Source organism: Monodelphis domestica, chromosome 1 (genome assembly GCF_027887165.1).
Source record: "Monodelphis domestica isolate mMonDom1 chromosome 1, mMonDom1.pri, whole genome shotgun sequence".
NCBI classification, from domain to species: domain Eukaryota; kingdom Metazoa; phylum Chordata; class Mammalia; order Didelphimorphia; family Didelphidae; genus Monodelphis; species Monodelphis domestica.
This window is the reverse complement of record NC_077227.1, coordinates 741,536,098-741,608,186: the sequence shown is the minus strand read 5'-3', so window position 1 is coordinate 741,608,186 and position 72,089 is coordinate 741,536,098.

The following is a 72,089-nucleotide window of genomic DNA, read 5'->3' as shown; positions in this document are numbered from 1 at the left end:
CCCACTTAAGCAATGTTTCAGAGATCTCAATACCTTTCTGTTCAATCAGAGACATTAACCGTCTAAGGTGACTAGTATATGATGAGGCTTATGGACCCGTGGTTCTAAATAATTTCTTAAAATGAGAAATTGAAATAAAAGACGTTTCTCACCTTCAGAGGCCACCTGCAAGGTCACGCCTTTGTGATTCCGTACCTCAGTGATCGCTCCTCAAGTTGCACGTGCTTGAATGCCTGTGACAAAGGAATTTCGCTCCCAAATCCGGGGTGCCAAGTCCAGTATTCCTCAATATTTTATGCACACAAGTGAAATTAGCTACCAGTGCAAAATCTTGTGAATGTTATCATGTCACTCATGCACTTAAAACATGTGTCCAAACTAAACATTGTGGACTAAGGGAGGCATTACAACATGCCCCTGTGGTATAAAAATTTTAAAGCTAACATGTGATGGGAGATAATCACTCTCCTGATTCTTAGGATTAATCTCAAAATGATAAAGTATGCAAAGTTATTACAGTTCTTTTAAATAATTGGGCATATCTAACTATTCCAAAACAATTGTGGAGTAACAGTGCTTGTAACAGCAATACATGGGCTGAATGGGATAATCCATGGCCTAAATGCAAGCAATTTCAAAAGGGCTCAAAAGAATTGATAAACCCCAAACTCCAAACACAAGAAGGAGATATTTTCAGCCACTTTCTAATTTAACAAGACCCAATAAGGCTTTCTTTTGGGGTCGAGATCTTCTGTTTATTTTCTCAGATACCTGAAGTCCATGGAAGAAAACTGAAATGATCCAGCTGAAAGACAGTCTGCCCAGAAAGTCAATGCAGATGTGCCTGGCACCATCCACAACATGGCACCAATACCAGACAACAGGAAAAGCAGCCAATGAGCTGGGAAAAACCATCACTGCCCTATAGGCAGGTCTAATGCAATATCCACACAAATGCACTTGTATGAAAGACAATACCTAGAGAAAAATAACATTGTTACTCACTAGCATTCTATTATGCCAGTATATGGGTATTTGTTGTAAGATCTAAGTTTATCATGTACCTGAAAACTTACCCTTTGAAGTATTTGTACAATATGTAACATGCAATTATTTTAGTGGAATTGTTCCATGTTACCCAAATTTGATCAAATGAATATCATACTATTGAAATATTGAAACAGTACAGTGAATACTGTCCAATTGTAACACATTGTTGCTATCATCCAAAATGTATGTATAATATTTATCTTATAGGGTTCATTTTAAATTTGTAAGAACGAATTAGGTCTCCATTAGAATCAATCTTATTCAATAAGTTTTTGGAAAAGCATTGAAGCTTTTAAAAAGAAAAACGGGGTGGAAATGGTATTACTAACCATCTATCTCTCCTTCACCCCAGAAGGAATATAAGCTAATATTATTAAATCACAATTCCCATGTAATGATAAATATTGCATTGTATGTTGTACATGGATTGGGCTGAATATTGCCAGATTAAGACTGTCAGGGACCCAACAGGATGATAATTTTGGGTCGAGGTTTTGTTTGTATGTTTACAGAGAATGAAAACACCTGGTCACCCACCAAGCACGTCATGCCATGAGGCACGGGACCAGGAAGAGAAGCAGACGAGTACCATCTATGATGCCAGCTGATTGCATACCAAGCAAGCGGCAAGAAACCATTATTGGTGACTATAAAAACCAAACACTGACATTATACTACTTTTAATGACATTTACTATTCTACTGAAGGACAATTGTCATGCTGACATCCATTGGTCTTTTATAACTAAACCAATATCAAGCATGTCAACTTGTATGGACTAAACCCCACTCGTATATATTTATGACGTCAGGTGGATCCCACACTCCAAAGACTTTATCATGGGATCAAAATCGAAACAGCTATAATTGTTATATGTCAAAAGGAAATCTATTTTGTACGCATTGTAAAACTCCTTGTATTGTAAAAAATTGATCTATCAACAAGGGTATAGACATTGGTATGAATCTCCAAAAGGACAGGAGATAGACATTTTTCATAAATGTGTTATAAATAACACAAACCTAGCAACCCTGACTACAAAAATTATGTTCAATGCAAGAGATGTTGAACAGGAATGTTCAATGCACAGATGGTCCTGATACCACTCTTAAAAAAGGGATGAGATATCAGGCAAAATGCACTTTAGAAATTTTTAATTAGGAACCAATGTTATTGAAAATTGATCATCTACATCCATGTGTAGGTTATATTCCTGACAAAATCTATGTAGACATTATGTGCCAACTGCCATTGCTGTAGTTAAATGATAACATCATTGTTGATCACTACTCCTGAAACCCCATCTTAATGGAAACTCTTTTGCTCTCTAACACCAGTCCCAGAATTCAGACGGCCGCTGGATTCGGGGTATATTAACTTCCACTTCAGATACCGGAAGACGTTCTGGTACATGGAAGTAAAGCCTAGGTTGGACAATCTCTGTGGACGCGCAGTTGTTGAACCTCCTAGATGGAATAGGTTATTACACACATACATGGAGCAAGGGCAAAGTATACACTAAGTTTCTTCTTTTTTGGAGTACGTATTGAAAATAGGAAAAATTTTGGCACTAATAAGCTTGTATAAAAAGCACATTGAATATTATTCATTTACAACTAGGAAAAATAAGTTACATCAAACTCTGTATGATCAAGTAACTGTAGAAATTGCTTCTACATAGAAAGCAACTCAAGCTTCTATCAGTCCAAACATTGGTTTGGTGGAATGAATTTTGCAAACATCGGTTATGTTATATTCTTGGTTATTATATTGATTAATTCATTTATAGCAGAGATTTAAATAAGGCTCATATAAGAAATATGCAGCCAGAAGGTACAAAGTCATTTCATTAGCTTCATTCTTGTTATGTCTTCAACAAATCAAAATGTTATATTTATGGCAAAATTGATATTTGTATTAATGTTTGCACTACTGTTTGAAAAATGTAAAAGATGCTAATATCTTTGGTATGCTATTTAAAAAAAAAAGGGGGATAAGACCAAAAGTATTATAAGAACATTTTTACACCATTTTTATATCATTTTAATCCTATTGAGCAATTTTGATTTGATGCTCTCACTTTATTTTCTCTGAATATTTTGATTATACTATGTTGTTTTCATTTTTCTCTTATATTTTGAAAAATATTTCAAGTACTTTTAACACTCTAATCCTGAGCTATGAAGGTGCAAATGTTTCTCTTAATATGTACCCAACAGAATCAGATTACAAGAATGTGACAGCAATTGTTAAAGTTGCAGGTGACTATCCTGGGAAACCATCACTGATGCATAAAAAGGGAATGCAGAGGACACCTCAATGGGCCGGATAGCCAAAGCCACACACACAGGCATATATTCCATAAGAGATGGATATATGTGGGCTACTGAAGTTGGAGGTCCTGGGACACGGTGCTTGACATCCTCATTCACAGGTGGCTCGGGTATCAAAATCCAACCATATTGCCATGTGGCAGGCATCTAGGCGGGTGTATCCCTAAAATGCATAATCAGTACAAGGGAGAAAAAGGAAATTCCCCTTCATGTCCAGATACAGTCATCTTTTATCTTGCCACAAAAGCACTGGCAACTTCTTGTAATCCTAACTGTGTGTGGGTGATAATCTAATGCACCTATCCTATGTCCTAAGGGACTACTACCTCAATAATTCAGGTTAATCAGAGTGAAAACTTTTTTAATACTTTTGTCATGATTTTCAATCGTTTATGAAAATTTTTATCTTTGATTTTGATTGTTTAGTATTAAGAACACATTTTATCTTTGCAATAATCTTTATGAGCAAAGAGGAAGATTTTATTATTGTTGATAATCACACTTACTTTTTTCAGCCAAGTCTTTGGCAATATATTTTGAATATCTATTTTCAATCACTTGAAGCATCAATTGGTGATGCTACATGATTTTTATATTTTTGATTTTGGTCACATTTCTATATCAACCACCTTTCATTTAAAAAAAAAAAGGGGGATATGTAGCATCCCAAGCATATTCACATCTATGAAATATAGATGACTGTATGATTACTGTGTCTCCAAGCATAAGGTTATACCAATGAGGCTTGTGAATGTAACCTTGAACTGGCCATGTGGCCCTTGGCTAAGACAAACTCATTAGCATGCTCGGAGTCAATTCCCCGGGAAAGCGCAGTTTGCAATCTACACGCCCAAAGGTGTTCCCTCTACCTTGCCACCCAATCTTAATTGTCTATACTTTGTGATGTGGTTACTACATCCTTGGGAGTACCGCCCAAGCAGGACATGAATAAATTCAGAGGCAATCCCATGAACTTCCTCTTGGCCTTTCTCCCTTCCATGGAGCTCCACTGGGCTCCTCAATGACTATGTCTCTCTCTTCTTGACCTTCTCCTTCCCCGAGGCTGTAACCATCTCGGCCTGCATTCTCTATCTTAATCTCCTCAACCACCTTGTATTCCATTATCCTCATTTTCCGCCTTAAGGAAAATCATAGGGATTGCCTGCCCTATCCAATCACTGATTTGTCCGTGTCTTTCATTTCCACCCTGGTTCTCGGTCCCTACCTCTCCTCGGGTCCCATCACAAAGGTGAGCCCCTTCCCTTGTGGGACCCTGCTGGTCAGGGAAGTCCATTAAGGAAAACCCCACACTCTGAGTTTTAAACTTCCTGGACGGCTGGAGCAAATATGGAGGATCTCCAAAGCTCTGGCCAGGCTGCCAGGTCTATGCTCCTTCTAGGCTGCCATCTTGACTTCGCCTCTAGGTTTCTGTTTTTTCAGAAGACCCTGCTCTCTAAGGTGCATGGCCTCCCTGGGCTCTGAGGGCTCCTGATGGGATTAGGTCCACCTGGTTTGGGCTGAATGAGCTTTGATGCAAAAAGCCTCCTCCTCCACAATCTGTGTTGAATGCCTGGAGACTGGCCCAGGTTGTTTTCAAGGTAAGCCCTTCACTGGCCCTGAGGTTTTTGTTCTTTCAGAAGCTCTGAGGGCTCCTGATGGGATTAGGTTCAGGTGGTGTGGGCCGAATGATCCCCGAGCCAAAAAAAGGAAGAAAAAAAAACACAACCTCCTCCTCCACAGTCTGTGTTGAATGCCTGGAGACTGGCACGGCTTACTTTCAAGGTAGGCTCTTCGGAGCAACCCCTTTGCCAGCCCTGAGTTTTCTGTCCTTTCAGTAGCTCTGAGGGCTCCTGATGGGATTGGGTTCAGCTGGTGCCCTAAAGCTGGGACCTCCCTTGAGACTCAGATGGAAGGACCCAGCCAGGGGGCTACAGGCTTCCCCCTTCTCTCTATGTTTCCCTGCCTTCTGTGTTGGGCACCCCGGAGACTGGCTCAGGTTGGTTTCAATGTGAGTCCTCAGAGCCCTGAGGTTCCTGCTGCTGCCGTGGGCTCAGCACTCTGGGTTGGGGGTGGGTGGGTCCTGGGACCTTTCTTCTGCCTACCCCTTAGATCTGAGTGATCTAGGGTTCTGGCTTTTGGGGTGCGGTACCTTTATATCCAGGTCCAGGAGGAGGGTTCCCCAGGTCTATCCTGTTGTTCAGCTTGAATTTTGGTGTCCTAGGAGCACTCTGTTTGCGATCGGTAAGGAAGGGTTTCCGAGGTCTGAACTTTCGCTGCTTCTACGCCGCCATCTTGACTGGAAGTCCTCTGTGTGTGTGTTTAAAGAAAGAAATAAGGAAGGAGATAGCATTACAGCCAAAGGCACCAAGGTGGAAGATAATGTGTAAGTGTGTGACAGGAGAGATCTGAACCTAAAGGAAGCCTTTAGGCAGATCAAATGGTGAACAGATTTGATAATTTCTGGATGAAATTCTGTGAGTCATTAAGAGAATGGCAATGTGATATAGGAAAAAGAAAAGTTGTTTTAGTCAGGAAGCATGGATTGCAATTCTGCCTTCGTCACAGCTTAGCTCTGTGACTCTGGACCAATCTCTTCACCTCTTTCAATTTAGTTAGATAATATATAAAACGGGGATCATTTTTCTCATACCACTTACCTCTCAGGGCCGTTGGCCTGAATAAACAAGATAATATGTGAGAACTTTGTAATTCCTTTCAGTTCCACATGAATTTATTGAGTGCTTAACATGAACAAATCCTCTGTTAATGCAAGGAGTATAAAGAAAAAAAAGCTTTAAGCAATCCTTGCCCTGAAGCAACTTCCATCATTCTGCTAGAACTCCTTTGCCAAAGAACACACACACACACACACACACACACACACACACACACACCTATGCACACACACACAGACAAGTGCACACATAATATATATTTATTTATTTGTTATGTATTTATATATATAAAACGAATATTTATTTGCTTGTTTTTAGATATAAAACAAATAAATAAATACTGCAGCAACAACTTGTTGGGGGCAAAGGAATAAGTAAATAAAAATTCCCTAGAAGACATTCATAGGCAGTAGTGCCATAATGAAGAGTATGCTAGACTTGGAGTCAGGAAGACATGGGTTCAAATTCTACCTCTGGCATTTACTGAGCCAAGTCATTTTAATTCTTGAAGGATCAGTTTTCTCATTTATGAAAAGGGGATTGCACTCATTGGATTCTAAGTTCTTATTTATATCTATGTGTGTAAGTGCTGAATAATACTGGTTCACAAGAAACTCTCCTTCTATGGGGAAATAGTCAGCAGCCTAGTTCAATAGGAACATGTGAAGTATCATAATGGAACATGACTGAAAAGGTGCATGAACACCATATTGTCAAGGATTTCAGATGACAGGAGGAGGATTTTGAAATTTTTCTTAGATAATTAAGAGCCACTGAAGATTTTTTTTTCATAGAAGAATGACACAAATAGATCTGTGTTTTCAGAACATCACTTTAACAGCTGAGGGGAAGATGGATTAGAGAAGAGAAAGGGTGAGAGCAAGGAGATCAATCAGGCTATTTTAATGGTCCAGGTAGTAGGCAATAAAACCAGAAAGTGGCTATATGAGTGAAGCATAAGGGACTAGATGGGAGAGAGAGTTTGGAGGAAGAATTGACATCTAATTGAATATAAGGAGTGACAAGAGAGAGGGAAGAGATGAAGATGACTGCAGGATAATGAACTGGAGGGACTGAAAAAATAATGGTGCTCACAACATCTATTGAGAGGTTTGGAAGGAAAATGAATTTTGGGAAAACAAATTTAGGACGAGTTGAGTGATGACTGTGGGAATTTCAAGGGGTGATGGTAGAATCATGTGTGCATATATTGTCTCTCTCTATATAAACATACATAAGTACATATATGTGTATATATATATATATATACACACACATATACATATATACAGCAAGCTAGCTAGCTAGCTAGATCCAGGAGGGATCTTACAGGCCAAGTAATTTAACCAATTTCTTTTTTTTACCTCATAAGATCATTGATCTAGAGTTGGAAAGGCTCCAGAAGCTATCTGATCCATTTAGCTCTTTCTGAAGATGAGGAGAATGCTGGGAGTGGAGCCCAGATGGTCGACTAAAGATCAGGAAACAGATTCAGAGGTGAATCTTTTCCAGTGACCTAAAGGTAGTAAAGGACATATCTCACATTCAAATCCATGCCCTTAAATCAAGTTCCAATGGCCATTTCACTGTACCCCATCCAAATGGCAATTAAATTTGTTGGACAACCTGAGAAGAGAATTGAGGATGGGATATCTACATGGAGCAGTCATCTTCATAGAAGTGGTAATTGAACCAGAAATTGATGAGATCACCAAAAGAGAGGGTATATATATATATATATATATATATATATATATATATATATAAAAGAGCAGGACAGAAAAATACTCTCAGTCAGTTATTATTATTTATTTTGAAACATTGTTATTGCTAGTGTGCAGAAGAGACTGGAATAAAGGAAATGGAGTTCAATAAGTCACTCAATCAACCTGCTCTTGTAAAATGCTTACTATGTGAGACAGATTTTGTTGGAGGTGCTGGGGTTACAAAAAAGAAAATAAAACACTCCCTGAGATACAATGTGGTGGTGAATAGAATGCATGACTTAGACTCGGTAAAACCTAGGCTCAGATTGTGACTCTGGAAAAATCACCTACTCTCTTAATCCCGTTTTCCTCATCTGTAAAATGGGAGTAATAATACCACCTATATTACAGTAAGGTCATGTGGACTCAGTGAGATGATATATGTAAGTAAACACATACATAATTATATGTACATACATATATATCCACACATATATCCATACATATATAATATACACATGTATAGTATTATCTCATTTGCTTATATACTATTTTATAATATTTATTATTTATAAATTATATGCATACAATTTATAAATAAGTATATATTATTTATAATTAATTCTCATTATATTATAGTGTGGACCAAATGAGATTCATGCACACATATATGTATTACCTATTATTACTATTTAGGGAGCTTCTATTCTGCCAGAGGAGACAAAAGATTGCACAAGATCTAACAAAATCAATACAGGGAAATTCTGGGGGAGGAAGGAAGTAGTATCTGAGAGCAGGAAAAGATTCATGTCAGTTATGTTTGACATAGAGAAGAAGTATGGAGGGAAAAGATTCCCAGGAAGAGACAGTGCCCAAAAGGAGATTGGGGTAAAACATGACCAATTGGTAAAACTAAGGTCAAGTGGACTGAATGTAGCCATTAAGCATTACTGGTAACCTTAGATAGGGCAATTTTAGTCAGGTTGTTGTGTCAGAATCCCTGCTGTAAAGGGTCAAAACTTGAAAGAAAACACTGAGGACTGATGACCTTTTCTGGGAGTCTGGCCATGCATGAGAGAAGCTATGAACTGTAAAGGATAAAAGAAAATGAAGTGATTATAAATCATACAGATATTAACTACTCTGTAATTGCCTTTTACAAGAACTGGTGTAGTAGGTACATGCTAATACAAAATAGCTTTATTTATGTAGAGAGTAGTGGGGCCCCTCTTTCATTTGTTTGGAAAATCTCCACATCTGAGAAGGAACAAAGAAAGCAAGGTTTGGGAAGCAGGACACCTGGATTTGTATCTAAGCTTTGTCACTAACAAGTCTTGTGACATTAGGTAGGCCATTCCCCATCTCAGAGCCTCTGCATCCATGGATCCTATGAGTTACCTTGTAATTTTAAAATCTTTTGATCTTATAGTCTCTGATTATTTATTTCATTTTTCTAATCATACATCTTCAAGCCAAGAATTTAAACTGGGGTCAGGTTTCCTCCTATTTCTTTGAGAAGACTCAGGTAAGAGTTGGGGTGAACATCTCTTCTCCTCCCATTCTCCTCATTACTTCTTTTTCTTCTCCTCTCCTCATCTCTCCTCTCCTCTCCTCTCCTCTCCTCTCCTCTCCTCATCTCTCCTCTCCTCTCCTCTCCTCTCCTCTCCTCTCCTCTCCTCTCCTCTCCTCTCCTCTCCTCTCCTCTCCTCTCCTCTCCTCTCCTCTCCTCTCCTCTCCTCTCCTCTCCTCTCCTCTCCATCTCTCCTCTCCTCTCCTCTCCTCTCCTCTCCTCTCCTCTCCTCTCCTCTCCTCTCCTCTCCTCTCCTCTCCTCTCCTCTCCCCTCCTCTCCTCTCCTCTCCCCTCCTCTCCTCTCCTCTCCCCTCCTCTCCCCTCCTCTCCCCTCCTCTCCCCTCCTCTCCCCTCCTCTCCTCTCCTCTCCTCTCTCCTCTCCTCTCCTCTCCTCTCCTCTCCTCTCCTCTCCTCTCCTCTCCTCTCCTCTCCTCTCCTCTCCTCTCCTCTCCTCTCCTCTCCTCTCCTCTCCTCTCCTCTCCTCTCCTCTCCTCTCCTCTCCTCTCCTCTCCCTTCCTCTCCCCTCCTCTCTTTTCCTTTTCTGTATTCTTTCCCATTAAGGAATATAAAAGCTAACCTGACTTGGACCAACATGAACATTTACATGCAGAACACAATTCCTAGAATGATTCAAAGCCTACAAGTCCTGGCAAGTGCTGAGAACAGTGTATCTATCATGGAAAGAACATCTCCTGTGTTTGGAGATTCATTTTGGAGATTCTGTATTAGCAGATTCATTTGCTCACAGATTTAGAGCTGTCATTAAAGAGATCAGTAAGTCTAAACTCCTTACCTTGGATTCCATTGTCCTGTGGCCTCAAAATATTTGATTTTCCCAACTTCTTGTTTCTCATAACCATAATATTTTGAATTGCCTCCTTTTGTGCCTATATGGTCCTACCTCATTTCTCTTCTCTGTCTCTGTCTCTGACCTCTGTTTCTCTCTCTCTCTCTCTCTCTCTCTCTCTCTCTCTCTCTCTCTCTCTCTCTCTCTCTCTCTCTCTCTCTCTCTCTCTCTCTTTCTCCCTTTCCCTCTCTCCCTCCTTTCTTCCCTTGTCTCTCTCCATCTCTCCATTCTTTCTCTCTTATTATCTTAGGCTCTGCTTTAAACTTCAGTCTTAGAATTCCATCGACATTTTGCTCCAAGCTACATTTTGTTTCTGACACAAAAAATGGTTGTCATACTTGGGGTTTGCCCTTGGAGAAGTATTGGTGAGAATGATAGGAAGTGTGGTATCTGATAACAAAAATAAGGGCTTCAAAGAGGGATATTTAGTCAATGAATCAGTGGAACTAATGAAATCAAAGGAAAACTAGATTATAGGAGTAGAGCAAGAAGAGACCTGAGAGTCATCTTGTCCAACCCTGTCATTTTACAATGAAGGAAACTGAGTTCCAAAGAGAAGAAGTGGTTTGGAATCATATAGTCATAAATTTCATTCTAGGAGAGGTCACAGAGGCTCTAGAGTCCAACCTCATCATTTTACAGATGAGGAACCTAAGGACCATAGGGGTTATTACTTGTTCAAGGTCACACAAGTGACCAACATCATGGGCAATGTTCTAATACAGAAGTTTCTGTCTCTTAAGTCCAGAACTTTGACATATCCAAATAGCAGTAGGTCTAGACCCAGAATTTTATGTCTCTAAGGCTGTCCCCTTCTCACTGTCATAAGATCACATTTAAATATCTGCCTATTGGTTAAAAATTTACATAAAATCACCTAGGTCTGAACTGAAGGGGGTGTTATGGGGTATCTAGTCCATTTCCCCCATTATCCCTCCCTCCCTTCCTTCCTTCCTTCCTTCCTCCCTCCTTCCCTCCTTCCCTCCCTCCCTCTCTCTCTCTCTTTCTTCCTTCTTTCCTTCCTTCCTTCCCTCCTTCCCTCCTTCCTTCCTTCCTTCCTTCCTTCCTTCCTTCCTTCCTTCCTTCCTTCCTTCCTTCCTTCCTTCCTTCCTTCCTTCCTTCCTTCCTTCCTTCCTTCCTTCCTTCCTTCCTTCCTTCCTTTCCTTCCTTCCTTTCCTTCCTTCCTTGTATCCCCATAGTCCACATTTCCATTATTTATTAGAGAACTAAGTGACTCCTCTTGTGATGATCAGTCCTGTTACTCTCTTCCATTTGCTTCTAGGAACTTGGCATTGTTCTGGCACCATCAGCCCTCCCATTCTAAGCAGTAGAAATAAAATAGATATTAACAGGGTGCTTTAAAATTTGTAAAGATATTTTTTTCCTTTGAGACCCTTCAGTTGCCCTCAATAGGTAACTAAAAAGAGACAGAACTAGAGACATCTTTAGTATCCAAGGACTTTTACATGATGCATAGCTACTGATATATCCTAACCACACACTCTTTATCTCGTTGAAGTGGTGTGTATTGTGTATTCAGGGAGGACTAACACCTCTGCTGTGGGGTTTGCTAAGCTCTTTTCTGGGCTGTTTATCCATCTTTGGTGTCCATTTCTCACCCCATAGTCCCGGGTGGTTCTAAGAAGCTGTAGTATGCACAGTGGCCATACCCTGGTAAAACTGAGCAGATGGACTACACCAAGTTAAGGTAACTGATAGGCCTCAAAACTATCAATGAGTTAGGTGGGTGTGTAGACCTGCTCTGGTGGAATGGGTGGTTGAGAACCATTTCTTCCAATGGCCATGAAGGTGGCAGAATTAGGCACTATGCTTAGAGTTTGGTCAGACATTGAAGATGCCAAAGTTATCGCCTGCATCCTGAGTCATTGCCAATCATCTTGACTTTTGTCCTGCCACTGGACTTCAATAGCTCTGGAGGAGAGAGGGAGGTTGACAACTGTATAATTTTCTCATACTTATATTCAATTCATGTGCAATTCAAGAGATCACCTTTTAATGCTATTTATCATCTTTTATTAATCATCTTCAAATATGAAGGATGAACAATCTTTTGTGGATACACAAAAGCAAATAAAAAGCACATATAGATGGACATTAACATATTCTATAGTCAGCATACATTTCTACAACACAACCATGTATCTACAATACTTGGCAAGACTAAATTAATTCTGGAAGGAATAAATGTGCTTTAATTGATAATTGCTAGTAGCTAGGTGGCACAAGTATCACTATAAGGTGACTGATACTCAAAGAGATTTAAGGTCACACACTTTGTAAGAGTTAGAAGTGAGACTGGAACCCAAGTCTTACAGATTTGTAGCTCAACGCTCTATCCACTCTACTCAATCCTGTTTTCTTTTAGAGCTCATATTCCTCCCTAACATGAGGAACTTATTATGTCCCATTCATTCTTTCCTTGGCAACCCCAGATGGATAAAATGTGTAGTTTCTCCAGTCTACTAGTTCATGTTCCTGAAAAAACAATTCTCCTTCCCCTGGACAATGACAGAGTTAGGTCCCCTAATGGAAACACTTGGCTTAATTCGGTTTAAATAAGACTGATAAAGTCCTTTGTTTTGCTTGAATTATGACTACAGTAATGTGGACACTGGCACCCTGTCAACAACAATTGTAATGTCTCTTCAATTACATTTGTCTGCCAATGGCTTCACGTTTCAGTTGATGGGTGCAATAGAGATGTACTGGAGGGAAAATGATGCATCTAGGTCCTTGCTGAACTTCTAATGGCATTGGGTCTTCTGTGTGCTAATAAAACCCTTGATGATAGTGAGGTCACAGAGGTGAAATTGATGACTCCATATCAGCTGATTTTAAGCCAACCTAAGACCCCAAAGAGGTTAACAAGCAAATGCAATGCTGGAGCCAAAGAATAACTTAATGAAAACATTGCATTTCATTCAACATTTTTTTTTAATTGAAAAATTTTATTTAATTAATTAATTTAGAATATTTTCCCATGATTATATGATTCATGTTCTTCCCTTCCCCTCCTCCACCCCATAGCCAGTGAGCAATTCCACTGGGTTTTACATGTGTCATTGATCAAGACCTATTTCCATATTATTAATATTTGCATTAGGATGATCATTTTTAGAGTCTACATCCCCAGTCATATCCCCATCGAATCATGTGATCAAGCAGTTGTTTTCTTCTCTGTTTCTACTCCCACAGTTTTTCCTCTGAATACGGATAGTGTTCTTTCTTATGAGTCCCTCAGAATTGTCCTGGATCTTTGCACTGCTGCTAGTAGAGAAGTCCATTACATTTGATTGTACCACAGTGTATCAGTCTCTGTGTACAAAATTCTTCTGGTTCTGCTTCTTTCACTCTGCGTCAATTCCTGGAGGTCATTCTAGTTCACATGGAATTCTTCCAGCTCAGTATTCCTTTCAGCACAATAGTGTTCCATCACCAGCATATACCACAATTTGTTCAGTCATTCCCCAATCAAAGGGCATCCCCTCATTTTCCAACTTTTTTGCCACCACAAAGAGTTCAGCTATGAATATTTTTGTGAAAGTATTTTTCTCTTTGGGGTATAAACTAGCAGTGGTATGGCTGGATCAAAAGGCAGACAGTCCTTTAAAGCCCTTTGGGCACAGTTCCAAATTGTCATCCAGAATTCATTAAACATTTTTTAAAATCTAACTATGGACCAGAATTTGTACTAGCCTCTGGGAGAAAATACTTTTTTTGTGGCAGGTTGCCACCTCACCATTCTCTATTTTCTGACTATTGTGCTGACTACAAATGTGCCCAGGTTATCCAACTTTCCTATATAAAAATAAAGCAGCAGATTTTTTACTTAATCCTACAGTTTCCTTAAGTTAGCATCTATCTCTATTTCCTTTTTTGGTATTGTCTTCTTTTTCACCAGAAGTTGGGGCTTCCATTAAATCTTAAAAAAATATTTAGAATATTTTCCCATGGTCAAATGTTTCATGATCTTCCCCCTCCCCTTCCTTCCAGGGGCTGACAAGCAATTCCACTGGGTTATATAAGCATCATTGTTCAATATCAATTTCCATGTCATTCACATTTGCAATAAAATGAACTTTTAACATCAAAACCCCAATCACACCCACATCAAGCTATGTGATCGATCATATGTTTTTCTTCTGCATTTCTGGTTCCACAGTTCTTTCTCTGGATGTGGATACAATCTTTCTCATAAGTTCCTCTGAATTGTCCTGGGTCATTGTATTGCTATTAATAGAAAAGCCCACACATTTGATTGTGCCATGATGTATCAGTCTCTGTGTACAATGTTCTCCTGGTTCTGCTCCTTTCTCTCTGCATCAGTTCCTGGAGGTCTTTCCAGTTCACCTAGAATTCCTCCAGTTTATTATTCCTTTGAGCACAATAGTATTACATCATCAGCATATACCCACAATTTGTTCAACCATTCCCCAATTGAAGGGCATCCCCTCATTTTCCATTTTTTGCCATCACAAAGAGCATGGCTATAAATATTTTTGTACAAGACTTTCCCCTTATTATATCTTTGGGGTACAAACTCAGCAGTGGGATGGCTGGGTCAAGGGGTAGGCATTATTTTAAAGCCCTTTGCCCATAGTTCCAAATTGCCCTCCAGAATGGCTGGACCAAATCACAACTCCACCAGCAGTGTATTAGTGTCCCACTTCTGCTACACCCCCTTTAACATTTTTCACTTTGCTGCCAAATTGGTCAGTCTGCTAGGTATAAGGTGGTACCTCAGAATTGTTTTAATTTGCATTTCTCTAATCAGGAGGGATTTAGTCCACTTTTTGTGTGCTTATTGATAGTTTTGATTTCATCATGTGAAAACTACCTATTTATGTCCCTTAACCATTTGTCAGTTGTGGAATGGTTTGATTTTTTTGTAAATTTGACTCAATCCCTTATATGTTTGGAAAATTAAACCTTTGTTAGAGAATTTTGTTATAAAAATGTTCTAGTTTGTTGCTTTCCTTTTAATTTTGGTTGCATTAGTTTTGTTTGTAAAAAACCTTTTTAACTTGATATAATTAAAGTTTTGTTTTTTTTTTTTTTTTTTGCATTTTGCCATGTTCTCTATCTCTTGCTTGGTCTTAAATTCCTTCCTTTCCCACATATCTTACAGGTATACTATTATATGTTCACCTAATTTATTTATGATTCCACTTTTATTTTTTATTTCCACTTCCATATTTAAGACATCTACCCATTTTGAATTTATCTTGGTATAGGGTATAAGATATTAATCTAAATCTAAATTTTCCCATACTGTTTTTCAATTTTCCCAGCAGTTTTTGCCAAGTAGTGAATCCTTGTTCCAAAAACTGGGGACTTTGTGTTTATTGAAAACTAGCTTGCTGAGTTCATTTATCCCACGTCTATTTTATTGATCCTTCTTTTTGTCTCTTAGCCAGTATCATATTGATTTGATGACCACTGCTTTACAGTACAATTTAGGATCTGGTACTGCTAGGCCACCATCCTTCACATTTTTTTTTCATCAGTTCCCTTGATATTCTTGATCTTTTGTTCTTCAAAGTCATTTAACCTTGCCTCAATTTCCTCATCTGTAATATGAGCTGGAGAAAAAAATGTCAAACCTCTTTTTTTTTTTTTTGCTAAGAAAACCCCCAAAAGGTCATAAAGAATAAGACATGACTGAAAAATGACTGAACAACAATAATACATTACTACTAAGAGGCTAAGAGTGGAAGATAAAACAGGAAAGGTCTCTATTAAGATGTGATACTAAGCTGATTCATGGAATTCTAGAGGTGGAGATGAGGAGAAAGTACATTCAAGCTTATGTAATTCTCAATTAAGGTAGAGATACACATGAAAGTGGTGTTGATTTGTTGCCTGATAAACTCAAACATTTCCCTTTATGGAGGAATCCAGGGAAATACAAGCCATTTCAGGAACTATTTTTTTTAAACCCTTACCTTCCGTCTTGGAGACAATACTGTGTATTGGCTCCAAGGCAGAAGAGTGGTAAGGGCTAGGCAATGGGGGTCAGGTGACTTGCCCAGGGTCACACAGCTGGGAAGTGGCTGAAGCCAGATTTGAACCTAGGACCTCCCGTCTCTAGGACTGGTTCTCAATCCACTGTGCTACCCAGCTGCCCCCCATTTCAGGAACTATTTATATCTTTAAAAAAGACACATGAAGGGCATGTAGGTAGCTTAGTGGATGGAACCCCAGGTTCAGGGATTGAAGGTCCTAGGTTCAAATTTAGCTTTAGATATCTGTTTGACCCTGGGCAAATTATTTAACTCCAGTTGTGTAGCCCTTACCTCTCTTCTGCCGTTATCAATTCTAAGACAAAAGGTAAGGGTGATTAAAAAAAGACACAGGAACACCAGAGAGGAATGGGGAATTGTCCTAACTGTAGATTGACTTAGGTATGAAGCTTTCATATTTTCTGATGCATTAAATAAAGCTTGTTTAATATTCAATATTTTGTTAATCTGAAGGGTTCATTGGGAATTAACAGCCCCTTACTTTTCATAAGGGAGACTTAGACATGAGTTGGATATTGATGTTTCCAGGTTAAATCCTGGATGGAAGCAAATACAACCAATTTTTGAAGTTTTCAAGCAAAACCTTAAGTAGGGCAATAAGTTACTGGGTACTTAATTGAGATGTCTTCCAAGAATTAGCTTGATCTGAGTGAGATGAGAGCCCTAGTTCTAGACTGGAGTTTATATTCTCGGAGCTTGGCACAACAGGTAGACCACTGGACTTGCAGTCAGAGGAATTGGCTTTGAAACCTACCTCAACTAATCTACTAGCTGGGTTATCATGGCTCACTCATTTTGACTGTCAGAGCTAGCATTTCTGAAGGGGAGGGATGAGGAAAACATTTGTACTACGTACTTCACAGAAGTTCAAAGCAAATCTTAAAAAACCTCCAGAAATGAGTTCTCATTGTTATTGCCAAGATTTCTTCCATTTCTAAGCTGAAAGGCAATTACACATTTTGTGAGTCAGGATGGAATCGGTCCTCCATGGATCCTCCATCCATCCAGGGACTGTGAAATAGGTATATTGAAATAATGGGTAAAACCTATAATTGTAACCAAATAACAGTTAAGGAAAGGGAAGGAAATTGGGACAATTTAACTAAACCCCAAATCAATTTTTTATCTTACACTATCTAACACTTTTCTACCTATAAAGCTATCTCCTTACATCCTTCGGTTATATATAAATTGGGAAGGAAATGAAGATAGCAGGAACAGGGTTCAGAAGAAAGTCTCACTGACAGTTTTCCTCAGGAGTCTTGAGCAGCTCTGTCAAAAATCACACTTCAGCAGCAGCAGGAATAGGCAGAATCTCAAGGAAAGCCACAGGAGAGGGAATATCTGACTGTTGTAAAAAATAGACTCGAATACAGGACTACAATCCCCATGAGCCTTTGCTCCACTTCCCCAGAATGCCTTGTAATCTCACCTGGGCGGAGATCGAGAAAGTATTTAAGCTGATTCAAAGGCTTTTGAAGGCTCTCTTGGCTTTTTTGGACTTCCATTTTGGAGCACACATGGTTTTTTTTTTTTTCATAATGTAGGTGAGGTTGTGTCTAGGCCACTCTATGGCCTGGACACATGTTTCTTATCCTGTATTTTCTTTAATCCTTAATCTTCAATAAACCTCTAAAAATATAATACTCCTTAATTTCGACCTGCCCCAGATGCCTCAGTCTCCCCATCTCCCCTAAATTTTAATCTTTACTCTGTCTAGGTCCACCCTAGAAGAACCAGACAGAAAACTCTCTTGGCTGCTTAACAGTCTCATCCAGAAAAACAAAAACAAAAACCTGTCTGTCCCTTCTTCAGAGCTCTAGAATCTTGCCCTTCCTTCTGCCCTGTAGCATCTCCTGCTCCTGCTAATTACAGATGGGAATTGTGTCACTCTGGGATGATGGAATGTATAATTATTCCCACCTAATAAAGTCAGGCCCTTTATGATCATAAGATCATATATTTAGAGGTGGAAGGGGACCAAGTCTAACAAGTTTAACCATTTTATTTGGCTGATGAAGAAATTGAAGCATGGTGAAGTCATGTGACTTCTAAAGGATCCCACAACAGCTTTTGGAGGTGAGGTGAAAAGTTTAAATCCATGGTTTCCTGAATCCATGTCTCTCCAGTGCTAATGGAGAGTTCTGGGCAATCATCTGGGTTTTTCATTGTTGCTAAGCAATAACAACTTAGATTATCTGCTTTCATTTTGTGTTTTACACTCAAACCTATGAATGGATTTGTGATCTCATGGAAATGAATTTTTGCTTATGCGATGCACACCATATCCCACTCACATCTGTCTACCCTGTGGAACCCTCATCTATATGAGAACCTTCTTCCAAATTTCATCCCAAAGCGTCACCCAAGGAAGCAGAAATTTCCTTCATCTTCCCTGACTTATTAAAGATACTATTGCATCCCATGACTCACTAGAACCATGTGACTAGCCTATGTTGCTTTTTGATCATCTATTTCTTTGATGGTATATTTTGTGCCAGTTATGTGCAGCTAGATATCCCAGTGAATGTAGTGCTGTGCCTGGAGACATGAAGACTCAACTTCCTGAGTTCAAATATGACCTTAGAAACTTACCAATCATGTGAATGTGGGCAAGTCACTTATCTCTGTTTGCCTCAGTTTCCTTATCTATAAAATGATCTGTAGAAATAAATAGCAAATCACTCCAGAATCTTTGCTAAGAAAACCCTAAATGGGGTCACAAAGAGTGAAACATGACTGAAAATGATGGAACAATTTTATACCAGTTCTTCCCAGTTCCTCCTATGTTAAGTATTACAGCCTGCTCATACCCTCCATGCTCTTCTTTATTGCTCTGGGTGGTTCTTATCCTTTGATTCTTGGACTTTATTAGTGTGGTTAATTGGTCTTTAATAGGATTTAGCAGTTCTTAGAATTTCCTTCCTCAGAATAGTGATTCAAATGGAAAGGAAAGAATTGGAGGTTCAGGGAAACATGAATGACTTCCTGGGGAAGAGTGTAGAAGGAACGAAACTTAAAGGGCATTTCTAAATCCTCTTATCTTCCTAAAGGAGGAATAAAGAACATGTCTCCATCTCAAAAGCATCGTTCCTCTCAGAGGAGAGAGTTGAAATGAAATATCCTTCCAATTTAACTATCTAATATTGAAATTTCCCTACAGAAATGTTATAGGATTTCAAATTCAGAGAGTGAAAGCAAACATCCAAATGTACGAGGGTTTTTTTTGCCTGAATGTGAAGTAGGTGCATTTCTTCTTTCTTATGCATGACACTTTGAATTGAATTGAATTTTACAAACATATTAAATATTTACTATGTGCAAAGAACAAGCTCTTCTGAGTCTTGTCCAAGGATATAAACCACGGTCCTCCTAATCCCCTTAATGAGAATCATCCAGATCATCCATCATTAAATTCTAGAACTATATCTTTTTTCTCAGACCTTAAAATATAAAATAGATATCAGGGAGGCAAGTTAGATTTAGGAATTGAAAAGAAATAAGTAATTTAAAAAGGTTAATTTAGTACTTTCTCCAGAGCAGAATTGTGTAGAGAATGGGGTCCTCCAGATGTCCCTGTCTGTGAATGATGTTGTGCTGAATTGATCCTGCCCTGGGATATTATGGAGCTTCTTGGAAGAGATGTGTCACTATTCAAAAAAGTTTGACCTAACCATTTGCAATTCAAGGAAATAAACCAAGTGAGTGAACAACACTTGCCATAAATATTGTGGCATTAATGGATTGGATCACCTGCAGAACTCATCCATTTGTGTATGTGTGTGCATGTGTGCACATATACACACAAATGGCTAATGGAAATTTGATGCTCAAGGCGAAAAGGAATATAGGAGAACATTTAGGTAGCTGCTTGTTTATGATAGACATTGAAAATGAAAAAAGGAACTGGGCTCAACATTAAATTGGATTTAATAAATCCAACAGGCTGGATTTGCTTTGGGAGACTGCAAAGCTCCTTTGGTGACCCCACATGTCCTGCCAGGAACAAAGGGATATCTTTTTTAATGTCAAGAGTCTGTTGATATGATTTCTTGGATGAGAGACACTGATACACACTCTAGTCTTTGAAGAACTTTCAAGCAGAGTATAGCATCAATGGCCATGGAGTGGTATATGTTGAATGCGAGTAGATTATAATATCTGACTAATAATAATTAGCATTTACATAATACCTTAAGATTTGAAAAATGCATTACAAATATTATCTCTTTTAACTCTTATTATTCTACAAGATAGGTATTATTATTAGTGTCCTCATTTTATAGATGAGTAAAGTAAGGCAATGAGAGGTTAAATGAATTGTCCAGTGTAAACATTTGAGGCCAGATTTAAACTCAGGTCTTGTTGCCTCTGGGTCTTAAAACTATGTACTCTACCACCTAGCTGCTATAAAAGTAAAATTTTTGTCTTTTTCTATCTGTAGTTTTTTTTTATGAAAGGGGAAGAAAAACTATTTGGTTGGGCATCACTTTTTAAATGAGCTTGAGAAGAAACCTTATCCATCAACTAAAAGTCTTCAGATGAGAAGAACATTGATTGTTCTTTAAAAGAAATTGTTTTTCATTTTATTTAATCAATTTAGAATATTTTCCCTTGGTTACAGGATTCATGTTCTTTCCCTCTCCTCCTCCCACCCCCTTCCATAGGCAATAAGCAATTCCACTGGGTATTACATGTGTCGTTGATCAAGACCTATTTCCATATTATTGATATTTGCACTAGGATGATCATTTAGAGTCTACATCCGCAATCATAGTTGTTTTCTTCTCTGTTCTACTCCCACAGTTTTCCCTCTGAATGTGGATAGTGTTCTTTCTCATAAATCCTTCTAAATTGTTCTGGATCATTGCATTGCTGATAGTAGAGAAGTCCATTACATTCAACTGTACCACACTGTATCCGTCTCTGTACAATGTTCTCCTGGTTCTGCTCCTCTCACTCTGCATCAATTCCTGGAGGTCTTTCCAGTTCACATGGAATCCCTCCAGTTCATTATTCCTTTGAGCACAATAGTATTTGATCACCATCATATACCACAATTTGTTTAGTCACTTATATAGAACAATTTGTTGTGTTCTGAGAGTACCCAAGAGATAACAGTCCCTTCTTTCAAAGGCAAAAGCCCTGACTGAAAATAGGTGTGACTGGTAAGCATTTTTGTCAATAAACATATTTACATATGGACATTTTCAATGTTTTTCAAGGTTATAACTGAGAAATTATTCATCAAGTAACTGGGACTTGTGAAACAAAGTGGATATGGTTAAGATTATTCATTCATTCTTGCCGTCAAGAAATTTGCATTCTATCCAGTGAAACAACATACACACATATCAATATATACAAAATAAATGTAGAGTTATGGTGGGGGGTTATTATCTGCTGGTTGGAGAGATAAAGAAAGACAGGTAGGTAACAGATGAACCGAACTTTGAAAGAAAGTAAAGATTCTAAGAAATAGAGCTCAATAGGGAACATACACCAGGAATTAAGCCTAGAAGTCTAACCTTGTGAAAGTCTTGGAGTTGGGAGCAGAATTATTCTATTGGAACAGCCAGTTTGATTTGACTATAGAGTATATGAAGGCATTTGAGGTGAAATAGTCTCAAAAAGGAAGGTTGGAAAGAACTTTAAAGTCTTTACACTTTACCTTTAAAAAAAAAAGGCAGTATCTTTTGTCTTTAATCTGATGCCAGGAGACCTTTGATATTCTCCATAATGATCAAGGAGCTCTGCCTGGCTCACTGATCACACTCATCAGTTCTTTCTTGATTTTAGAATATATCACATCTATGACTCATAAACACAGACAGGTCAAGGCCAACTAGATGTACTCTTACTACCTTATTTTCCATCTTACTTACCCTTACTTTCCATCTTAAAATCAATACTGTGTATTGGTTCCAAGTCATAAGAGTGGAAAGGGCTAGGCATGGGGGGTTAAGTGACTTGCCCAGGGTCGCACAGCTACTGTCTAAGGTCTGATCTGAACCCAGGACTTCCCTCCTCTAGGCCTGGCTCTCAATCTACTGAGTCACCTAGATCTCTATAGGATGTGGTCTCACTTTTTTATTTATCCTCTCTAACTTGCCTTCATTGCCATTTTCTGTATGAATCTTTTAAAATATCAATTGATTTAGGAAGTGTTTTCTAATGGATATTGTTATCTATTATCCAAGTAGACTATAACACAAAAGGTCATAGAGTTGTGTATGCTGAGTGTGAATAGAGCATATCACTAACAATAAAAACTTGCATTTATATAGTGACTTAAAGTTTTCAAAGTGCTTTACAAATTTCTTTTTTTAATCCTCATAGGCAAGTGCTATTATTAACACTCCAATTTTATAGATGAAGAAACTGAGGCAGTTACAGGTTAAGTGACTTGTCCAGGGTCACTTAGCAAGTATGTGGTAGAATACTATAGATGAAGTCAGACCTGGGTATGAATCTTGCCTGCAATATATATGAGCTATGTGGCTTTGGCAGATCATGTTGTTTCCATTAGTTTGAATTTCCTCATGGGTAAAATGGGAGTAATAGTAATGTTTATCTCAAAAGGTTGTTATGAGGACCAAATGCGATATTAAACTAAAGTGCAGTCCTGTGGTGTCTCAGTGGGCTGGTGTTTTCTCTATCCCCCTCAGAGGCTTTATGTCCAAAGATCAGAGTTTCTTCTCTTCCTCTTTTCTCGTGAATTTGCGATGAAATATTAATTTGATACCACTACTTCGGGATCATTTAGTAGGACCTGTAATTGAATGAAAACCCTCTTTATAACATGAATGAATAAAGCACTGATTAAATGATTACTATAAGCAAAGACCTGGGGATACAAACAGAACAAAAGTCTAAGATAGTTGCTGTTCTCAGGGAGCTCTCATTCTATTAGAAGAGACAACACATTTGGGAGCTTTCAGCAATAAATAAGATAGAAAAATCCCATGATCCTTTGGGAAATAGCAACAAAATAAATATTACTCCTTCTTTAATGTCATTTCCATTGATAAAATCATATAGGTTTTTGATATCAAGCTATTTAGCAGTGCCAAAGATTTTCATGATATCTTTTTCCTGTGACTTCTGCAGCAGCAGCTCTACTGCCAGGTTCTGATCCTCTCACAGGAGTTGCTTCCTATGATGATGGCTGTTTGGTTAAAAGATTCTAGTAAAGGGGAAGCCACAAACTCCCAAGACAAATAGTTCTCCTTTATGGACCTCTGATAAAGATTTACTATAAATGGAGGGATAGAGTGCCAGGCCTGGAGTAAGTAAAACTCATATTTCTATGTTCAAATCTGACCTCAAACACTATCTGTCCGACTCCAGGCAAGTTGTTTAATTCTGTTTGCCTCAGTTGCCTCATCTGTTAAATGAGCTGGAGAAGAAAAGGCATAGTGTCCCATACCTGAAGCCCCAAAGATATCCCAAAATGGTTCTGGATTTCTAGGGCTCTGGGATGTAGCTGAAGACAAGGGGATTTGTTGCTCCTGTTCTTCCCCTGCTATTATATAAGGAAAGCTCAATAATGAGAAGGAAAGGAGTTAGGCATCTTGACTCAAACCAATCTACATATTGAGAGAAGGAACGTGGTAAAAAATATGTGCTTCAGAGAGACCTGTTAAGGCTGGATGGAACAGGTCTGGTTCCCTGGTGCTAGTTTTCATGGTGGATGTATGTGTGTGTGTGTGTGTGTGTGAGGATGGGTCACAGGTATCTGGTTACTCCAGGGTACCACTGGTTGTTCACCAAGTGGATCAGACTTGAAGAGCCAAACACTGCCAAAGCATTCCAGGCACAGGGGACAGCCTATGGTGAAAAGGCATGGGATGTTATATACAGTGAGCATTAAGATAATAAACTGGCTGCAATGAAGCACAAATGGGATCCAAATCATATTCTTATGCTAATTCTAGCTTCAATCCTCACTTTAGCCTCATTACTACTAATTAATAGAATTTAAGTACTTTAGACTGGCAAATAGCAAGTAATTAATAAATGCCTATTCACTGAATGATTGCTTATCTTGCCCAATCTTATATTTTATAGATCACAAAACTGAGGTCTTTGTTTTCTTTGTGGTCTGAGAGTCTTGGTTTGAATTTTCGCTCTCTTTATGAGAAGTTCCTTATCTTCTCTGGCCCTTGTTCAGCAGTAAGATGAGAAAGTTGAACCACATGATTATTAAGATCTTTCCCAATTCTAGTATTCTGTGGTCCTGAGAACTATTGACAAGGGTGAGAATGCAAGGGTTGATCAGTCCTCTGGCTTGTGAATGGACATAACAACTTACATTAAGTGGGGTACTGCCTCCCACACAGGGCCTTGGCTAATTTCCACAGCTTGCCTTTCTCTATTCTCTCGAACATTGCACAGATTTTGTTAGCATTTGTACGCATAAATGTTATTTTTTTTGTCTCGATATAACCAGTGTCTTGCATGTGCTCAGCAATTAAAGGATGGCTATTAAATGATTAATTGCTTGATATAGAACATACAGAATAAGGATGATAGATAATATTTATATAGCACTGTAAAGTTTACAAAACATTTTATAAGAAGATTTAAATTGATTCTGTATAATTTTCTTATTGATCCTATCTACAAGTAATTGATTTTGTATAGTAACTTCTTTTGTTCTGAAACTGCTGAAGTTATGGTTCTTTGTCTATGAACTTAGTTCAGGAATTCAGCTGGTCTGCAAAGTGTTAAGTTAATAAATCGAGCTTTCTTCCTAATCACCAATTTATTTTTGCCTCAAGGAATTTTTGCTGACCTTGGAGAAGTCATGTGAACATAAGGCAATTTGGACCTAGTATCTTTACATCACCTTCAAGGATGATTGGTTTACTATCCTAATGTCTAGACCACCATCTTGTACTTGGATTCCGACAATGAGCACTTCTTGGTCTCATGAGAGAAGAAACAGTATCATTGCTAATTTTTATTATCGAATTTAAACCAATCATATCTGCTGCACCTTATTTTGTATCCAGTCCCATGATGTCATCTACCCTGTTCTGTTCTTTGTTCTATACTCCCCAAAATCTGTAAAAAAAGGAGATGTGGGTGTCCTAGGGATCTTTGCATGAATGGAGGCAAGTCACTGACTCTTTTATTGACAGTTAGCATGCCTCTGTTAAAAAAAAGTTATCTTGCCAGGAGATCTGCCTCAGTTTAACATTTTTCAAATCACTTGAAACACTTCATGTAAAACAAGGTTACTTGATGACCCTCTAGGCATAAGGTGTTGGAGACACAAGGTCTGAAATGGGAGGGGCAACTGATTCTGTACCCAAGGATTTCTTAGCGGTACAAAAATATTACTCGTGACATTGCAAACGCAATGACTATGATATCAAAGGGCTCAGGCTTAAATCCTGGCTTTTCTACTTATTATATCTGTGACCTTGGCCAAGCTCCTGCCATTTCTAGGGCTCTACTTTCTCATTGGTAAGATTAAAGGCTTAGACCAATGCTTTCCAAGGTGCCTTCCAATTAAAGATCTATGTGCATGACCTACGGTGAGTTGGTGAGAAAGAATGGAGAAAACGTTCAGTGCTAGATGAATATGGGAGAAATACAGAGTGAGGGGGAGATTATACCTCTCAACCATAGCAGAGTCTATGTCCTGGTGTGTTAAAAAATACATGACAATTTTGGAAAGATGAACAGGACACCCCCAAAGTCTTAGTGCAGTTTTAAGCTACTGAAATATCAATTATTTTAAGACATTAAGACTTATTTCAACATCAAGAATTTTGATACTCTCTTTACATACAAGGTGCAACATGGCAGAGTGATCATAGAGTTGAGCCCCTCCTCCCCTCAGACTGGGAGATCTAGGTTCAAGTCTGTCTTGCCTCTGACACTTACTGGATGCATGACCCAGGCAGCTCAGTAAAACTAGATTGCAGAGAAAATGATGTTTTACATTGAGTGAGAAAACTCCTCACCAGGGATTTTCTTTGCTTATGAAATCCTGTCTGGTCCAAAATAGACCTGAGTGAAACATACAGAGCTGAAACTCATAATTGTGGGGTTTTCCTTAATGGACTTCCCTGACCAGCAGGGTCCCACAAGGGAAAGGGGCTCACCTTTGTGATGGGACCAAGGAGAGATAGGAACCGAGAACCAGGGTGAAAAATGAAAGACACGGACAAATCAGTGATTGGATAGGGCAGGCAACCCTATGATTTTCCTTAAGGCGGAAAATGAGGATAATGGAATACAAGGTGGTTGAGAAGATTAAGATAGAGAATGCAGGCCGAGATGGTTGCAGCCTCGGGAAAGGAGAAGGTCAAGAAGAGAGAGACATAGTCATTGAGGAGCCCAGTGGAGCTCCATGGAAGGGAGAAAGGCCAAGAGGAAGTTCATGGGATTGCCTCTGAATTTATTCATGTCCTGCTTGGGCGGTACTCCCAAGGACGTAGTAACCACATCACAAAGTATAGACAATTAAGATTGGGTGGCAAGGTAGAGGGAACACCTTTGGGCGTGTAGATTGCAAACTGCGCTTTCCCGGGGAATTGACTCCGAGCATGCTAATGAGTTTGTCTTAGCCAAGGGCCACATGGCCAGTTCAAGGTTACATTCACAAGCCTCATTGGTATAACCTTATGCTTGGAGACACAGTAATCATACAGTCATCTATATTTCATAGATGTGAATATGCTTGGGATGCTACATATCCCCCCTTTTTTTTTTTTAAATGAAAGGTGGTTGATATAGAAATGTGACCAAAATTAAAAATATAAAAATCATGTAGCATCACCAATTGATGCTTCAAGTGATTAAAAATAGATATTCAATAAATATTGCCAAAGACTTGGCTGAAAAAAGTAAGTGTGATTATCAACAATAATAAAATCTTCCTCTTTGCTCATAAAGATTATTGCAAAGATAAAATGTGTTCTTAATACTAAACAATCAAAATCAAAGATAAAATTTTTCATAAACGATTAAAAATAATGACAAAAGTAATGAGAAAATAGTTTTCACTCTGATTGTCCTGAATTATTGAGGTAGTAGTCCCATAGAACATAGGATAGGTGCATTAGATTATCACCCACATACAGTTAGGATTACAAGAAGTTGCCAGTGTTTTTGTAGCAAGATGAAAGATGACTGCATCTGGATATGAAGGGGAATTTCCTTTTTCTCCCTTGTACTGATTATGCATTTTAGGGATATACCCACCTAGATGCCTGCCACATGGCAATATGGTTGGACTTTGATACCCGAGCCACCTGTGAATGAGGGTGTCAAGCACCGTGTCCCAGGACCTCCAACCTCAGCAGCCCACATATATCCATCTTTTATGGAATATATGCCTATGTGTGTGTGGCTTTGGCTGTCTGGCCCATTGAGGTGTCCTTTGCATTCCCTTTTTATGCAATCAGTGATGGTTTCCCAGGATAGTCACCTGCAACTTTAACAATTGCTGTCACATTCTTGTAATCTGATTCTGTTGGGTACATATTAAGAGAAACATTTGCACCTTCATAGCTCAGGATTAGAGTGTTAAAAGTACTTGAAATATTTTTCAAAATATAAGAGAAAAATGAAAACAACATAGTATAATCAAAATATTCAGAGAAAATAAAGTGAGAGCATCAAATCAAAATTGCTCAAAAGGATTAAAATGATATAAAAATGGTATAAAAATGTTCCCAAAAATACTTTCTGACTTATCCCCTTTTTTTTAAATAGCATACCAAAGATATTAGCATCCTTTACATTTTTCAAACAGTAGTGCAAACATTAATACAAATATCAATTTTGCCATAAATATAACATTTTGATTTGTTGAAGACATAACAAAAATGAAGCTAATGAAATGACCTTGTACATTCTGGCTGCATATCTCCTATATGAGCCTTATTTAAATCTCTGCTATAAATGAATTAATCAATATAATAACCAAGAATAACATAACCGATGTTTGCAAAATTCATTCCACCAAACCAACGCTTGGAGTGATAGAAGCTTGAGTTGCTTTCTATGTAGAAGCAATTTCTACAGTTACTTGATCATACAGAGTTTGATGTAACTTATTTTTCCCAGCTGTAAATGAATAATATTCAATGTGCTTTTTCTACAAGCTTATTAGTGCCAACATTTTTCCTATTTTCAATACATACTCCAAAAAAGAGAAACTTAGTGTATACTTTGCTCCATGTATGTATGTAATAACCTATTCCATCTAGGAGGTTCAACAACTGTGCGTCCACAGAGATTGTCCAACCTAGGCTTTACTTTCATGTACCAGAACGTCTTCCAGTACCTGAAGTGGAAGTTAATATACCCCGAATCCAGCGGCCGTCTGAATTCTGGGACTGGTGTTAGAGAGCAAGAAAGAGTTTCCATAAAAATATTAATCCAAAAGATGGAGTTTTAGGAGTAGTGATCAACAATGATGTTAACATTTAACTACAGCAATGGCAGTTGGCACATAATGTCTACATAGATTTTGTCAGGAATATAATCTACACATAGATGTAGATGATCAACTCTCAACAACCTTGGTTCCCAATTAAAAATCTCTAAAGTGCATTTTGCCTGACATCTCATCCCTTTTTTAAGAGTGACATCAGGACCATCTGTGCATTGAACATTCCTATTCTGCATCTCTTGCATTGAACATAATTCTTGTATTCATGAATGAAAAATTTCTATCTCCTGTCCTTTGGAGAGTCATACCAATGTCTATACCCTTGTTGATAGATCAATTTTTTTACAATACAAGGAGTTTTACAATGCGTACAAAATAGATTTCCTTTTGACATATAACAATTATAGCTGTTTCGATTTTGATCCCATGATAAAGTCTTTGGAGTGTGGGATCCACCTGACGTCATAAATATATGAGTGGGGTTTAGTCCATACAAGTTGACATGCTTGATATTGGTTTAGTTATAAAAGACCAATGGATGTCAGCATGATAATTGTCCTTCAGTAGAATAGTAAATGTCATTAAAAGTAGTGTAATGTCAGTGTTTGGTTTTTATAGTCACCAATAATGGTTTCTTGCCGCTTGCTTGTTATGCAATCAGCTGGCATCGTAGATGGTTTTCGTCTGCTTCTCTTCCTGGTCCTGTGCCACATGGCATGACGTGCTTGGTGGGTGACCAGGTGTTTTCATTCTCTGTAAACATACAAACAAAACCTCGACCCAAAATTATCATCCTGTTGGGTCCCTGACAGTCTTAATCTGGCAATATTCAGCCCAATCCATGTACAACATACAATGCAATATTTATCATTACATGGGAATTGTGATTTAATAATATTAGCTTATTATTCCTTCTGGGGTGTAGGAGAGATAGATGGTTAGTAATACCATTTCCACCCCGTTTTTCTTTTTAAAAGCTTCAATGCTTTTCCAAAAACTTATTGAATAAGATTGATTCTAATGGAGACCTAATTCGTTCTTACAAATTTAAAATGAACCCTATAAGATAAATATTAAACATACATTTTGGATGATAGCAACAATTTGTGTTACAATTGGACAGTATTCACTGTACTGTTTCAATATTTCAATAGTATGATTTTCATTTGATCAAATTTGGGTAACATGGAACAATTCCACTAAAATAATTGCATGTTACATATTGTACAAATACTTCAAAGGGTAAGTTTTCAGGTACATGATGAACTTAGATCTTACAACAAATACCCATATACTAGCATAATAGAATGCTAGTGAGTAACAATGATATTTTTCTCTAGGTATTGTCTTTCATACAAGTACATTTGTGTGGATATTGCATTAGACCTGCCTATGGGGCAGTGATGGTTTTTCCTGCTCATTGGCTGCTTTCCCTGTTGTCTGGCATTGGTGCCATGTTGTGGATGGTGCCAGGCACATCTGCATTGACTTTCTGGGCAGACTGTCTTTCAGCTGGATCATTTCAGTTTTCTTCCATGGACTTCTGGTATCTGAGAAAATAAACAGAAATCTCGACCCCAAAAGAAAGCCTTATTGGGTCTTGTTAAATTAGAAAGTGGCTGAAAATATCTCCTTGTGTTTGGAGTTTGGGGCTTATCAATTCCTTTGAGCCCTTTTGAAATTGCTTGCATTTAGGCCATGGATTATCCCATTCAGCCCATGAATTGCTGTTACAAGCACTGTTACTCCACAATTGTTTTGGAATAGTTAGATATGCCCAATTATTTAAAAGATCTGTAAAAACTTTGCATACTTTATCATTTTGAGTTTAATCCTATACGTCAGGAGAGTGATTATCTCCCATCACATTAGCTTTTAGATTTTTATACCACAGGGGCATGTAGTAATGCCTCCCTTAGTCCACAATGTTTAGTTCAGACACTTGTTTGAAGTGCATGAGTGACATGATAACATTCACAAGATTTTGCACTGGTAGCTAATTTTACTTGTGTGCATAAAATATTGAGGAATACTGGACTTGGCACTCTGATGTGTCAGAGAGTGCAAGTGATCTGTATCTGCTCAAAAGCAGTGTCCTCAAGGCCATTTGCCTTTGATAATGATTTCACCTTGGCTTTGCAATAAGGTCTATGTAGATGTTTAATATTCACGTTTTAAACCAATACTCATAAAAGCCTTATACCATAAATCACATTTGATTTTACCAGCTTGTGCTGTGATCTTGAGCAGTAGCCTATCTGCATGTAGCTTTTGCTTTTGTATCAACTTATACTGTGCATTTAACAATATCTGCTGTACCCTAAATAGATGCAGTAAATGTAAGCATAGCAATTGCCGTGAAGTTATTATTTTTGAACTGTCAAATTTAAATTCATGACTGAAAGGATTTTGATAATATGAATGGAATTATCAATTTTACCTATGAGTTCTACAAAATTCTGTTGCCAAAATGGACCACCTAGTGTAAGTAATACTTGAGCTTGTACACTAGTAATTGGTTTTATACTGCAATAATGATCAGGATTGATATATGCAATTTCAATAAGTGGTAGTGTTGCCCATTCTAAACCACACATAGGTCACTGTTACTGGTTAATCAAATTAATTAATAACCTTAATAATTTATTACTGATTAACAATTTGAATCCTATCAGCACTGTTTTTACTTTGATGCCTTGCAATGCTGAGAATGTGTCTCATATTTAGAATTGATGCTATATTATTTTGATATTGAGTAATTCTAATTAATTTGCTTTTTGGATAAAGTGGCAGTAATGTGCTTTACATACAATTTTTTAACTTTATACAGGTTTTTAAATAATGACTGCTAATTATTATCCTTGTTGACCTTATGTCCTGTTTAAAAATTTTATTGATTTCTACATTTTTAAAATTTGAATATATATGAAAGTTTTCTAAAGCATATGCCAATTGATGTTGGTCAATTAAAAATTTGCACTGATTATTAATTTTGCTTTTGATAATATTCAATACTTGCCATAAAAACTTGTAACCTGAGGTGTAGATGCATTGCCTTCTATATGGCATGATCAATTTATGAAACTGCTGAATTAAGTTTCCTTTCCAGATCCAAATACTTTTGGTAATGAGTCACATGGTTGCAAGAGTCCATGAGGATTTTACCTCTGAAAACCTTGATAAATTTGTGTTTATACCTTGTTTTTTAGCCTACAGTTATACAATGATTCTTTTTAAAATATTATTACAGATAAAATATCTCCTGTAGCCTATGACAAAAGTCTTTCTCTGACTTTTTAACTTTAAAACTTTGCCTTATAAGAAATACAATTGGACCTTCTTATGTAATTTTGCCATGTCCAATCCAAATTAAGACAATTTAATTTTTTAAATTTTGCTTCATAATAATACCATCTTTTAGCAAAGATCTGCATAACAGGTTTATACCTTTACATTTAAATAATATTTCTCCTGTATTCTCTGGTGCTGCTTCAAAAGGCCTGTTCCTTTTAGAAATGCTAAACTGGTGGAGAGGTTTGCTGATAAGAAAGTCTTTTTGCTCGTTTGTCCTCTTGAGAGCAAAATGTCTGTTTGCTTCCTAGTTAGGGCAAACACGTGCTCTGCTTTTTTTAAACTGGTCTTCCTTTAGGTGCTTAAGGAATAGTTTTCATGCTTTGATACGATCTTATGGTCCTTATGTGAGGGATCGTCTCCTCACCGCACTTTAACCTTACGCTAGTAGCCCAAAGTGATGAAAGGTTTGCTCTAAGTTTAAGCGTTGCTCATTAAGCTTTCACCATTCACCTGTGCCAGGTAACTTCTGGTAGATGAGTGTTATGGCACAGAGTTATGATGTTTGGCTTTTTTCTTGCCTCACTTTTGCAATAAGCAATGTTTAAGTAAAGAAATTTCTTGCCATGAACTTATATTTAATTGATAAGAATGGTTTGGTTCTAGGACTTGTCTGTTTTGGTCTTATCTAGCCCCGTATGCTTTAGCTAGAAGCTTAATACTCTGCTTTGGATTTCTAGAGGAGTCAGGATTTCGATGGCCAGAGGCTGAATTAAACTTCCGTCTGTACTATTGGAATCATTTCTAAGTTTTGTAGAAGAAACATTTCTACCTGCTTATTTCTATAAATTTAAATGGTCATAATACTACATTAAGCATGGGTGGAGGCAGAGGTTGACGTAGAATATTTCTGTCTGTTTCTGCAGCAACAGACAGGGGAGAGAGAGCAAGGATAGATCAGTCAGCTGAAGGAAGTGAGTTAAGTATATTGTTAGTATCTTTAGAGAAAGGAAGAGCAAAAGACTGAGAGACAAGTCAATCCTCCTTGTTTAATGTAGCACTTTAATTAGAATCCGTGTGCTCTTAGCAGCAGGTAATATTTTTCTTAATTTCCAATCATCTGGTGTAAAATTTGTTGCTAAAGAGTTTTGATCAGCTCTGTAACGCTGAGAGCTTCCCATATTTTTGCATGTTTCATCGCAATCTAGAAATCCTGCTTCTCCTTTGCAGGGGGCTCTCTGTAGCCTCCTTATTGCCCTTTTGGCTTGCAGAGTTCTGCGGGGGAGGGGGCGGGCTGCACAAGATAAGAAGCCTTAAAGGATGAATGTGGCTGAAGAAGACTGAAAGCTTCCGAGGAAGGGACTTCCTCTTGCATTTGGAAAGATTCTTCTACCTTATGATTGGGATGCTGAAATGGCTTTGCCTTGAACGCCCTTTGCCTCATTTCCCACGTTTTAAAAGGTAGAGGAGGGAGCCGTGAGCCAAACGCATTGAACGTTATGGCTTCCCAGCTTTTTAGAATGGTATCCTTCATAGTGAAAAGATTAGGAGAAAGTGTTAGACTTGCCCATGGCGCTCTCTCGGCCATCTGCCCTAAGAGATAGGTTTGAGCAGAGGCTTCTTCCTCCACAGGTGGAGGGACCTTCGTCATTCTGAGAATTAGGGTTAGACTGAGGCTTGGCTTTCCAGCACCTGTGATGCCTGAAGTCTGCACAGGTTTGCCATCAAGGCCATCCTTGTAGTTTCCCAAGTATTCCAACTGACTTGTGATATTTTGTCTTTCTTTCTGATACTGCCTCGTTTTTTCTTTTACCAATCAGATCTCATAGCTGCACTTTGGGAACTCCCCTTGCTGGGAATTCAGATTTTGCTTCAGTGCCTATTTAAGCAATGCTTCAGAGATCTCAATACCTTTCTGTTCAATTAGAGACATTAACCGTCTGAGCTGACGAGTATATGATGAGGCTTATGGACCCGGTTCTAGATAATTTCTAAAATAAGAAATTGAAATAAAAGACGTTTCTCACCTTCAGAGGCCACCTGCAAGGTCACGCCTTTGTGATTCCGTACCTCAGTGATCGCTCCTCAAGTTGCACGTGCTTGAATGCCTGGGACAAAGGAATTTCGCTCCCAAATCCGGGGTGCCAAGTGTGGGGTTTTCCTTAATGGACTTCCCTGACCAGCAGGGTCCCACAAGGGAAAGGGGCTCACCTTTGTGATGGGACCAAGGAGAGATAGGAACCGAGAACCAGGGTGGAAATGAAAGACACGGACAAATCAGTGATTGGATAGGGCAGGCAACCCTATGATTTTCCTTAAGGCGGAAAATGAGGATAATGGAATACAAGGTGGTTGAGAAGATTAAGATAGAGAATACAGGCCGAGATGGTTACAGCCTCGGGAAAGGAGAAGGTCAAGAAGAGAGAGACATAGTCATTGAGGAGCCCAGTGGAGCTCCATGGAAGGGAGAAAGGCCAAGAGGAAGTTCATGGGATTGCCTCTGAATTTATTCATGTCCTGCTTAGGCGGTACTCCCAAGGACGTAGTAACCACATCACAAAGTATAGACAATCAAGATTGGGTGGCAAGGTAGAGGGAACACCTTTGGGCGTGTAGATTGCAAACCGCGCTTTCCCAGGGAATTGACTCCGAGCATGCTAATGAGTTTGTCTTAGCCAAGGGCCACATGGCCAGTTCAAGGTTACATTCACAAGCCTCATTGGTACAACCTTATGCTTGGAGACACAGTAATCATACAGTCATCTATATTTCATAGATGTGAATATGCTTGGGATGCTACAATAATATTTTTGCTCAGGGCAAGATTTTTGGTGGGTTCGGGAAGGAGATGTCACCCAGGGACAAGGGGCCTGTTTCTTGCCTTCTTGAACATTGTAGAGGAAGCTGGATTCTGAAAGAGAAACATTACATTGACAGGATCTGAAAGGTATTGACCTGAGGGCATTTGTGTGTGGGGAAACTGAGAGGAAGGCCTAGAACTGTGGTCATCAGGAAGAAGGGGTCTGCCCTTTTGGATGGTTGTACCTTTGGACAAAGCCCTATGTAATTAGGACTAGTTATACCTCTGCTTTTATGCTGGAACAGGTACTTTTTATAAATTGAGTAGCCATATTAATCTGTTTTATGAAGTAAAATGAAAAACTGAAAGTCTGTCAAGGATTCACCAATTTTGGGGATTTCCAGGGGCTCCTCCAATAGTTAAACATTCAACTGGAACCATATGTCTGGTGAAAAGCACCTTGTGGCCTCTCCTCAACTCCACTGGGTAAGCTTTCTCCTCTTGTTCTCTGCTTCTTATTTCCTTAAAGGAAACCCCACGGGGATCTTTGGGTATTTGAGAAACAGTTAAATAAAGTTGTATTGGGGATTGGCAGTGGAGACAAGGGATCTTGTTAATGACTGTAATTCACTTCTTGATTCTATCTTCAAAGGGCAATGAGTGGTTATAATGTGCCGAATAAGATAAAATCTTTGGGTTATTTGGAGCCTGGATTTTTTTTTTATCTCTCAGCTAACCCTTTAGTGGACATAATCTAGGCACACTCTGGAGGGTCTCTTTTGGGAGGTGGAGGGAAAAGCTCATATCAGTCTCAATCCTGATTTTTGGAGAATCAATTAAAGCATGGAGGTGCAAGGGGAAGAACTCTAGATTTAGAGGTATGGAATGGGTTCAAAGCCTGACCCTGGCATTTAGTAGATGTGTGACCTGGAGCAAGTCACTATTTGTCTGAATCTTTTCATTATCTATGACATTTGTCTTTCCTGCCTCAAAATGTTGCTGTGAAGATCAAATTATGTGAGGATCAAGCCTGTGAAATGGAGGGTAAGGTTATTATGTGGAGAGTGTATCTCAACTTTCTCTTTGATATCCCTGGATTAAAAGGAATGGCAGAGAAAGAAAGCAACAAGGACTAGGGAGGACCCCAAAATGAAATGGAAAGAATTATTCCTGTTGTTGAAACTGAGCAGCAGTGGCATCCATGATCTCTGACCCTTAGCTCACACTTCGTGCTCCCAGGTTCCCTTTTGGCATGGGGCTTACTCTCCTCCTCTAAATGGAAGCTATCACTGCCAGCCCCGCTATCAGGGTAGAGGCAGACCTGAGACAGGATATTTGAGGGCATGATAGAGTTTGTGAATATCATTTTGGTGCTCATAGGACCACAGAATGTGTTTGGAATTCAATTTGACCAAAAATATTTGGCATCTATCATGAAACTATACTTCTCCTTAAGAAATATACCTTGTTACCTTTGGGAAGGGAAAGACTTCAAAACCAAGCAAGACTTAGAAAGAGTTACAAAATGCAAAATAAATAATCTGGAATACATCAAATTAAAAAGTTTTTGTACAAACAAAACCAATGTAACCAAAATCAGAAGGGTAGCAACAAATTGGGAAACAATCTTCATAAAAACCTCTGACAAAGGTTTAATTACTCAAATTTACAAAGAACTAAATCAGTTGTACAAAAAATCAAGCCATTCTCCAATTGATAAATGGGCAAGGGACATGGATAGGCAGTTCTCAGATAAAGAAATCAAAACTATTAATAAGCACATGAAGAAGTGTTCTAAATCTCTTATAATCAGAGAGATGCAAATCAAAACAACTCTGAGGTATCACCTCACACCTAGCAGATTGGCTAACATGACAGCTATGGAAAGTAATGAATTCTGGAGGGGATGTGGCAAAGTAGGGACACTAATTCATTGCTGGTGGAGTTGTGAATTGATCCAGCCATTCTGGAGGGCAATTTTGGAACTATGCCCAAAGGGTGATAAAAGACTGTCTGCCCTTTGATCAGCCATAGCACTGCTGGGTTTGTGCCCCAAAGAGATAATAAGGAAAAAGACTTGTACAAGAATATTCATAGCTGCGCTCTTTGTGGTGGCCAAAAATTGGAAAATGAGGGGATGCCCTTCAATTGGGGAATGGCTGAACACATTGTGGTATAAGTTGGTGATGGAATACTATTGTGCTCAAAGGAATAATAAAGTAGAGGAATTCCATGGAGACTGGAACAACCTCCAGGAAGTGATGCAGAGCAAAAGGAGCAGAACCAGGAGAACATTGTACACAGAGACTGACACACTGTGGTACAATCGAAGGTGATGGACTTCTCCATCACTCAATGCAGTGATCCTGAACAACTTGGAGGGATCTAAAAAATACTATCCACAAGCAGAGGATAAACTGTGGGAGTAAAAGCACTGATGAAAAGCAACTGCCTGACTACAGGGGTGGAGGGGATAAGACTGAGGAGAGACTCTAAATGAACACTCTAATGCAAATTCCAACAACAGGGAAATGGGTTCGAGTCAAGAACACATGTGATAACCAGTGGAATCGTGTGTCGGCTATGGGAGAGGGAAAGGTGGTGGTGGGGGGGGGAGGAAAAGAAAATGGTCTTTGTTTCCAGTGAACAATGTTTGGAAATGACCAAATAAAACAATGTTAAAAAAAAAAGAAATACACCTTGTTATTGGGAGGGGAAGAATACAGCATCTATATAGGCAAGTCTAGAAGCAAGCATCTAAAAAGCAAAACAAAGCAATTCCAGTTGAGAGAAGGCAGATGGAGTGGGAGGGTGAGGAAGGATTTCCTGCAGGATGTGGCCACTAAGACGCACCTGCAAGTATACCTCTGGTTCATTAGTGCAGAGCCACTTACTTGATCCTGGGAAGCCCTCAACCTGAAAACAAGTCTCTTTTAAAAGGGAAAAAGGACAAGTGGGCATATGGGGCTGAGCTTATGGTCACAGGCTCTTCCTCTCCTTTCTGCTCCTGATGCTTCTCCCACATAACTACATGTGGATTCTGGGGTGTATGGGATGTTCAGGGAGGACTAGCACCTCTTTTCTTTTTTAAAAATATTTTTCCATGTTTAAATGATATGTTTTATTTCCCTCCCCTCTTTCCTCCCCCTCCTGGAGCCAATAAGTCCTTACACTGGATTATACAAATGTTATCCCTTATACTTATTTCCATATTATTCATTTTTGCAATAAAGCAATGTTTTAGAACCCAAACTCCATGTCATACACCCATGTAAAAATGATAAATCACATGTTTTTCTTCTGTTTCTACTCTCACAGTTTTTTCTCTCTCAATGATTGCATTCTTTCTCGTGAGTCCCTTGGGATTACTTGTAGTAGGAAAATCCGTTACATTGAATTGTTCCACATTGTTTCACTTCCTGTGTATAATGTTCTCTTGGTTCTGCTCATTTCACTCTGCATCAGTTCCTGGAGGTTCTTCCAGTTCATATAGAAATCCTCCAGTTCATCAATCCTTATACCACAATAGTATTCTATCACTTTCATATACAGCAATTTGTTTGGCCATTTTTTAGGTAAGGGACACCCCCTCATTTTCTAATTTTTTTCATGGTTATGAATATTTTTGTATAAACATTTTTCATTATTATCTCTTTGGAGTACAAACCTAGTAGTGGTATTGCTGGATCAAAGGGCTTTAATAGCCCTTTGGGCAAAATTCCAAATTGCTTTTCAGAATGGTTGGATCAATTCACAACTCTTCCAACAATGTATTAGTGTCCCAATCTTGCCATAATCCCTCCAACATTAATTATTTTCCTTTACTGTCATATTGACCTACCTGCTATGTGTGAAGTGGTACCTACCTCAGCATTGTTTTGATGCACATTTCTCTAATAAGGAGGGATTTAGAACACTACTAGCACCTCCTTCCAGAATTGCTCATACACATTTGGTGTCCACCTTTCACTCAATTCTTACCTTGGGCTCCAAGAAAATGTAGGATCTGCAGCAGCCTCAGTAAAACTATTGGTAACAGATAGACCTCAAGCCCATCTGTACCCCAAGCATATGAAGACTTCATCAGGTAGAATGTGTGGATGAGAACAATTTATTCTAAGGGCTGTGCAGAGCACTTAGAGCTTGGTCAGATATCAAACTCACTAGGGTCATCTACTGCATTCTGGGCCATTACTAGTCTTTGTGACTCTTGTCCTGCCACTGAACTTGGATGAGTCTGGAGGAGAGAATGAGGCTGATGACTTTGCACAACTCTGCCACACTTAAATCCAATTCATTCCCAAGTCAAGGCATAATCCTATGATGTCATTGGCTTTCTTCCAAATGAAAGATGAACAGCACTTGTATTCTATCCATTGAGTATGCCTTAATATATAGTTGTGGTATATGATTGTGATGGAATACTCTTGTGCTATAAGAAATGATGAGCAGGATGCTTTCAGAAAAAATTGGGAAGACATATGAACTGATACATGGTGAAGTAAGCAGAACCTGGAGAACATTGTAAGTGACAACAATATTGTATAAAAATCAAACAGTGAATGATTTAACTATTTTCAACACTACAGTAATGCAAGGCAGTTATGAAGGACTTATGATGAAAAATGCTATCTTCCTCCAGAAAAAGAATGGAAGGAATCTGAATACAGATGAAAGCATACTTTTAAAAAATCTTTTTTTTTTCTTTTGCCTGTGTTTTCTTTTGCAATATGGTTAATATGGAAACATCTTGCATGACTTCACAAGGATCATGAGGAGTGGGGAGTGATAAAATTGGAACTCATAAATTTATAAAAGGAATGTTAAAATGTTTTTACACGTAATTGAGAAAAATAAAGCACATATACATATATGTACATGTATGCAAGCACACACATATACACACATAAATATATGTATAAACACATGCTTTCCTGACTAGTTCCACCCCTGCCTCTTTTATTTGTACTATTACTTTTGAACAAATCATAAATTCTTAGTCCTATACTCAAGTCATGTGTCCCATCTCACTTAATCTTTGTGATGTCTGTGAAATTACATTTGCCTCCTAGCATTATGGCCTTTGGTCATCTATCCTTTGGGCCTTAGGACAGAGATTTTCAAGCCTATGGTATGTATGGATGAGGGTTTTTTAAAGTCAGTGTTGTGTTCTTGTGTAGTAGGAGACATACTAGGAGTACCAAATGGCTTCAGTGTTAGTAGCAGTTCTTCTTTTAACCTCCTTTTGGATTCTGGGTGTCCTAGATCAAAGAGACAGCTGAAGCCACTTTACATTTGAGGCATAATTTCTTTTATGCAGAGGTCTGAAAGATCATGGGGATCACAGAAAATATCTAGTCCGCCATTTTGTTTTTCATGTGACATAGAAGTCTTGACAAGCTTTTTCAAAGGAATATTTATTGAGACAGAAAGCAAATACAACAGTGGAAGACTTAGTAGAGGCTTGGGCACTGTATTCAGTTATAGGAAATGCTGTCAAGTGGAACAAGGATTAGCTTTATTCTGCTTGGCCTCAGAGGGCAGGATCAGTAGCAATGGGTAGAGGTCTCAAAAAAGAAAAAATAGCCTTGATATTAAAAAAAAAACATTAATAATTAGATTGTCCACAAATGCAATGAACATGGGTTTTCCTTCACTGTAGGCCTTTAAGGAAGGCTGGTTGACCACTTGGCTGACCATGAAACAGGAGGGAATCATGTTCAGCTATGAGTTGGACTATGTGACTTCTGACCTTCTTCCTCTAAAAGCTTCTTATTCTCTGATTTTCAATCTCCTCTCAAAGGTCCTTTTAACTGTAAATTCTCAAGTCCTTCACAATTTACCAGATAGCTGGTTAAAGTGTGACTCCTCCTATTTCACAAGCAAGTGTGAAGATGGGATTCATTCTCCCCTGCCCATTTTTAGATTTAATCATCAGAAGCTTATACTCCCCCCTGTACGGTCCTCTGCAAAACTATAGCTATAATCGATCCATGTAAAAGTGGAAGGAGTGCACAGGAAGTGATGAAAGGAAGAGTCTTTAAAAGTGGTGAGAACTTCCTGTGACCAGCTCTTTCACCTTCAACTTGACCCTGGAGGAGCTCTGGCTGAGGACCTTGGACTTCTTTTCTATTTTTCCCTTAGAACTGCCACGTGGATGAGTGAAAAAGGCTGACTCCTTTCCTTGGCTTTTCTGGAGGTCCTAGTCTCCAGAGAGGCCCCTTGTCTTGGAGGAGGCCTCCTGGCTAAAACCCTTGTTTAATTTACCTCTGAAGCACTGCCTGGTTCTGACCAGACTGGAGTAAATATCTACTCTCCCTGATTTTCTTACTTTTATTCTTCCTCCTTTTGTAAATAAACTATCATAAAAAGTCATTCTGATGAGTTATAATTCCTGGCAACCACACTCTTATAAATTTAGTCCATTCCTTTTATTTTTACCCTTTACATTCTGGCCCTTACTCAATAAAAATAAAGATCATAGGGATATATAGGTAGCCAGTGTGCCAAAGTGAGACTTGTACCCCGAACACCACATTTTTTTTAAACCCTCACCTTCTGTCTTGGAATCAATACTGTGTATTGGCTCCAAGGCAGAAGAGTGTTAAGGACTAGGCAATGGGGGAGGGTGAAGTGACTTGCCTAGGGTCACACAGTTGGGAAGTGTCTAAGGTCATATTTGAACCCAGGACCTCCCATATCTAGGCCTTGCTCTCAATCCTCTGAGCTGCCCCCTAGAACACCACATTCTAAATTCTGTGAAAATTTCACCATGGCATACAGCCTCTTGTACTACAGGAGAATATGCAAGGCTCATTCCCCCTTCTGATGCTTCATGTGAGCTGCTAAGTTCAGCCTTCTGGCTATTCTTCCAGAATCCCGTGTGGCACTACCTACTTAAATGTTAGGGCCAGGTCTTCATAGGAAGGCTGGCTTTGATTGAAAGTGAAATGGGTTTTCCCACAGTACAGTAATGGTCACCAGGGGCCTTCATAGTTTCAGCTTGGCACCCAATGACCTGTAGGAACTCTCCTGTTTAGATAAGAAATGCTTCCTATCAAGTGTTTTACAGGCAGTATTTTTAGCAGGCCTTGATTTCACACAGGACGGGCCCCAGGTGATCTACTTTCTTTTGCTAATGTTTGCTTGAAGGCGTTGTCCTCTGGCTTATTGGGAGGCTACAGGGGAGGGGAAATGGATTCTAGGATCCAAATCAGGAGACTTTGGTTCTAATTGTATCTTTGTCACTGTTATAGTTAAAATGGTTATTGCCATTGAAAATATGATTTCACTACAGTGTCTTGTTTTTAAATCAAATATATAAGGTGGTCGCCAGGGAAATATTCCCAATTATGAAATATACCCAAGCTAACTGGGTTTTATAGAGATTTTAATTAATAATACAATGAGGAATTAAATAAAGAGAGAAAGAGTAAGAAAGGAATAAGTATGAAGGGCCTTAGCTGAAAGGTCTAGACCTGAGTCTTAAGAGAGAGATCAGTCAGTCCTTAATCACTCACCATAAGATCTGTTCAAGCAAGGATTCAGACACCAGTTCAGCCAGCCATCCTTCTCCAGAGAGGGATTTTTCTGACTGACCTCAAGAGATTGTCCTCAAGAGCCTCTCCCAAGAGACTCCTTGGAGACTGTTTTTCTTTAGGAGACTGTCATCTCCTTATATAGGGAATTTTCTCCTATGTCACCTCCCCTAAATTCTTACATCTACCAATCACAGTAGACGTTTTTCAAAGGACAGACCATTCTTAGTCCACACCTAAGAAGGTGTGAACTTTTGAGTAATACACACCAGGAAAGCTCTGAGTAAGTTTCTCAGCACTTTGTTCCTTGTAAATTCACAAGTTGCCTGATCTTTATAGGTACTTAGCACCCTTTTGTATTAATCCTAAAATAGGCATGGCCTAAGAACTTTTTGTCCCACTATAAGTATGGGTTTAAGTACTTTTCATTGTTCAGAAAGGAGTTTACAACTTTATCTCCCCCTAAGGCACGCTTAAGTAGGGGTGGAGTAGAGTTCTCACATTCCTGATCTAAGTTACTTTCACTGCCCAAATGGGGAATGGTCCCAATGGGGAATTTTTAAGGTTCACAATCGAACCTTATGAAGTAGGGCTTGAGAATTTTTAAGGTTCACACCACGCAGCAGCTGTGCCAGAGTTCTTGCGTGTAACACACAGAGTGGGACTAGACAGCTTCTTCCATACTTTCCAGCTCACAACCAAAGCAAACCATTTCATGATTGGTGCAGGCCAGATGGGCCAGACCTCACTCATTTAGAGGAGTATCAGGGATGGCTCACAGAAGAAACAGAGTGACTGATGAATAGGCACGAGTTCAGGTCAGGCGCCACAGGAATCCCAACTTTCTGGTTGAACCTTATCTCCCCTACTCAAGCCTGGGGCATCAGTAAGACGGACCAGCTCACTGTCTAACAGAAGAAATAGACAGAGCCTCTAGCATCTGATGGCTAGTCTGTGGTGACACGGTGTCACCAGAGTTTCCTGGGATGTCCACAGCCAGGCAAACTCGGAATCTGGAAAGTGTACATCTTGGCTTTGGTGTGTAGGAGAAAGGATCCTGGATTTGGAGGCAGAAGGAGGGAGTAGGAATCCAGACTCCATCTGTGTAAAATTGGGCAGGTTTCTTCACTCTCTAGGCTAATATTTTAGTGTTTTAAAGTTTATGAAATACTTTACATATACCATCTTGATGGAGCCTTATACCAGTTCTATGAGGTAGATATTATTATTATACCCATTTTATAAAGGAAGAAACTGAGGCTAAGCAATGAAGTGATCAGCTCTGGGTCCCACAGTTTCTAAGTGACTGAGGCAGGATTCAAACAGTCCCACTTTTCTCATCTGTATAAGGGAGTTAAATTAGATGGTTTATGTGATCCCTCAGATTCTATTATTACCTAGCTATATAACTTTATGCAAGTCACTTCCAATTTTCATCAATCAACAAAATTATTATTAATGACTTACTATTAACCTGATTATTAATACACTATTAAGTTACTTTTAAAAATATTTATTTTATTTATGTTAACTTTTAATAACTTTTAGTAACTTATCTTTTTCTCCTTGTTCTTCTCCTTCTCCTTAATAATTGATTATAATAATCTGGTATGGATCTTTGATGCATAGAAACCATATTTCCCATTGGAAAGTTTATTAGAAGTTTATATAGGATTCTAGGGACTAGAATCCTATGGAGTATGTCAGTGTAGAATAAATGCAAATCTCTCAAGAATGATATTCTGGAGGCAGCTGGGTGGCTCAGTGGATTGAGAGTCAGGCCTAGAGATGGGAGACTCTAGGTTCAAATGTGGCCTCAGACACTTCCTAGCTGTGTGACCCTGGGCAAGTCACTCAACCCCCATTGCCCAGCCCTTACCACTCTTCTTCCTTGGAACCAATACACAGTATTGATTCCAACATGGAAGGTAAGAGTTTTTTAAAAAATGATATTCTGAATAAGAAAAGAAAGAAACAAGTGTTTACATGTCTTTTATGTACCAGGACCCCCCACTAAGTGCTTTATAAGTACCTCATCTGCTCTTCACAACATTCCTAGGATATAGGGATATTATTATCCCCATTTTGCAGTTGAGAAAACGGAGGCAGAAAGATGTCAATTGACTAGCCCAAGGTTGCAAAGCTACTAAGTGTCTGAGGTTGGATTTCAACTCAGATTTTCCTGAATTCAGATCTAGATTGACTGTATCATTTAGCTAGGAAACATAGAAAAAAAAGACTCAAAGGAGGACAATTTTGATAAAAATGAAGAAAAAATCTAAAGTTTTAGAGCTAGAAGAGGCATGAAAGTAATTGAATCCAAACTCCTCATTTTAAAAATTAAGAAACTGATGGCTGGATAGGCTAATTGATTTTGCAATAGTCACAAATAGTAAGCATTTGAGATAGGATTTGAATCCAGTTGCTCCTGACTCTGTTTGGCATTGTATATATTACATCCCATTGCCTCTATGGACCAATGTGAATGCATAGAATATGAGGCAACTAACAAATTTTTAAAAGAGACGTTTAGAAAATAGCATCAAAGGCATGTAATACAATGAACATAGATTCTGGCCCAGTCCTAGATGAATATCATCAAGAGTGTTAAAACTCAGAATGAAGTGAAACAAGTTTGAGAAACAGGCACAACAAAACATTTTGCATTTTTAAAAGAAGAATCTATATTAGGGAACAGAGGCAGATCAGTGAAAGCATAGGGCTGCTCGTTGGAGAAGATGGGATGATGATAACTTATGGAAAAGGTGAGAAAAAAGGGGCAAAGTTGCTCTGAGTTCATTTTCATTCAAGTTTTTCTGCCAAGGATGATCTCTAATCTAGAAAGGACAGACTACAAAATAACTAACAGAGTCATTGTGTCTAAGATAAATAGTCAGGAAGAGATCATTTTACACTCTTGATGAGTTCATGTTACAGATGAGCCATATTAGAATGTAAGGCAATAACTGGAGTGGGTGACTGCTGAACCATTGTCAGTCATCATGGAGAATGGGTCAAGTACCACAAGACTAGAGAAGGGCAAATTCTAGACTTATTTTCAAAAGAAAAGAGAATTGAGGTTTTCATTATCATGTGACAGCGAACTTGACCTCAGTTCCTGGCATAATTCTAACATATATTATCAAAAGCATAGGAATACCCAAAGAAAGAAACTATTCACAGTGATCCAGGAAACCTTCACCAAGAACTTATCATTCTAGACTAACCCCATTATTGTGTTTTGAGAGTACTAAACTATTGGATTAGAGACACATAATAGAGCTAGCTTAGATATTATGAAAGCAATTGGCAAAAGTCTTTCATGTTATTCTTGGTAAAAGATGATCTATGGACTGGATGGCAGCACAGTTGGTTGGATTTGTAAGTAGTTGAATGGTCATACCCAAAGAGGGAGCAGTTTGTTTTGATGTTTAATTGGAATTAGGTTCCCAGTGCAAGGATTTGTGCTCAGTTCTTTTCTCATTGACAACTTGGGTATCCATGTAGACATAGAAAAAAGGTAAGAGATGTGTCAGCATGCCATCATATTTGTAGTTGATAAACTACTGGAACAGAGAGCTAACATATTGGATGATAAAGTCAGAATCCAGAAAGGTATTTTCAGTCTATAACATTAGAGATAATTTCATATGAACTCTAATCAAGATAAGCATAAAGTCTTATACTTATGTTAGGGTGGGGATCATTGAATCGAACACCCCACTTTGATTAAAGCAACTAACAAAATTCCTCCTCACTGATGATTTTTCCACTTGAGAAAATCTATATTGAATCAATGGATATTAAGACAGTCTCTCTTTTTTTTTAAAACCCTTACCTTCCGTCTTGGAGTCAATACTGTGTATTGGCTCCAAGGCAGAAGAGTGGTAAGGGCTAGGCAATGACGGTCAAGGGACTTGCCCAGGGTCACACAGCTGGGAAGTGGCTGAAGCCAGATTTGAACCTAGGATCTTTTTCTTTTTAATAGCAAGCTAGTTCAGAACCCAGGCATTGGCATTTCTGGCATTGTAGAGGAGAGAGCTATTTCCGATAGACCACTAAGTAATAACATAGGAGGGGGAGATGCAAGCCTTGAACTTTGCCCATTCTTGCCCTTGACCAAAGGATGCTGTTATGAAATTCAGAGGATTGGAAGATTTGGATTTATCATTGGCATCCTACTCTCAAACAGTGATTGGAGGCAATATACATTGGGAGTCAAGGACAAGACATCCTAAAGAGATGCCCCTCAGGTCTCTTCAAGGAGTCCAGCAGAGAGCTGGACCATACCTAAGGAAAACATCTTGTGGGGTTCAATGACCCTGTGAGGTATGGTATCATAGAATAAAACTGGAGTGGAACTTGGAAGCTATCAATTCTAACCTCATTCCTTTTATTTTACACCTAAGAAACGAAAGTAGAGAGAAATAATATTATATGCCCCAGGCCACACAGGAAGCAGGTGTGAATTTTGAAATCAAGTCCTTTGACAACAAAACAAACACTCTTTCCCATATATGATCATGATGGTAAGTAAGGAAAAGTAAGGAATAAAGATATTTCACTTGGGAGAACAGAAATCTTTAGAGAGTACATGATATTTCTTTTTCAGTTTTAAAGGGGGTCACATATGAGACAGAGAGTAGATTGTTCTACTTTTCCCAGAGGGCAGAGTCAGGAGAAGTGGGTGGGCATTACTAAATCAGAAGTTTAAGCTTGAAGGAAAGAAAAAAATCTTTCTAACAAGAGTTTTACCAAAGTATATTGGACTACCTTAGGATATCCAAGGGGACATTGTCAGTTAAAAGCTGGATGACTGGATGTTGGACATGGCATAGTGGGGATTGTTTTCCAAGTACCAGTTGAAATTGATGGTCTCTCAGACTCCTCCCACTACTGAAGCATTGAGATTACATAATACTTCTATAATGAGGTAGCCTTGAATGTTCACTGTTGATAGTACATCAGTGGGTATAGCTTGAACTGACCCTGAAGATGGACAGTGACCAGGACTCTGGAGTTTGATGGAAGGAAGAGCTCATTCTTCGTTGAATTTAAGAACTCAACAAATATTTTTTAACAATTCTAAGCTGAAAGAGAAATTCACATTTATATGAGCAATATCCTGGTGTCATATTGCTTCCAGGGTTACCTACTTAACTACATTCTGTAAGGAATCCACATTTCTGGGGACTCAGAGGAGAATGAAGAGATAATTAGTGTCCATAAATGGGAAACTGATATTCTTCCTGTGGTCTGTACTGCTCAAATCATATTGATATGGTTTTGTTCAGTTCTGAGCACTATATTTTGGGAAGAATCTTGATAAACTGGAGTGTCCAGAGGAAAGTATCTAATATGATCAAGAATATTAGGATAATGGTATATAAGAATTAGTTCAAGAATGTGGAGATGTTTAACTTGGTGAATGCATGACTGACACAGATACAGAGGAGTTGTGTTCAAGTATGAAGGACTGCCAGGTGAAAAGAATTAGACTTGTCTATTTGACCTGAGAGTGAAAGCATGAAAGTAATAAGCACTTATTAAACACAGTATGTTCCAGAGTCTGTGCCTAATGCAGGTTCTAGAAATAGGGGCAAAATAAAGACAATTCCTGCCCTCAATAGGCTTACATTATAAAGTAAGAAAATTAGAGAGAGGATAGGGTAAGATATCTAGCCTATGCACTAAGTATTTTGCTCCAGCCCTGCCTCAACCCAGGAAGGGCTAGTTAATTCTTAGTTGGGGGTGCCTCAGCCTTGAGCCAACGACCTGGGGATGCAAGGAGCCTCTCTCAAGAGGGTAGATCTCTCCTGAGGCTAGTCCCTTCAGAAATCCAAGGAAAGGGAGTCAGCCTTTCTCTCACCCCATGTGGTAGTTTTAAGGAAAGTAAAAGCAGTCCAAGATCCTCAGTCAGAGCTCCTCCAAAGTCAAGTCAAAGACGAAAGACCAAAAAAGTCCTCCTCACAGGAAGTTCTTGGCATTTTTAAAGATCATTCCTTTTCATCACTTCCTGTGACTTTCTTCCATTCGAAGTGTACCAATTACAGCTAAAGCTTTGCTTAGGACTGCTCAGGGGGCAGTCAGTTGGTTCTGATTTGTCACCCTTCTATTGCACAGACCTCCCCCACTCAAGTGTAAGTGGGGGGTATATGCTTGGGGTGATTAAATCTAAAAAATGGGTAGGGGAGAGTTAATTTAATCTTCACAATCAGGAGAGAGTTAATCTTCACATCACTCACCCAAGATGAACTCCAAAGGAGAAAATCCAGAACAGTATTACTAGAAGCAGTTCAAGAGCCAAAGTCCCAGGCCAAAACTTCAGGCCAAAGCTTCAAGCTAAAAACTCAAGTGAAGACCCCTTGGACAGGAAGTTCAGGCCTTTTATGGTCCTTTTCCTACATCCCTTTGTTCCTTCCTCCTCTTTATGGGGACCAATTACAGTCTATCAATTTACATAGCACTGTGCAGGGGTTGGTCAGTCACCTCTGGGGTTGTAACTCACCTTAGTAAGTGACTTGGGAACTCCCTTACTTAGCATTAAGTAGGGATGTTAAATTTAATTTAAAAATAGGCAAGGAGGAGTTAATCCTATCTTCACAGTAGCCAGGTAGGCTCATAGATTGTTAGTAACAAAGTTGGGAGGGGAATGAAGCATGGCTGGTCTGGGTCCATACCTAAAATAGAGGTTTTGGGAATTAACTCCCAAATGGGAGAAAGGAGTAGACATGGTACAAGGATGTTCCCAGGTGAGAAGGCTGCTGAATCTTGGTGGTGAGAACCTTAGAGCAATAGGAAGAAGTCACAAACAAGGAAAATATTGGAAAAAATATCCTTATATTCAGCTGTCTGAGAATGAATGGCCTTGGGAAATAGTAAGTTTCCTCTTAGAACATTTAAGAAGGGTTGGATGAACATTTGTTAAGTGGGTGTTTGTTTTTTGGGTCTTTTATTCTTTGGTCCTGCCTCCCCCTCCCCACCTCTATCTAGCTGTGGTCCACTTCCTCAGATTGTGGCTTTTGTGGGCCATTAGCCCCTAGAGACGTCCCTCCTTCTATACCCTACCCACCACTGGTCAGAGGGAGGTCTCTTCCCTCTTCCCCTCGTCCCTCAAGAGCTGCCCACTGGGACTTGGTCTTAAATCTATCCTCCTCATGGATGGGGAATAGAGACTGCAGAGAGGGAAGTCAACCTATTTCAGGCTCATTATCTAGCTGCTCCAGCCCATAACCCCTTCTTCATCCCCAGCCATGGCTGAAGGCTTTAACTTTGTACACTTTGGGGTCACAGTTGTGCTGTTGTGTATTAAATAAGCTGAATGAAAGCAAGCAGGTCTCCAAGGCTTTAGCTGTCCTGCTCTGTCCCTAGTCACAGCATGGACCCCATGGATTTCCTTTCTTGATCACTGAGATGCAAGGATCATAAAAGCATATATTTGAAGCTGGAAAGGACCATTGAAGCCATTGATTCTAGTTTTTTCTCCCTTCCCCCTCCATTTTACAGATAAGTAAACTGAGACCTGAAAGTTAAGGGATTTGCCCAGGATTATGAGTATTAAGTGTCTAAGACAGTATTTGAACCCTAACTCTCTTTACTTCCAGGTCCATAAGCTTGGGCACAGATGGAGGATAGACCATGCCTGTTGGTAATTCATTCCCAGACACCTGCAGGCACAGGTCACAGGGGGGAAACTTTAATTCAGTTGGGCATGGGGCAGGATCATCCATAGATGCCTCAGAGCTCATCTAGTCCAACCTCATTTTGCATGGAGACAGAAGCCCTGCCACAGTAAGGAAGTTGTCGAAGGGCCTACAGTTAGTAGGTGGCAGAGCCAGGTCTGGGACCCTAGTCCATCTCCAAATCAGTGCTCTCTAGTGATTCATTAGCTCCCAGGTCTCCCCTCCCAACACACTTGGGTGTCTGGAGAAGAAGAGCTCCTGGAATTTTTCCCTTTAGAGTACTTCCTTCCTGTGTGGGCAAAGGATGCTCAACTCCCACAGGCAGAAAAATTTAATGCAAGAAGCTGATGGGCGGAGGTGGGCTCCTTCCTCTTTAATTTCAGGTTTTCTTGGCAATAATATTGCAATGGTTTGCCATTTCCTTCTCCATCTCATTTTACAGATGAGGAAACTAAGGCAAACAGGTTAATTGATCTATCCAGGGCAACAGAACCAGGAAATGTCTGAGACTAGATTTGAACTCAGGAAGATGAATCTTCCTGACACCAGGTCTGGCATTCTGCTCATTGCACCACTTCAGTGCCCTAGGTGTATGGTAGAGGTATTTTTTTTCATTAAAGCATTGAATGATGTGATCCTTGAAGTTTTCCTCAACTCATATTCCATAATTATGAAATAGGCTACAGTATATCATCAGTGATGACTTGAAAAGAAGTGGCATAAAACTCTCTTGGGTATGTGTAATTGGAAAAGGTGGTAGAACAACACTATAGAGAGGACAAGGTATAAGAAGCAGAGTGCAAGCACCAATTTGGTAACCATCTCCACATGCTAACAATATGGAGGAAGGTGTCCTAAATGTAGAAAGCCTTATTGAGTTATTTCTGGGACCATAAGTATAAAAGTCTCACAGATTTAAAAGATAGGACAGCATTGTCATCTGGCTTGGTTTCCTTCATGTTGGCATCCTCATATTGATGAGATCATGAATTGATTTTGAAAAAGAACCATGACTCACCTTTACACAGTCCTTTGAGGTCTAAAAAGTGCTTCCCTCACAACTGTGTGACACAGTGAGTGTGCCCATTTCATAGATGAGATAGCCAAATCTCAGATGTGCCATGACACATGTCCCGATTCTAGCAGTTAATTTTGTATCAATAATTTGGAGTTACATATCCTGGCACTTGTTCAGTTCTTTCTTTGTTGGGGAGGTTATTTAGTTGTCTTGAAGGGCTCTTTCTAGCTGTTTGTGCTTGTATCACAACCCCTACTTTAATATAAATCCATTGAAGGCAAGGATTGAGTTGCCTCTAATTATCCCAACTCCCTTCTTCACCTCCACAAAAATAGATGCTTAAAGCATGGTTATGAGATAGAAATGAGTTAAATTATCAGTGAGCTAAGCTTTCCTTGATTTAACTCTTCTAAATGAATCCTTTCTTTTTCTTAAATGCCTGGACAATTGTCCAATGACACAACAGGGATAAGAGAGAGTTTTGTTCCCCTTAGAGAAGAGATCAAGCTCAGTTCATGGATGGGATTAGGTTTCACTGTGATGTATTTCACTCTCTTTGTGCACCAAGCTATAGGGCTCCACATGCTTCAGACCAAGTGCATGATTTCATTTCAGAAATTCAATAAGGTGAGCCCAGCTCAGAGTAGATGTTGAGTCTCACTTGCAAAGCCTTGGGGAAAAGAAGGAAAAGGCTACTGTTTGCTGGGTCCTTTATATGGCTGTCACTGTGGGTGCTGAGCATTCAGAAGAGGCACCTTGAATGCTGCTACATTCTCCTGACTGTGCTGTCTCTGGTGGTGAGTGTATTGGAGTGGCCATCTGGGTCCTGGATTTGGGGCACCAGGGCTGGTGTGAGTCAGAGCGATGAGACATGAGGAAGAGCTAGTGCTGGCAGCTAGTGCTAAAAAATGGAACAAAACCAAGCTCATGACTACCCTCATATACTATTAGGGAATAAAAGAATCAATACATTGGTCAATTAACAAGAAAATATTAAATGCATATGATAGATTAGACACTTTAATAGATGCTGGGGATACAAAAATCAACATGCAAGCACTTCCTTCATGAGCTTATGTTCTATAGAGGGAAACACTTCTATTACTACTTCTACTCTACTACTACTACTACGACTACGACTACTACTACTACTACTACTACTACTACTACTACTACTACTACTATTACTACTACTACTACTACGACTACTACTACTACTACTACAACTACTACTACTTCTACTACTATTACTACTACTGCTATTACTACTTCAACTTCTGCTTCTACTATTACTACTACTACTTCTACTTCTACTACTTCTATTACTATTACTACTACTACTACTAATTCAACTTCTACTAGATAGCACATATATATATACACACACACACACACATATATATATATATATATAAAGATATATATGTTTTGTATGTATATAAAACACCTTAAAATATATGAAAGACTTAATACATATTAGGGCACCTAGGCTGCTCAGTGGAGGAGAGGGTCTCATCTTCCTGAGTTCAAATCCAGGCTCAGACACTTACTAAGAGAGTGACCCAGGGCAAGTCACTTAATCCTGTTTGCTTCAGTTCCTCATCTGTAACATGAGGCAAATCAAATGGTTGAGAAACCCTAAATTGGATCATGAACAGTCAGACATGACTGAAAAACGACTGAACAAAAATTAGACCCATTAAGTCATTTAATCTTCTTAACCCAGTGAAAGTTATTATTATTCTAATTTTCCATATGAAGAAGTTGAGGCTGAGAGAGGTTATAGACTCTCTCAGGGTTACATTACTACTAAATTTTGAAGTAAGATTTAAACCCAGATCCTCAAGTGTAGTTTCTGACTATGCTTCACAGTTGCCTGGTACATAGATAAAGATTTTGGATCCAGTGGAAGAGAGTGTCTAAAACAGCACTTCTCCCATTTTACAGGTGTGTTAACTGAGGCCCAGGAAAGTAATGTGCCCAATGTTCCACAGGCAATAAATTACAAAGAAGGATTTGAACTTGTCTTCTGACTCCAGAAGACAGGGATCTTTCTACTGTAATATAATGTATTGCTATCTGTTTTTTTTTGGGGGGGGGGAAGGGGGAAATAACCAGAACTCAAAACAAGACTGGAAATAGGCAATGAGTATTTTATTAACTCTTTGGGAAGATATTATATTTACACTACTTTATAAGCTGTAAACATGCAATTTCAGGCACTTTTATCATACAGGTACTCATAGATATTTAATTTTGTTGTTGTTTCTTGACATTCCATCTCTGTAAAAGATCTAACCTTTAACCAAGGTATAACCTTGGAAACTTTTCAATGTCTGAACCTACCTAGAAGATTTATTATCATTATCATTATTAATTATTTTAGAGCCCTTACCTTCTATCTTAGAATTGAAACTGAGTATTAGTTTCAAGGCAAGAGAGAGAAGTTTAGGCAATTGAGTTTAAGTGACTTGCCCTGGGTCACACAGCTAAGAAGTATCTGAGGTTATCTTTGAACCCAAGACCTCCCATCTCCAGGTCTGATTCTCTATCCACTGAGCCACCTAGTTGACTCCAGGAGATATAATTGGTTTCTTTTGTAATACCACATATTTTTATGGATTAAAAAATGTTAGTCAGTGCAGGGGTCCCTAGTCTTCATGTGACTTATAAAGATACAACACACACACACACACACACACACACACACACACACACACACATACCCCATATACAAGTCCAGAACTTCTGGCACAAAATCTACTCTATATTTTCCAAGGCCTGTAAGGTTTCTAAGCAACCTTCTTTCACTCAGAGATATTTGACTTCTGGTTGCTGACTTTTCTTTGTGAAGATGGCTTCACAAGAGTAGATATTGTACTGTAGTTATTGAATCAATAATGCAAATAAAAAGTTGGCTCTTAAGAGCTTGTCTTGGCATTATCTGACACTGGGGCATGAAGAGATCCTTGTAGTTTTGGGTCAGTTGTACTCAAAACCTATGACAACCCCTCCCCTGCAACTAACAGATTCTTATGCCAAACTTGATTAAACTATTAAGTTTTTCCTTAAATAATGATTGAAGAAAACTTGTTTAAAAAACTGCACAAATGGTTCCTTTTGACAATTGGGGAATACAAAGAAAGGAATGTGATGTTACTTCTCCAAGATAATGATAAGAGAGGAACACATATAGATAATGCAATTCAGTTGAGTATATGTGGTATCTCATAGGTAAGTAATACGATAGTGTGTAAATGCTGGTTGGAAAAGAAGTTAAGGTAATTTGACCTTATATTTTGAGAAAGTTGTTGGAGGTATTGAGATGTTAAATGATGTGTCCAAGGTCACATGGTCAATTTCTGTTGGAAGTGGGTCTTGAACGTGGGTCTTTTCAAATCTGAGACCCAAATTCTATCCATAATGCCCCACCACCTTGATTGTACGTACAGTTTATAGAAAATATTTTCATAATTCTTTCTACTTGGAAACATAAACCATAGTTATGATATTACTCTGAAAGAAAAAAGACCCAATTTTATGGAAATTTCTATGACTGGAATATGAGCTCTTATATGAAAGAGGAGGAAATGTAAACTAAGATTTATGGAAATATCAGGCTGGGGTCTTTGAGTCTTGTATAATTTGTGGATTGTTAAACATTCTCATTAAAAGATATTAGGCACCTGGCAGAGAGTGTAGATGATAATAATACCCATAACACCTCCTTGATCAGGTTTTTGTGAGTCTCAAATGTGATAGTGTAAGGAAAAATGCCTTGGAGAAGAAAAAATAGAACACCAGAATTAAGGGAAAGGAAGTGACAAAGGATTCCCATAGCTCTTTCAGACTCTGAGCAGAGTGCACTTCCATGTGTAATGATTAAAATTAATCTCTAATAATTTCAACTATTATATTTTAGGAGATTTATTAATAATCACTAGAAGTAACAAAATAAAAAGGTAACAAAATAAAACCACATGCCCATGACTAATCTACCTGTTCAAACAGCTTGCTCCACCAATGTCCTGACCCAGGAAGGAAAGAGTGTAGACATGGAACTCCTCCCAATTTATCTTCTGTCTACGTCAACAATTAGTGACAGGAAGTCAGTGAGCTCCTGGGACATGTAGTTAAAAGGCACAAATTTTCCAATTACACACATGTGACAGCAAATTGCTTGACATGGCCAGGTTTTTTATTGATGTGGGCTTGGGGACTCATGAAGATACTTTATTTTTGTAGTGATGGACAAATTACTATCTTGTTATTTTCACATTTTTTCATCATTCATTTTGGTGATCAAATGGTCTAGGTTACAATTTTCTATCCTTTGAGCGCTGGAGAAGATGAAGTTATTTACTTGACTAATGGATGTGTTGGGAATACTTGCTACTGGCTTTTTTCTTGACTTCAATGACTTACTCAAAAGGACATTTCATCTGATTAGTTTGGGAGTTTTCTTCAAAGATGTAGGTAGCAACTCCTCATGCATACCCATCCTATGTGACTCACCTTTGACATTCCAAAAAGTTTGCCATGGGGATCTACCTAGTGATGTGTATTAATTCCTTTCTTTTTATTCTGATAAAAATGTGTCAGACCATACTTTCACAAGCCTGTCACCCCTCACTCTTGCCATAGTGTATTTCCTCTTTGTTCCATGCAATTGCTTGATGGTTTTGCTTTCTCTTGTTCTTCTAAATTCCTCAGTAGTTATATGTTTCAGCCTACTCATACCCATCCTGTGCTTCTCATATTATTTTCTTTTTGTTATTCACTTTTTCAGTGTTCTAGTAATTGCTTAATGTAAAAAAATAGTTGTTAGAGTATGGGGTCAAAATGAGTAAAAGAGAATGTCTAAGTTTGGCTGCTAGGTAGTATAATGGATAGAGCATTGGGCTTGGAATCAGGAAGACTCATCTTGATGAGTTCAAATCTGGTCTCAGACACTTAGCAGTTATTTGACTCTGAGTAAGTCATTTAAGCCTATTTGCCTCAGTTTCTATATCTATAAAATGAGGTGGAGAAGGAAAAAAAAAGCAAACTACTCCAGTATCTTTTTAAAGAAAATTCCAAATGGGGTCATGAAGAATTGAACACAACTTAAAGGTGACTGAACAAAATACTGTTTGATCTATAGAGTCCATTACATTTTTAAACCTATGATGAAATTATTCCTAGGCTGGTCCAAAATATTTGGCTTGAAATTCTATGTCTGTCACTAGTTATTATATTATGTATTTGGGTCTCAGTTTCCTCACCTGCAAAGTGAGAAAGCTGTAGTCAATAACTTTTATGCCTCCTTATATCTCTAAAGCTATGATTATATGAAATCCTTCTTCTCTGTTCTTTGATTTGCTAATTCATGTGATGGCAGCCCTACTGTATGAGAGAGAAGGTTTGTTGGCTTCTGTTTCTTCTTTTTTGTTCTCTCTGCTCAGTTGACTTGCCTTTTTTGCTGTATTAATTGGGGGATCAGACAGTGTGATTTTCTGGGGGCCTATAGGTTCTCTAGGGAAGATCTTATCTTCTGATAACATGATTAGAGTGCCAATGCTATTTCTTCCTTGCCTGGACTTTAAGAAGTGACTCATTGTTCTTTATTAGAGTATGGATTTTCTGAAGAAGAAAGCATCTGGGGACATTTCTGTTTATTCATTTTGTATTCAGGCTACTACACAAAAATATCATTGCTAACAATGCGGCTGAATGCTATTTAAGCCAAAGCATTTGTTTACTCTGTGAAAATTGATAATTAGATTCTGATCATCTTGCATTTTCATTCGAGGCCAGATGGCAGCTAATACCCATTGTCCACCATAGTGTGCTGACTTTGTAAACCTGTAAAAAAATGAATAGGAGTTCAATTTTTAGAAGATACTGAAATAGAATGGGCTCTTTGCCTATTTAGAGGTAGTGTGGTACAGTGCACAGATTTTCAATCTTTGCTTCAGGAAGTCCTTGACCCAAGTTCTACTTCTGATTTCTGCTAACTATATGACTGTTGGCAAGTCATTTACTCACTCAATGTGCTAGATGGCTCTCTGAAATCGCAGACTACTTCCTGATGTTCATGGAGAAAACAAGGTTATATACCACAAGGTCCTTACATGATTTTATTCACATCTTAAGGAAAAACTTCAACACACTAAGCCTTATTAAGTATCTTTCTGTAGAGATTAAATTTATTTGATGCAGATTTTAAATGCAAACATTTCCTTCAACTCAATTTATGAAGTGTCTCCTATGGGTTAGGCACATACAGAAGCTAAGGACAGAGAGGAAAACTAATTTCCCTTTCAAGAGCCTCTAACTCATTATGGGAGGGAGACTGGCACATCATGATCACAGTCAAGATATATACACCTCAAACCCTTGGCTTGATCCAATCAGATGAAAAATTAGGGGCATATCAAAATGGCTCTATGGTCTTCATTCTTGTTTCTTTTGGGATCCCCAGAATATAGTTTGTCCCTTGTTTTCCACAGACAAGAATAAACATGACACTGAACCTCTGTGCAGATCCTCAGCTCACAATATGTTTTGACTATTTTATGTTACAAACATAACTCAAATAGCACTAGGAGGAGCCACATAAACCATCAGAATTATCCTTCCCTTTTGGAAATTCCACTTAATTTCAGGGACCTATTTAGTCCCCTCCCCACCTACTTGGTTGATGGGAGCCATCAAACCCCCACTGACTGACAAAGTCACAGTTTGGGAGATGGGGGCTAAGACAGCCCCAAGAAAATGAGGTTCCCACTGATCCCCCTCTGTGACTTCTCTCTCTTTAATGTCCCTCACTAATGGATGATAATTGTTCTCTCTCCAATACAAAAGAAATGATATAAGAGCAAAGACTTATAGAATAAATATATATCCCATCTTAATCCCCCCCAGATAATTAACCTAAAAATATTACATTCACAGAATTAAAACTGAAAGATCATTACCCATTACTCTCCTCCTTTCCTCTCCAAAGAGTTTCATTCACTCCCATTACAAGCTAGGCAAGTCAAGAACATCAATCACCTTCAAGACACACTCCACTGAATCTGTTTGTAGACAGAAACCAGGCAACATTGCTAGGTGCTTTAAAGTAACACAAGAAAAATAGAACTTGTAAATTGAGGAAAACCCCAATTTTGGTCTGCTTTAAATTACCCTCTAACCATGTACCTAGCTACAAAATGTTTTGTTACCTATCTCCTAAGTAATTGGGATTGATTGTGAAAGCTGACCAAAAGTAATAATGATTCTCCTTATGTCAAGAGGGGCTAACCTCCAAATCACCCTACTTATGTCATTTATCTCCATCTCTGTTGTAGAAAAAATGTTTCATTGACTATATTCTTAGGCTTCATGTCTGTTGTTAAGTTCTATGGAAACATGTATGTTGAAAATTGATTGTATGCCAGAAAAGTATGTACTCACTGAACCTATATAATAAACAAACCTCTGTGCCATGGCAGAGTACTGGGTGATGCATACACACATAGGATTGAGCATGCAGTGCCTCTCACTCCATTATTCAATCTAATCTTCACACCTAGACAGAGTGAACCCTCACCCTCTGAGAAACCGCGGGCTTGACTCTCAAAACTTGGTATTTTGAATTTCTGTTTGCTGGGAAAACATTTAGATTAGACTTTGTAAAAATGGAGATTTGAACCCTGGACTTCAATCCCCAGAAATACTTGCTTTAGTTCCCAAGATGCCCTCTAATCTCACTGAGATCCCCACCTGGGCGAGATAAAAATTTCTATTTAAACTGGCTGTAAAGCCTACTGAGCTCTCTTCCTGCTTGCGCTTATAAGGACACACGTCTCCCAAGATGTAGTGTAAGTCAAAATGAATGGGCCTATTGGACCTCCTAGGCACGTGCTTTCTTATTTTGTATTTTCTTTATTTCTTAATCTTTAACAAACCTCATAAAAATATAATACTTCTAGTAAAAAAACTAATTTTTAATCTTAAAAACTTCCACGGGTGGAATGATTCACAGAAATAGTGGAGAGTGTATAGTTCAATTTCCCTTTGCAGGAAGTTGTGTTCAAAAGTTTTCTTCTTAATTTCCTTTTCTCTTTCTAAGATTCTGGAACTAGGATTCAAGTGACCAGATTCATCTTCTGGCATTCTGTTACTTTCTAGCCCATTAGATGACTCATTCACTAAATATATTTTAATCACTTAGAAAATCAAAACAAATCAGAATTGGAAGTTATTTCAAAGGTCAAAAGAATATTAGATCAAAAACATCCACTACAACATCCATAAGTAGACATTTGACTCCCATCTGGAGACTTTTAATGATGGGGAGGACAGATGCTGATGAGACATTAGTACTCACCATCAGCCTTTATGTTGCTTACAATATTTTTTCATTCTAAAATAGTTTCTAAAATTGTCATGCTTGCTTGGTGTAGTAATGCTGTGTTTGCCCATTGATTTCTTTTTGAGATGGGTATAGGACCAAAGGGTAGCAAACATCTGGTCCCCCTGTATTAGGGCAAGACTGGATACATCTTCTCCTAAAGATTCAAGGGGTACTACTGAAAGGTTTCCTTACTGCTATCAGTTTGAGACTCTATTCTAGTGTAGTATCCCAACCAGGGACTGATACTCAGTTCCATTTAAACATTTAACATTAATTGACATTTATAAAGGGATATTACTATGGTTTGTGAAAGCAAATTCTTGGTTCTCTTTGTTCTGAGTTTACACTTGTAAAAAGGGAATCTTTTATTCTCGTTGCCAATAACTTAAGTATCCCTATTTAGTACCTCACTATATTGTAAAGACAGGATTAACTCTCCTTTGTCTACCTTTTGGTTGAATCAACACAAACTGGTACTAGGTGGAAGAGCTTGCAAACCACTTAGTGAATTCATACCCTCAGAAACTAATCAGCCAGGAAACTGTGAACTCTTTTGATGAGAATTCACATCTCTAGAAGGTGAGAAGTGGATCCCACAGACACTGCCCCTCTGGGAAATGCTGGGAAATTTGGAAGCTGTGATTGGCCCTTGTGAAGAGGGGAAGGGACAAGAAGCCACTATAAAAGGCTTTGAATTTCTGGGATGAGGGAGTTTGACTTCAAGAAGGAAGTTAGTTTCAAGAAGAAGGTCTGCTCAAGAAAGAAATTTGGCCTCAGGAGTCACCTTCAGCTAAAGTCACTGTATCGAACTTCATCTTGGAGGAAGCTTGGGTGAGTGGATAGCTGGCTTTCCCTTTCTGTTTTCTGGAGAGAGTTTAATTCTGGTTGAAAGTCAACAAGTACTGGCAGAGTCAAGCACAGAAGCAATATTTAGTTAGATAGACTAATGTCTTCTCTACACTTTTGTATTTCTCTGGTTTCACTCCTTTCAACTCTTTTTTTAAACATTATTTTATTTGGTCATTTACAAACATTATTCACTGAAAACAAAGATCATTTTCTTTTCCTCCCCCCCCCCTTCCCTCTCCCATAGCCAACACACAATTTCACTGGTTATCACATGTGTTCCTGTTTCTAACCCATTACCATGTTGTTGGTATTTGCATTAGAGTGTTCATTTAGAGTCTCTCCTCAGTCCTATCACCTCCACCCCTGTTGTCAGGCAGTTGCTTTTCATCAGTGCTTTTACTCCCACAGTTTATCCTCTGCTTGTAGATAGTATTTTTAGATCCCTGCAGATTGTTCAGGGACATTGCATTGACACCAATGGAGAAGTCCACTACCTTCGATTGTACCACAATGTATCAGTCTCTGTGTATAATGATTTCCTGGTTCTGCTCCTTTTGCTCTGCATCACTTCTTGGAGGTTGTTCCAGTCTCCATGGAATTCCTCTACTTTATTATTCCTTTTAGCACAATAGTATTCCATCACCAACATATACCACAATTTGTTCAGCCATTCCCCAATTGATGGGCATCCCCTCGTTTTCCAATTTTTGGCCACCACAAAGAGTGCAGCTATGAATATTCTTGTACAAGTCTTTTTCCTTATTGTCTCTTTGGGGTACAAACCCAGCAGTGCTATAGCTGGATCAAAGGGCAGACAGTCTTTTAGCACCCTTTGGGCATAGTTCCAAATTGCCCTCCAGAATGGCTGGATCAATTCACAACTCCACCAGCAATGAATTAGTGTCCCTACTTTGCCACATCCCCTTCACCATTCATTACTTTCCATAGCTGTCATGTTAGCCAATCTGCTAGGTGTGAGGTGATACCTCAGAGTTGTTTTGATTTGCATCTCTCTGATTATGAGAGATGTAGAGCACTTTTTCATGTGCTTATTAATAGTTTTGATTTCCTTGGCTGAGAACTGCCTCTTCATGTCCCTTGCCCATTTATCAATTGAAGAATGGCTTGATTTTTTGGACAATTGGTTTAGTTCTTTGTAAATTTGAGTAATTAAACCTTTGTCAGAGGTTTCTATGAAGATTGTTTCCCAATTTTTTGCTTCCCTTCTGATTTTAGTTACATTAGTTTTGTTTGTACAAAAACTTTTTAATTTGATGTATTCCAGATTATTTGTTTTGCATTTTGTAACTCTTTCTAAGTCTTGCTTGGTTTTGAAGTCTTTCCCTTCCCAAAGGTCTGACATGTGTACTATTCTGTGTTTGCCTAATTTTCTTATAGTTTCCTTCTTTAAGTTCAAGTCATTCATCCTTTTTGAATTTATCTTAGTGTAGGGTGTGAGGGGTTGATCTAAACCTAATCTTTCCCACACTGTCCTCCAATTTTCCCAGCAGTTTTTATGAAATAGTGGATTTTTGTCCCCAAAGCTGGGAACTTTGGGTTTGTCATATACTGTCTTGCTGATGTCACTTATCCCAAGTCTATTCCACTGATCCTCCTTTCTGTCTCTTAGCCAGTACCAGATTGTTTTGGTGACCACTGCTTTATAATATAGTCTGAGACCTGGGACTGCAAGGCCCCGTTCCTTTGTATTTTTTTTTCATTATTTCCCTGGATATCTTTGATCTTTTGTTCTTCCAAATGAACTTTGTTATGTTTTTTTTCTAAATAAGTAAAAAAAAATTTTGGAAGTTCCATGGGTATGGCACTAAATAGATAGATGAGTTTGGGTAGGATGGTCATTTTTATTATATTGGCTCGTCCTACCCATGAGCAGTTAATGTTTTTCTAATTGTTCAAGTCTAGTTTTAGTTGTGTGGCGAGTGTTTTGTAGTTGTGTTCATATAGTTCCTGTGTTTGTCTTGGGAGATAGATTCCTAAGTATTTCATTTTGTCTAAGGTAATTTTGACTGGGATTTCTCTTTCTAGTTCTTGCTGCTGAGCTGTGTTGGAATTATATAGAAATGCTAATGACTTATATGGGTTTATTTTGTATCCTGCAACTTTGCTAAAGTTGTTGATTATTTCGATTAGCTTTTTGGTTGAATCTCTAGGATTCTTTAGGTAGACCATCATGTCATCTGCAAAGAGTGATAATTTGGTCTACTCCTTGCCTATTTTAATGCCTTAAATTTCTTTTTCTTCTCTAATTGCTACTGCTAGTGTTTCTAATACAATGTCAAATAATAGAGGTGATAATGGGCATCCTTGCTTCACTCCTGATCTTAATGGGAAGGGATTTAGTTTATTCCCATTGCAGATGATATTAGTTGATGGTTTTAGATATATACTGTTTATTATTTTTAGTAATGGCCCTTCTATTCCTATGCTTTCCAGTGTTTTTAATAGGAATGGGTGTTGCATTTTATCAAAGGCTTTTTCTACATCTATTGAAATAATCATGTGATTTTTGTTGGTTTGCTTGTTGGTGTGGTCAATTATGTGGATGGTTTTCCTAATATTGAACCAGCCCTGCATCCCTGGTATAAACCCTACTTGATCATGGTGGATGACTCTTCTGATCACTTGCTGGAGTCTTTTTGCTAGTATCCTATTTAAGATTTTGGCATCTATATTCATTAGGGAGATTGGTCTATAATTTTCTTTCTCTGTTTTTGGCCTGCCTGGCTTTGGAATTGGTACCATGTTTGTGTCATAAAAGGAATTTGGTAGAACTCCCTCTTTGCTTATTATGTCAAATAGTTTGTATAGTATTGGAGTTAGCTGTTCTTTGAATATTTGATAGAATTCACTGGTGAGTCCATCAGGCCCTGGGGATTTTTTCTTAGGAAGTTCTTTGATGGCCTGTTGGATTTCTTTTTCTGATATGGGATTATTTAAGAAATCTATTTCTTCTTCTGTTAGTCTAGGCAATTTATATTTTTGTAAATATTCATCCATATCACCTAGGTTGGTATATTTATTGCCATATAGTTGGGCAAAGTAGTTTTTAATGATTGCCTTAATTTCCTCTTCATTGGAGGTGAGACCCCCTTTTCATCCTTGATGCTGTTAATTTGCCTTTCTTCTTTCCTTTTTTAAATTAGATTGACCAGTACTTTGTCTATTTTGTCTGTTTTTTCAAAGTACCAGCTTCTAGTCTTGTTTATTAGCTCAATGGTTCTGTCACTTTCAATTTTATTAATTTCTCCCTTAATTTTTACGATCTCTAGTTTGATTTTCTTCTGGGGTTTTTAATTTGTTCGTTCTCAAGTGTTTTGATTTGCATTTCCAATTCCTTGATCTCTGTCCTCCCTAATTTGTTAATATATGCACTCAGGGATATAAATTTTCCTTTAAGTACTGCTTTGGCTGCATCCCATAAGGTTTGAAAGGATGTCTCACCATTGTCATTTTCCTCAATGAAATTATTAATTGTTTCTATGATTTCTTCTCTAACTATCTGATTTTGGAGTATCATATTATTTAATTTCCAATTAATTTTTGATTTGGCTCTCCATGTACCCTTACCGATCAATATTTTTATTGCCTTGTGATCTGAAAAGGCTGCATTTATTATTTCTGCTTTTCTGCATTTGAGTGCCGTGTTTCTGTGACCTAGTGTATGATGAATTTTTGTGAATGTGCCATGTGGTGCTGAAAAGAAGGTGTATTCCTTTTTGTCCCTATTTATTTTTCTCCATATGTCTATTAACTCTAATTTTTCTAAGATTTCATTCACCTCTTTTACCTCTTTCTTGTTTATTTTTAGGTTTGATTTATCTATATTTGATAGTGGTTGGTTCAAGTCTCCCACTAATCTGGTTTTACTGTCTATTTCCTCCTTCAATTCTCCGAGTTTCTCCATTAAAAATTTGGATGCTTTACCATTTGGTGCATACATGTTGATTAGTGCTATTTCCTCATTGTCTATACTCCCTTTTAACAGAATATATTTACCTTCCCTATCCCTTTTGATCAGGTCTATTTTTGCTTTGGCTTTGTCAGATATCATGATTGCAACTCCTGCCTTCTTTCTATCAGTTGAGGGCCAAAAGGTCTTACTCCAACCTTTAATTCTAACCTTGTGAGTATCGACCCACCTCATATGTGTTTCTTGAAGACAACAGATGGTAGGGATTTGGGTTCTAATCCAATCTGCTATTTGTCTATGTTTTATGGGTGAATTCATCCCATTCACGTTCAAAGTTATGATTGTCACTTGTGGATTTGCTGGCATTTTGATATCTTCCCCTAGTTCTGACCTTTCTTCTTTAGCTATCTCCTTTTGAACCAGTGATTTACTTTGGGTCAGTCCCCCTAGTCCCCTCCCTTGAGATGCTTCCATTTCTAGCCCCTCCCTTTTTATGTTCCCTTCCCCTCCCCCCCTCTCCTTCCCTCTCTTTTTATACTCCCTCCCTCCTCCCCCTCCTTAATTTTCCTTTCTTTCTTGCCCTGTTGGATAAGATAGAATTCAGGATCCCAATGGATATGGATGTTCTTCCCTCTCAGATTTGATTTCACTGAGAGTAAGGTTTAAGTAATACCACTTCACACTCTCTTCCTCTCCTTCTCATATGAGAGTTCTTCCTCTCCCCTTCCCATGTGTATCTTTATATGGGAAAGATTATTCTATTAAGTCTCCCCCCTATTTCTTGAAGTAAATCTTAGTATTATCAATGGTTCCCCCCTCCCTTTTCCTTTCTTTGCCCCCACTTTCACCAAATCTTCATAATGCCCCAATCTTTCCCTATGCATGTTTCTTCTAATTACTCTTATGATGCATACAATTTTTGAGAGTTACACAAAACATTTTCCCCACATATTAATATATATAATTTGATGTAAATGTAGTCCTTATAGAAGAGAGTTTGACTTAAAGAAAAAGATATGATTTATCTCCTTTTCCCTTTCTTTCATATTTACCTTTTCATGTTTCTCTTGCTTTCTGTGCTTGGATATCAACATTTCCACTAAGTTCAGGTCTTTTCTTAGCAAATGCTTGGAAGTCTTTTATTTTGTTGAGTGCCCATACTTTCCCCTGGAAGTATATAGTCAGTTTTTCTGGGTAGTTGATTCTTGGTTGGAGACCCAGCTCTCTTGCCTTTCTAAATATCGTGTTCCATGCTTTGCGGTCTCTTAGTGTGTTAGCCGCTAAGTCGTGTGTGATCCTTATGGGAGCCCCCCTATATCTGAAGCTCCTCTTCTTGGCTTCTTGTAGGATTTTCTCCTTTTCTTGGAAGCTCTTGAATTTGGCAATTACATTCTTAGGGGTTGTCTTTTGGGGATTTAGTATAGAGGGTGTTCTATGGACCCTTTCTATTTCTATTTTGCCCCCTTGCTCCAGAACATGTGGGCAATTTTCTTCTATAATCTCCTGTAGTATAGCATTGAGATTTTTGTTTGTTTTGTATCTCTGGTTTTTCGGGCAGACCAATAATTCTCACATTGTCTCTTCTTCCTCTGTTTTCCAAGTCTGTGACCTTTTCAGTGAGATATTTTATGTTTTCTTCTAATTCATTAATTTTTTGGCTTTGCTTTATTGATTCTTGCTGTTTTATGATCTCACTTTCTTCGAGTTGCTTAATTCTGGTTGTTAGGGACTGGTTTTGCTTTTCAACTTTGTCTGCCCTTCTATTGGATGCTTCCCGCTCTTTCTCCAATTGTGAAGTCTTATCTATCAGACTGCTGATCTCTTTCTCCCATTTTTCTTTCCAGAAGTTTTCCATCTTTTGGGTAAGCTCTAGTTTGAGATCTTCCAGAGCTTGTTGATAGTTTCCATTTTGGGAGGCATGTTTTGATTTTTTTTGTATTTCATCCTCATTCTCTCCTTTTCCTTGGGTACTTCCACCATAAAAGTTTTCAATAGTCACCTTTTTCCCTTTCTTCCTGGAGGCTTGATTTTGGGTCATGTGAGCCATCCGTTTGGTGGTTTTATTCCACTTTCTTTTTTGGTCTGGGGTCTGGGTGATGTGGGAAGATTTACTGTGAATTTACGTTGCCTCAGACTAGTTCTTCCCAGCCTCCAAGGTTTCTTAGAGAGCTGGGACCCTGATCACAGCCAAACTGCCCAGGTGTTCAGCTCCTCCCAGATAATCAGCGCGTGGTCTGCCCCTGGTGTTGAGCTCCTCCCAGATACTCAGCGCAACCACCCCGAGTACAGCTCCCTGGCCCCTGTGATCAGCGCAGGATTCTCCCGTGAAACCGCCCTGAGATGTTGTTTCCTGGCAGCCTCCAGATCCCAAGGACCCTGGAGTGCCCCCCCCCCCCAGACAGAGATGTTCCCCACTCACTCGCTCTTCACGTGAGAGCTCCGGTAGCTCATTCTGGTTTGGTGGGGGAGGTGTTTGTGTGGGAAGGGCAGCTCAGTTCACAAATCTGTGCAAGCTTTTCCTCCTCCTTATTATAGTGTAGAAGTGTTCAAACCCCACACACCTTCACCTTTTTGGGGTACTGGGGAGTCCTTCTGTTCCTCCAAAGGTGATTTTTATGCTCCTTTGATGTAGTCTATTTCGTTCGGTGCCAGGGAGAGGAAGCATGTGGCGTCTAGATTGTAGCCATGTTTACCCGGACATCTCACCTCTTTTTAAAATAAAAGCTATGTCATTTCAACTTTGAGCAATAATAAATTTAATAAGTGACCACAATTATTATTTCTAATTTTCACATGTTAAACCAAACCATTCATTTTAATCCCTACAGGTCCCAAGAGGTGGTGGGAAGTTAGAATGTCAACTGCACCAGGTAAAGTGGCCAGCCTCTGACATAGACAAGAGGATGGAAATAGAATGTTGTGTATAGAGAATGACAGCAAATAGATCTGCTGTGAAAGCTTTTGAAAATGAACAGGACTGAAAACCATGCTCAAAATGGTTTTCTTCTGCATTTTAAGGTCATGACTTCTCTGTCAGGTAGTAACATACAATGTTACTTCATCATTCTTTGGATACATGGTTTATCACTGAAAGCAAAAGTCCTTAAATTAATTTTTCTATATAATGTAATCATGAATTATTCTATTTCTGCTCTTCTCTCTAGGTTTTAACAATATTTCTTTTTTCTGGTCCCATTACTACCTGTCTGACTACTCCTTTAAAATTCTTTTGATGGGTCTTCATTCAGGTTATGCCCACTAACCAAGAATATTCCTCAAATTTTTGTCCCTTCTCATATACATTTATACCAATTTACTTTTGATATAATCACTCCCCATAAACTCAACATTTATTCATATCCAGATGATCTTCATGCTTATTTATGCAGTCTTAGCATATCATCAAGTTTTACATCTCTAATTTCCCATTAGACATCTTGAACTGTGTGTCCTATAGACATCTTGAGTTCAACATGTACAAAGCCAGAACTAATATTTCCTCCAAACCTTCCCTCTACCTATCTTCTCTATTACTGTTGAAGACATCACTATCCTTTTAGTCTCCCTGGATCACCAACTAATATCATCTTCATTTCTTCACTCTCACCCTCTTTTCTGACCCTACTACCTACTAACAGAAGTTAAATCATTTGCCTATCGTCACATAGCTAGTCATTATCTGAGGTCAGATTTGAACTCAGGTCTTCCTGATTTTAGACCTAGTACTCTATCCACTGAGTAACCTAAACACTATGGTCACTAAATACTTTTAGTAAACCTCAGAGTACTAGATAAATGTCAACCATTATTATTCATTCAATCATTATCATTCTTGTAGAAAGTAAATTCTTTTATTTTAAACCCTTTCCTTCCATCTTGGAGTCAATACTGTGTATTGGTTCCAAGGCAGAAGAGTGGTCAGGACTAGGCAATGGGGGTCAAGTGACTTGCCCAGGGTCACACAGCTGGGAAGTGTCTGAGGCCAGATTTGAACCTAGAATGTCCCATCTCTAGGCCTGGCTCTCAATCCACTGAGCCACCCAGCTGCCCCCTAGAAAGTAAATTCTTTGAGGGAGGAGACCATTTCTGTTTGGCTTCTGGTACTCTAGTATTCAGCCAATGCTTTGCATATAACTACGCCTTAATGACTAATGATGATAATATCTGGCCTTCCCCATTGATACCTGAATATGCATGATCTTATTTTACTTCCTATTACTAAGCTAGGAAGAGGGTTGTACAAATATTTTTTATCCATTTCATGGTGATAGCATCTGAGGCTACACATGTACAAAATTCTAGAACCAATACTTAAATCTGCAACTTCTTTCTCCAAATCCTTTGCTTTTTAAAAGGAAATCATGCTTTTTATTAAGTGTATTTATATATATTTAGAATTTGCAAGTCTAAGAGACATCTCCAAAATTATTAGTACAGAAACATAATTCCATCTATATAAATTTTACTTATTCTAGTTTTCCTGGAATCACAGTCATTGCAAAAAGGTAATGTTTTGACATCAAGAATTTGTTCCCAAAATAAGTTATGTTCTATCTACATCCTAATCTGTTATGATGCCGAGCTCCAGTCTAACAAGCCATATAGGAATAGAGATATTGCTCTCATCTCCTAAAGTGGCATCAACAAACCAGCTACTAGGTAAGATGGAAAATTTTGCTATGCTACACTCATTCTTTATACTTGTATTGAAGGAAGAGCCATGCTATTTTGGCAAATTAATGACCCTGGATTAAACAGTCTCTGCTTAAGTGTCTCATGTCTGGTGCATTGTGTAATGGTTACCATTTAATTACCTAAATTCAGTAAAATAGAATAACTGTCAAGGAGCACAGGAAGAAGTCCTAAGAGAAACATCAAACTTGTGAGTCAGACTTTAAGTCCTTAGAAGAGATGAGTCATTGAGTCCCAGGGGGAAAAAAAAGATAGAATCAACCCCTGGGTCACGGAAGCAGACCTAAATCAGTGAGTTAGTATTTCATCCTTGTGAAGGACTGGTCACATCAGCACCATGGACAGATATTTACTTTTTAAATTGTGATTTTAAGTATATCTACACATCTCTATGCACATGCATGCATGTCAATATATGCATATACATACAATACACATAACTAAGCAAATACATATATGTCCATATGTAGTACATACTCATATTTATGCAAATAATAAAATCAAATAACTTAAGAGCTGGAATTTCTCAGAAGCCCTATAGTCAAATTAATATGTAAAAGGAATCCCTGCTATAATATATCTGACATGTGCTTGTCCAGATCTTATTTGAAGCCCTACTAACAGGGGAAACCTACCACCTCTTAAGGAAGGTAATTTCATTTTATGATAGCCCTAATTATTAAAAAGTCTTTATGGATATCCAGCTTAAATTTCCTCTTTTGAAACTTTCCTCTATTATATCTATTTCACTCATATTCATAAACACATATACATGTATGTATACTTACATATCAACACTAGCAATTAGGTTCTCAACCTCAGAGAAGTCTTCAGTTCCTCTCTTTCCTTTATCTCATGTATGTAATTGATATATACACAAATATCTGTATATGTATATATACAGCTTCTTATTCACTAGCATTCAGTGTTTTTTCTGATTTTCCTTCTTCCCTAAATTACAGGTGTCTCAAAGGATGATGGAAAGATATGTTGATGGTAGAAGTAAGTACAGTGTAATGATAATACTATCTAACATTTATGTAGCATTTAAAAGTTTACAAAGCAAATTATAGATATTATTTAATTTGATTCCCACAATAACCCTTTGACACAGGATCTATTATTTACATAAATTTAAATTAATGTGGATAGGGGTTAAGTGGCTTGCTTAGCATCACATAACTAATAAGCATCTGAGATTAGATTTGTACTCAGGTATTCCTGACAATAGTCCAGTACTCTAGTCAAAACTTTCATACAAGAAAGAACCACAAGAAACATAGTACAGAAAATTTAGGAAGATGTTGAATATTATAAAATACCTTGAGACATCATACTTGAGGCTCAGAAAAATCATTTCATTTTGTGGAGAGAAGCAGCATGATGTATTAGAGAGCTGATCTTGTAGTCAGGAAGAGCTAAATTCTAGCTCTGTCTTTGATATTGGCTTTTGAACCTGAGAAATCACTTCATATGTCATTGTCAGAGACAACTCTCTAAGACAGCGGTCCTCAAAGTGTGCTCCATGTACCTTTGTGGGTCCCCAGTCATTTTGAGAACATCTGTGGGATTAAATCTATTTTCATAATAATACTTAGATAGTATTTGCCTAATAAAATCCATTTCCCTTTTCCAACTGTGTATCTGTGTGATGCCAGATTTTCTTCATATACTTCAACAAAAACAACATAACAATGATAGATTCAATGCTAGAACAGATATGAGAATCCAGTTAGCTTCTGAACTTTGGTATTGGTTATAAGACATGGGAGACACTAGCAGAAGACAATTCAAAGAAGGTACAATGCTCTTTGAGCAAAGTAGAACTTCAGTAACTCAATATGGAATGAACAAATAAATTGAGAGATATCTCTATCCCGAAGGCTTATAAGGACTATTTGTTTTTTTTTATCCTTGATATAGAAAAGTTTATTGAGACGATTTTAAGAAATATTTTTTTCTTTTTTATTCTGTTTCATGCTTTCTTCTAATGTTCATCTTTAAATTTCCTTCAGATAACTTTGCATAAATAGTATTTTCCCAAGTTTTTCTTTAGACTAGTTTTTTAAAAATCCTAATCCATTTATCATAGACTATTTATTCCTGAATTGTGGTAGGTTTTTCCAAGGTCATGTTGGCATGATTAACCATAGCTGTACAGATTGCACATTGACCCTGACAATGTGTTGCCATTTTGGTCCTCTTTGGGTATGAAGGACAACAATGACAATGAATGATGATTAAGCTAGGCATTAAATAAATATCCAAAATGATGTAAAACAATTCCAATTTTCACTAAATTCTGTCTTGAAAATATAGTTTTAAAATAATGTTATTCCCATTAACATGTAATTGATATATTATTGTCATTCTAAATGAATATATGAATATTTTAACATTTATATACTTCTGACATGGTAAATCCAGATGAACAAAAGCTTTTTGGAGGCCTCAACAATTTTTAACAATTATAAAAGGGTCCTGAGACAAAAAAAAATGAGAACCTTTGTTCTAAGAGAGTAAGTTGAAGAGAAAGCACCATTTTTCACTGATAGAATGAGTTCCTCCCAAAGAGCTTTGAAATCATAGGTTCATTGAAAACAACAGTTAACAGTTCCAAATATAATACTTACAAGGTAGATGATGCTTGTTCTATTAGCCTCACAGCTAGGAAAATTGAAACTCAGGCTAAGTGACTTGATCAGGGTCTCCTTAGCAGTAAGGATTGAAGCTACTTTCTTTTGGGATTTCAAATCCAGCACCTTTTTCAAGATCTACCTTTGTTCAGTTATTCCACAGCAACAAGGATTGACTACTAGACTCTCTCTCAAATGATGAAGTAGCTTTGCTCCTTATCAAGGTTAACCTCTCTATTTGTTCAAATGATCTCATTCCATCCCATCTCCTCTAATAGATTGCCCCCTTTGTCATCCCTGACCTTTCACTTATTTTTAACCTCTCCCTAATGTTTAATTTTCTAACTGCCCACAATTGTGTCTGTATTTCCCCTGTCCTGAAAAATAACATCTCAATTCATCCTTCCATCCTTGCTTTCATCCAATATTCTTTTAGCCCTTTGTAGCTAAACTCTTCAAACAGGCAGTCTAGAGTAGGTGCTTCCATTTTTGCCACTCCGCTCACTCTCTTCTTAACCCTCTGAAATCTGCCTTCTGATCTTATTCAACCAAAACTGCTCTTTCCAAAAGAATCAAACCCATTAGCCTTTTCTCAATCCCCATTTCCCTCTGCAGTCTTTGACACCACT